Below are 72,089 nucleotides of genomic sequence, written 5' to 3'. Positions count from 1 at the left end.
TCGCGGATATGTTCTGTTTTATAAATTCAAAATTTGTAGCTGCATAATTATTTTATAACAATATTTAACATTTGTTTCAAATTTTTTACTTTGTTGCCAGACTTGCATGAATAACCTTGGTGGCCAGATTTCTGAACCAAACTATCACTTCCCGCTTGTACTAAAATGCTTACTGGGAACATATTATTTGCTGACACAAAAACAGCCTCATTTCCGCAGCAATCAAAACAGCGTAAGTTCCAATCTTACAACAAAGACATTGTTGTTGAGCTTCCAGATTTTTTATGCCATGTGGCCAGACGTTTGTGCTCATAATGGCAACTATTTCTATTCGCGGATATGTTCTGTGTTTTATAAATTCAAAATTTGTAGCTTCCTAAGTATTTTATAACAATATTTAACATTTGTTTCAAATTTTTTACTTTGTTGCCAGACTTACGTGAATAACCTTGGTGGCCAGATTTCTGAACGAAAACTATCACTTCCCGCTTGTACTAAAATTGCTTAGTGGGAACTTATTATTTGCTGAGACAAAAGGAACCTCACTTCTGCAGCAAGTAAAACAGTGTGAGCTCCAAGCTTACAACCAAGACATTGTTGTTGAGCTTTCAAATTTTTGATGCATTGTGGCCAGACGTTTGTGCTCATCATGGCAACTATGCATTTCTTATCGCAGATATATTTCGCGTTAGAGTAAAAAGTATTATTTTATTTTTTCTGTTGTGAGGTAACAATAATTTATGCAACATCTAGTCTAAATCTTGGTAAGTCGTCTGCATCAACGATGTTACAGCGGCGCCTCGCATCGAGCGCCCGTACCCGCGGTCCGACGCGGCATTTCGCCCTGCAGAGGAGCTTCCCAGCCCATATGACGTTTGCATGCGCCCAATCCACCGCTGCAGCTGTCAGTAAGGAGTCCTGGGTGGTATCGCCACGCAGCCATAGGACCTGGAAGAGCATAAGACCGTCGTAAGACTAGCCTTCGAAGCCTCCAGGTCCCGAGGGATCTCGGCCGGTTGACAAGGACGCGGGGGGGAGGGTGGGGGGCAAGTCCGCCCTCCTGCCACTTATCTGAACTAAATAAAGCTTGTCTGGGCTAGCTCTGCGCGTAGCCCGTTCCAAGTGTTATTAGCCCTCTTTTAACAACTAGCAGAGTGTTCATTTTTCTTTAATTTTGCTGCGCTGCCTTACGGCCACAGCAAATTGAATATTTTCTCTGGCCAAGTCGGTCCACATTTTGAGGCCAAGACAGAGGCGGGCGGGGAGCACATAGATCAGAACCCCAGAAGCGTGCACGGCGGAGTCCGATTTGCCAGTCGCGGGTGTACTTCCGGGCGACGCGTAAAATTTTCTGTGTATGCAGGACCAAGCAAGCGACACGGGCGAAACACTTCACGCGTCGGTGCTGCTCTAACAGCGCCCTACGAGGTCCACAAACAGTGCTAATTATTTACTGTCCAAAGTTCCTGCTATGCAGCGCGCGGGGCTGGAGGGAAGCGGCGGAGTGCTTGCCCTTTGCAAAAAAATACATATGAAAACAAAATGCATATGAAGGCAAAAAGAAATGAGCGCGCGCTGACACGCCGATTAACGGGGAGGACTCTACGTAGACCTTCGTCAGTGCTGCTGTTTCCAAAGCCATAAAGGCGATCTAGTCGAGCCGACCACCCACTGAAAACGCGTCGCAGTGAAATTATTCACTCCATTCTCCCAGTCGCTTTTTCCCGGCGGCCGCCGGCGCACTAGCTCAACGCCGAGTTACCATGGAAAAAGGACATTTTCCTTCCTCCATGATGCGCCGCGAGCTGTGGGGGCGAGATCTAGTGCGGAAAACCGCATGGCGCTCGCGAGCTGTGGCCGCCGTGCTTTCCAAAAGTCGGTGCTAGTTGCTCGCAGCCGAAAGGCGACGTCGCGCACGCGGAGGCGCAGAAAAAAAGAGCGGCAGCACACCCGGACTGGATGTCGCCAAGAAGTCCTTCGTGCAACTTGGGCGCTGAGAAACTCCAAGTTCTCCTACAGCAGGTCTGGTTTGCGAAGACGGGGCTCTTCCGGAGTATTGGTGTAGGGCAGTCGTTTCTCACTTTGTTCCGTACCAAGGCAGGACGCCCATCCACAGAGCTGACCGATACCGACCAGTGGCACGTCAACATCCTACTGCTTGCGGCCCAGCAAGGAGTAGGTTGACATTTTTCTAGTGAACGGATCTCACACGTTGAACTCAGAGCCGAACTGGTCGCCTTTCAGCAGAAGGGAAAAGCTAATAGGCTTGAGTATTTCACGGTGTGTGTTTTGAATATTATAAGCGTCCTAAACTACTATGTCCTTCCCGAATGTATTTCTAATAGTGTATAGGTACGTTTTGAGATAATCAACGATCAATAGCCAATTACGACCGCTTAAATTATTCTGTTGCTGGTGGAGCAGAAGATAACGCTCAAACCACGTGATAACTTATCATATCATGTCTACTGTCATGTGGGGAGGGCCAGCGCAGCAGCAGCACCCAGTGGACTACCGCACTAGGCGGCCCACCCACATGTTCTGAGAACATTGAAGAAATAAAGATGTTTGTAATCAATCAATCAATCGCGCGATCACCGAACCCCTGACAGCGAGAGTCACTGAACCAACTGGCGACAACCCTGCAGAGTTGTGCACAAGTGTAGTAGAAGTTATGGGCTTCAAATGCCTAAAATTACACCAAACGATTATGTGCAACGATGGAAACTAAACAAATTTTATTAATTCCAAATTTGCAGCTGCATAAATATTTTATAACAAAATTTAACATTTGTTTCAAAATTTAGACTGTTGCCAGACTTACGTGATTAACCTTGGTGGCCAGGTTTCTGAACCAAACTATCACTTCCCGCTTGTACTAAAGATGCTTAGTGGGAACATATTATTTGCTGACACAAAAACAGCCTCATTTCCGCAGCAATCAAAACAGCGTAAGTTCCAATCTTACAACAAAGACATTGTTGTTGAGCTTCCAGATTTTTTATGCCATGTGGCCAGACGTTTGTGCTCATAATGGCAACTATTTCTATTCGCGGATATGTTCTGTGTTTTATAAATTCAAAATTTGTAGCTGCCTAAGTATTTTATAACAATATTTAACATTTGTTTCAAATTTTTTACTTTGTTGCCAGACTTACGTGAATAACCTTAGTGGCCAGATTTCTGAACGAAAACTATCACTTCCCGCTTGTGCTAAAAATGCTTAGTGGGAACTTATTATTTGCTGCGACAAAAGGAACCTCATTTCTGCAGCAAGTAAAACAGTGTCAGCTCCAAGCTTACAACAAAGACATTGTTGTTGAGCTTTCAAATTTTTTATGCAGTGTGGCCAGACCTTTGTGCTCATAATGGCAACTATTTCTATTCGCGGATATGTTCTGTGTTTTATAAATTCAAAATTTGTAGCTACATTATTATTTTATAACAATATTTAACATTTGTTTCAAACTTTATACTTTGTTGCCAGACTTGCATGAATAACCTTGGTGGCCAGATTTCTGAACCAAACTATCACTTCCCGCTTGTACTAAAATGCTTACTGGGAACATATTATTTGCTGACACAAAAACAGCCTCATTTCCGCAGCAATCAAAACAGCGTAAGTTCCAATCTTACAACAAAGACATTGTTGTTGAGCTTCCAGATTTTTTATGCCATGTGGCCAGACGTTTGTGCTCATAATGGCAACTATTTCTATTCGCGGATATGTTCTGTGTTTTATAAATTCAAAATTTGTAGCTTCCTAAGTATTTTATAACAATATTAAACATTTGTTTCAAATTTTTTACTTTGTTGCCAGACTTACGTGAATAACCTTGGTGGCGAGATTTCTGAACCAAACTATCACTTCCCGCTTGTACTAAAAATGCTTAGTGGGAGCATATTATTTGCTGACACAAAAACAGCCTCATTTCCGCAGCAATCAAAACAGCGTACGTTCCAATCTTACAACAAAGACATTGTTGTTGAGCTTTCAGATTCTTTATGCCGTGTGGCCAGACGTTTGTGCTCATAATGGCAACTATTTCTATTCGCGGATATGTTCTGTGTTTTATAAATTCAAAATTTGTAGCTGCCTAAGTATTTTATAACAATATTTAACATTTGTTTCAAATTTTTTACTTTGTTGCCAGACTTACGTGAATAACCTTGGTGGCCAGATTTCTGAACGAAAACTATCACTTCCCGCTTGTACTAAAATTGCTTAGTGGGAACTTATTATTTGCTGAGACAAAAGGAACCTCATTTCTGCAGCAAGTAAAACAGTGTGAGCTCCAAGCTTACAACCAAGACATTGTTGTTGAGCTTTCAAATTTTTGATGCATTGTGGCCAGACGTTTGTGCTCATCATGGCAACTATGCATTTCTTATCGCAGATATATTTCGCGTTAGAGTAAAAAGTATTATTTTATTTTTTCTGTTGTGAGGTAACAATAATTTATGCAACATCTAGTCTAAATCTTGGTAAGTCGTCTGCATCAACGATGTTACAGCGGCGCCTCGCATCGAGCGCCCGTACCCGCGGTCCGACGCGGCATTTCGCCCTGCAGAGGAGCTTCCCAGCCCATATGACGTTTGCATGCGCCCAATCCACCGCTGCAGCTGTCAGTAAGGAGTCCTGGGTGGTATCGCCACGCAGCCATAGGACCTGGAAGAGCATAAGACCGTCGTAAGACTAGCCTTCGAAGCCTCCAGGTCCCGAGGGATCTCGGCCGGTTGACAAGGACGCGGGGGGGAGGGTGGGGGGCAAGTCCGCCCTCCTGCCACTTATCTGAACTAAATAAAGCTTGTCTGGGCTAGCTCTGCGCGTAGCCCGTTCCAAGTGTTATTAGCCCTCTTTTAACAACTAGCAGAGTGTTCATTTTTCTTTAATTTTGCTGCGCTGCCTTACGGCCACAGCAAATTGAATATTTTCTCTGGCCAAGTCGGTCCACATTTTGAGGCCAAGACAGAGGCGGGCGGGGAGCACATAGATCAGAACCCCAGAAGCGTGCACGGCGGAGTCCGATTTGCCAGTCGCGGGTGTACTTCCGGGCGACGCGTAAAATTTTCTGTGTATGCAGGACCAAGCAAGCGACACGGGCGAAACACTTCACGCGTCGGTGCTGCTCTAACAGCGCCCTACGAGGTCCACAAACAGTGCTAATTATTTACTGTCCAAAGTTCCTGCTATGCAGCGCGCGGGGCTGGAGGGAAGCGGCGGAGTGCTTGCCCTTTGCAAAAAAATACATATGAAAACAAAATGCATATGAAGGCAAAAAGAAATGAGCGCGCGCTGACACGCCGATTAACGGGGAGGACTCTACGTAGACCTTCGTCAGTGCTGCTGTTTCCAAAGCCATAAAGGCGATCTAGTCGAGCCGACCACCCACTGAAAACGCGTCGCAGTGAAATTATTCACTCCATTCTCCCAGTCGCTTTTCCCGGCGGCCGCCGGCGCACTAGCTCAACGCCGAGTTACCATGGAAAAAGGACATTTTCCTTCCTCCATGATGCGCCGCGAGCTGTGGGGGCGAGATCTAGTGCGGAAAACCGCATGGCGCTCGCGAGCTGTGGCCGCCGTGCTTTCCAAAAGTCGGTGCTAGTTGCTCGCAGCCGAAAGGCGACGTCGCGCACGCGGAGGCGCAGAAAAAAAGAGCGGCAGCACACCCGGACTGGATGTCGCCAAGAAGTCCTTCGTGCAACTTGGGCGCTGAGAAACTCCAAGTTCTCCTACAGCAGGTCTGGTTTGCGAAGACGGGGCTCTTCCGGAGTATTGGTGTAGGGCAGTCGTTTCTCACTTTGTTCCGTACCAAGGCAGGACGCCCATCCACAGAGCTGACCGATACCGACCAGTGGCACGTCAACATCCTACTGCTTGCGGCCCAGCAAGGAGTAGGTTGACATTTTTCTAGTGAACGGATCTCACACGTTGAACTCAGAGCCGAACTGGTCGCCTTTGAGCAGAAGGGAAAAGCTAATAGGCTTGAGTATTTCACGGTGTGTGTTTTGAATATTATAAGCGTCCTAAACTACTATGTCCTTCCCGATTGTATTTCTAATAGTGTATAGGTACGTTTTGAGATAATCAACGATCAATAGCCAATTACGACCGCTTAAATTATTCTGTTGCTGGTGGAGCAGAAGATAACGCTCAAACCACGTGATAACTTATCATATCATGTCTACTGTCATGTGGGGAGGGCCAGCGCAGCAGCAGCACCCAGTGGACTACCGCACTAGGCGGCCCACCCACATGTTCTGAGAACATTGAAGAAATAAAGATGTTTGTAATCAATCAATCAATCGCGCGATCACCGAACCCCTGACAGCGAGAGTCACTGAACCAACTGGCGACAACCCTGCAGAGTTGTGCACAAGTGTAGTAGAAGTTATGGGCTTCAAATGCCTAAAATTACACCAAACGATTATGTGCAACGATGGAAACTAAACAAATTTTATTAATTCCAAATTTGCAGCTGCATAAATATTTTATAACAAAATTTAACATTTGTTTCAAAATTTAGACTGTTGCCAGACTTACGTGATTAACCTTGGTGGCCAGATTTCTGAACCAAACTATCACTTCCCGCTTGTACTAAAGATGCTTAGTGGGAACATATTATTTGCTGACACAAAAACAGCCTCATTTCCGCAGCAATCAAAACAGCGTAAGTTCCAATCTTACAACAAAGACATTGTTGTTGAGCTTCCAGATTTTTTATGCCATGTGGCCAGACGTTTGTGCTCATAATGGCAACTATTTCTATTCGCGGATATGTTCTGTGTTTTATAAATTCAAAATTTGTAGCTGCCTAAGTATTTTATAACAATATTTAACATTTGTTTCAAATTTTTTACTTTGTTGCCAGACTTACGTGAATAACCTTAGTGGCCAGATTTCTGAACGAAAACTATCACTTCCCGCTTGTGCTAAAAATGCTTAGTGGGAGCATATTATTTGCTGACACAAAAACAGCCTCATTTCCGCAGCAATCAAAACAGCGTACGTTCCAATCTTACAACAAAGACATTGTTGTTGAGCTTTCAGATTCTTTATGCCGTGTGGCCAGACGTTTGTGCTCATAATGGCAACTATTTCTATTCGCGGATATGTTCTGTGTTTTATAAATTCAAAATTTGTAGCTGCCTAAGTATTTTATAACAATATTTAACATTTGTTTCAAATTTTTTACTTTGTTGCCAGACTTACGTGAATAACCTTGGTGGCCAGATTTCTGAACGAAAACTATCACTTCCCGCTTGTACTAAAATTGCTTAGTGGGAACTTATTATTTGCTGAGACAAAAGGAACCTCATTTCTGCAGCAAGTAAAACAGTGTGAGCTCCAAGCTTACAACCAAGACATTGTTGTTGAGCTTTCAAATTTTTGATGCATTGTGGCCAGACGTTTGTGCTCATCATGGCAACTATGCATTTCTTATCGCAGATATATTTCGCGTTAGAGTAAAAAGTATTATTTTATTTTTTCTGTTGTGAGGTAACAATAATTTATGCAACATCTAGTCTAAATCTTGGTAAGTCGTCTGCATCAACGATGTTACAGCGGCGCCTCGCATCGAGCGCCCGTACCCGCGGTCCGACGCGGCATTTCGCCCTGCAGAGGAGCTTCCCAGCCCATATGACGTTTGCATGCGCCCAATCCACCGCTGCAGCTGTCAGTAAGGAGTCCTGGGTGGTATCGCCACGCAGCCATAGGACCTGGAAGAGCATAAGACCGTCGTAAGACTAGCCTTCGAAGCCTCCAGGTCCCGAGGGATCTCGGCCGGTTGACAAGGACGCGGGGGGGAGGGTGGGGGGCAAGTCCGCCCTCCTGCCACTTATCTGAACTAAATAAAGCTTGTCTGGGCTAGCTCTGCGCGTAGCCCGTTCCAAGTGTTATTAGCCCTCTTTTAACAACTAGCAGAGTGTTCATTTTTCTTTAATTTTGCTGCGCTGCCTTACGGCCACAGCAAATTGAATATTTTCTCTGGCCAAGTCGGTCCACATTTTGAGGCCAAGACAGAGGCGGGCGGGGAGCACATAGATCAGAACCCCAGAAGCGTGCACGGCGGAGTCCGATTTGCCAGTCGCGGGTGTACTTCCGGGCGACGCGTAAAATTTTCTGTGTATGCAGGACCAAGCAAGCGACACGGGCGAAACACTTCACGCGTCGGTGCTGCTCTAACAGCGCCCTACGAGGTCCACAAACAGTGCTAATTATTTACTGTCCAAAGTTCCTGCTATGCAGCGCGCGGGGCTGGAGGGAAGCGGCGGAGTGCTTGCCCTTTGCAAAAAAATACATATGAAAACAAAATGCATATGAAGGCAAAAAGAAATGAGCGCGCGCTGACACGCCGATTAACGGGGAGGACTCTACGTAGACCTTCGTCAGTGCTGCTGTTTCCAAAGCCATAAAGGCGATCTAGTCGAGCCGACCACCCACTGAAAACGCGTCGCAGTGAAATTATTCACTCCATTCTCCCAGTCGCTTTTCCCGGCGGCCGCCGGCGCACTAGCTCAACGCCGAGTTACCATGGAAAAAGGACATTTTCCTTCCTCCATGATGCGCCGCGAGCTGTGGGGGCGAGATCTAGTGCGGAAAACCGCATGGCGCTCGCGAGCTGTGGCCGCCGTGCTTTCCAAAAGTCGGTGCTAGTTGCTCGCAGCCGAAAGGCGACGTCGCGCACGCGGAGGCGCAGAAAAAAAGAGCGGCAGCACACCCGGACTGGATGTCGCCAAGAAGTCCTTCGTGCAACTTGGGCGCTGAGAAACTCCAAGTTCTCCTACAGCAGGTCTGGTTTGCGAAGACGGGGCTCTTCCGGAGTATTGGTGTAGGGCAGTCGTTTCTCACTTTGTTCCGTACCAAGGCAGGACGCCCATCCACAGAGCTGACCGATACCGACCAGTGGCACGTCAACATCCTACTGCTTGCGGCCCAGCAAGGAGTAGGTTGACATTTTTCTAGTGAACGGATCTCACACGTTGAACTCAGAGCCGAACTGGTCGCCTTTGAGCAGAAGGGAAAAGCTAATAGGCTTGAGTATTTCACGGTGTGTGTTTTGAATATTATAAGCGTCCTAAACTACTATGTCCTTCCCGAATGTATTTCTAATAGTGTATAGGTACGTTTTGAGATAATCAACGATCAATAGCCAATTACGACCGCTTAAATTATTCTGTTGCTGGTGGAGCAGAAGATAACGCTCAAACCACGTGATAACTTATCATATCATGTCTACTGTCATGTGGGGAGGGCCAGCGCAGCAGCAGCACCCAGTGGACTACCGCACTAGGCGGCCCACCCACATGTTCTGAGAACATTGAAGAAATAAAGATGTTTGTAATCAATCAATCAATCGCGCGATCACCGAACCCCTGACAGCGAGAGTCACTGAACCAACTGGCGACAACCCTGCAGAGTTGTGCACAAGTGTAGTAGAAGTTATGGGCTTCAAATGCCTAAAATTACACCAAACGATTATGTGCAACGATGGAAACTAAACAAATTTTATTAATTCCAAATTTGCAGCTGCATAAATATTTTATAACAAAATTTAACATTTGTTTCAAAATTTAGACTGTTGCCAGACTTACGTGATTAACCTTGGTGGCCAGATTTCTGAACCAAACTATCACTTCCCGCTTGTACTAAAGATGCTTAGTGGGAACATATTATTTGCTGACACAAAAACAGCCTCATTTCCGCAGCAATCAAAACAGCGTAAGTTCCAATCTTACAACAAAGACATTGTTGTTGAGCTTCCAGATTTTTTATGCCATGTGGCCAGACGTTTGTGCTCATAATGGCAACTATTTCTATTCGCGGATATGTTCTGTGTTTTATAAATTCAAAATTTGTAGCTGCCTAAGTATTTTATAACAATATTTAACATTTGTTTCAAATTTTTTACTTTGTTGCCAGACTTACGTGAATAACCTTAGTGGCCAGATTTCTGAACGAAAACTATCACTTCCCGCTTGTGCTAAAAATGCTTAGTGGGAACTTATTATTTGCTGCGACAAAAGGAACCTCATTTCTGCAGCAAGTAAAACAGTGTCAGCTCCAAGCTTACAACAAAGACATTGTTGTTGAGCTTTCAAATTTTTTATGCAGTGTGGCCAGACCTTTGTGCTCATAATGGCAACTATTTCTATTCGCGGATATGTTCTGTGTTTTATAAATTCAAAATTTGTAGCTACATTATTATTTTATAACAATATTTAACATTTGTTTCAAACTTTATACTTTGTTGCCAGACTTACGTGAATAACCTTTGTGGCAAGATTTCTGAACCAAACTATCACTTCCCGCTTGTACTAAAAATGCTTAGTGGGAACATATTATTTGCTGACACAAAAACAGCCTCATTTCCGCAGCAATCAAAACAGCGTAAGTTCCAATCTTACAACAAAGACATTGTTGTTGAGCTTTCAGATTTTTTATGCAGTGTGGCCAGACGTTTGTGCTCATAATGGCAACTATTTCTATTCGCGGATATGTTCTGTTTTATAAATTCAAAATTTGTAGCTGCATAATTATTTTATAACAATATTTAACGTTTGTTTCAAATTTTTTACTTTGTTGCCAGACTTACATGAATAACCTTAGTGGCCAGATTTCTGAACCAAATTATCACTTCCCGCTTGAACTAAAAATGCTTAGTGGGAACATATTATTTGCTGACACAAAAACAGCCTCATTTCCGCAGCAATCAAAACAGCGTAAGTTCCAATCTTACAACAAAGACATTGTTGTTGAGCTTCCAGATTTTTTATGCCATGTGGCCAGACGTTTGTGCTCATAATGGCAACTATTTCTATTCGCGGATATGTTCTGTGTTTTATAAATTCAAAATTTGTAGCTGCCTAAGTATTTTATAACAATATTTAACATTTGTTTCAAATTTTTTACTTTGTTGCCAGACTTACGTGAATAACCTTGGTGGCCAGATTTCTGAACGAAAACTATCACTTCCCGCTTGTACTAAAAATGCTTAGTGGGAACTAATTATTTGCTGAGACAAAAGGAACCTCATTTCTGCAGCAAGTAAAGCAGTGTAAGCTCCAAGCTTACAACAAAGACATTGTTGTTGAGCTTTCATATTTTTGATGCATTGTGGCCAGACGTTTGTGCCCATCATGGCAACTATGTATTTCTTATCGCAGATATATTTCGCGTTAGAGTAAAAAGTATTATTTTATTTTTTCTGTTGTGAGGTAGCAATAATTTATGCAACATCTAGTCTAAATCTTAGTGAGTCGTCTGCATCAACGATGTTACAGCGGCGCCTCGCATCGAGCGCCCGTACCCGCGGTCCGACGCGACATTTCGCCCTGCAGAGGAGCTGCCCAGCCCATATGACGTTTGCATGCGCCCAATCCACCGCTGCAGCTGTCAGTAAGGAGTCCTAGGTGGTATCGCCACGCAGCCATAGGACCTGGAGGAGCATAAGACCGTCGTAAGACAAGCCTTCGAAGCCGCCAGGTCCCGAGGGATTTCGGCCTTTTGACAAGGACGCGGGGGGGAGGGTGGGAGGCAAGTCCGCATTCCTGCCACTTATCTGAACTAAATAAAGTTTGTCTGTGTTAGCTCTGCGCGTAGCCCGTTCCAAGTGTTGTTAGCCCTCTATTACCAACTAGCAGAGTGTTCATTTTTCTTTAATTTTGCTGCGCTGCCTTACGGCCACAGCAAATTGAATATTTTCTCTGGCCAAGTCGGTGCGCGTTGTGAGGCCAAGACAGAGGCGGGCGGGGAGCACATAGATCAGAACCCCAGAAGCGTGCACGGCGGAGTCCGATTTGCCAGTCGCGGGTGTACTTCCGGGTGACGCGTAAAATTTTCTGTGTATGCAGGACCAAGCAAGCGACACGGGCGAAACACTTCACGCGAGGGTGCTTCTCTAACAGCGCCCTACGAGGTCCACAAACAGTGCTAATTATTTACTGTCCAAAGTTCCTGCTATGCAGGGCGCGGGGCTGGAGGGAAGCGGCGGAGTGCTTGCCCTTTGCAAAAAAATACATATAAAACAAAATGCATATGAAGGCAAAAAGAAATGAGCGCGCGCTGACACGCCGATTAACGGGGAGGACTCTGTGTAGACCTTCGTCAGTGCTGCTGTTTCCCAAGCCATAAAGGCGATCTAGTCGAGCCGACCACCCACTGAAAACTCGTCGCAGTGAAATTATTCACTTCATTCTTCCAGTCGCTTGTCCCGGCGGCCGCCGGCGCACTAGCTCAACGCCGAGTTACCATGGAAAAAGGACATTTTAAGGCGGAAGCCTTTAATGCCTCATCGTTGTAAGCAGGAGCTGTCGACAGAAATGTCACGCTTTTCAATTGGTCGAAACGTTCGTGACGTCAGGGTGCGCGAATTTCAAACGGAGCCAATTGTACTTTGGCTACTAACTATGCAACCAATTAAAGGGATCCTATAGTGATACTCCAATAAGGTTGACTGAGTTTAGTTAACTGCTTACTTAACAAATCAGTCTAATTAACCTTTCTAACCAAACCAGATAAATAAATAAAACCGAGTAAGAAATTGGCCGAGCTTGGGAATCGAACCCCGGTCTCCGGAGTGCGAGTCGAGCACGCTACCACTCCGCCATGCCAGCTTTTTTTTTTTCTTTATTGCATGGAAAAACATCCGTAGAAAGGAGGAAAACTTCAATCAGACTGGATCGCGTCTTAAGTTGCCGGGCTGATTAATAGGAGCCCGCCATTGCCCTAACTCAACACTGCAGCCCCATCAAAACATCAGAAACCAGGGAGGCACACACATGCATCTAGGCACGGCAGCCAGCTTGGAGGTTCTTCGCGTGCAGCATATACACTCCTCACCAAAGCACACTGTTCTCGAAACACAGATTTGGACGATCTTGGTGGCTCGGCATGTCTTTCCATCATACGGCTTTTCCAAAGACTGAATAGTCCCATCAACATAAACAGATCATAAGGCACAACAGAGTTTTTGTCAACAGGCAGAAATCTAATAGTGTACGGTGTAATTTCAATGTCCTTCTTGAGAGTTCGTTGTAGTATGTCCCAAAAAAACATGGCATCACGGCACAGGATAAAACAATGATCAATTGTCTCAGGCACGTTACACAGACGGCAATTCACATTCCAAGGTACAAACATCCCCTTGTCATTAAGAAATGTCTTGACAGGCAGCGTCGCTGTGTGTAGTTTGAAAAAGAACGTTTTAGCGGCTGCCTGAATACACATCCGCCTAACACGCTTTAGAACACTGATGTCCAAAGACCCCAGATAAGGCTGCCGATACAATGGTGTAGGGAATAAAGACTCAGTGAGAGCCTGGGTCATCTGTTTTCTCGAGAGGCTATACAGGTAATCTAAAGAGAAGCGCACAGTGAGGAAATTGAAAGTGTCAGCAACCTCCTTGAGGAATCCCCACAAAGTCCCCTCACGAGCCTGCACAGTCGGTGCGAATAAGTAAGGCAAATGAAAACTAAGCCGCCTAATGAGCACAGCTACCAGAAACGGGTGGTTTGCCGATTTTAAAAAGAAAAAACGGGAAACAAGTTGATGCACGAACAGGTGAACAAGACCCACTCCACCACCCTCTAAGGGAAGGAACAAGTTGTCACGCCTCATGGGCTCCCATTGAGAGCGCCAAACGAATGTGGCAAATATTCTGTGTATTGCTTGCACCTTCCTCCTCGCACAATGCAGGACTTGAAGGACATACGCGAGCTTTGCAAACAAAAATATGTTACAGACCTGTGCCCTCGCAAACACTGAGAGTTCCCTACCCATCCAAGCCTGTGTTTGCCGCCGTAGAGTTACAATTTGTGAATCCCAGTAGGCTGTACTGTTGCGAACTTGGTGCAGCGGAACGCCTAGGTACTCAAGAGGGCTACTGTCCCAGCATATGCCACCGAACTGGCTTGGCCTAGTTCCCCAATAACCCAACCAAAAGCCTTTGGATTTCTCTAAATTAAGAGCCGCGCCTGATACATCACAGAACTGTTTAGTCAAGTTTAGAGCCTCAAGTACACTCTTTTTGTCAGAACAAAAGAGGGCGACATCATCAGCATAGGCTAAAACTTTAACTTCACATCGAGCCAGAGAGAAACCGCGGATAGCTACGCTGTTAATTATACTGAGACAGAGGGGTTCCAGATATAGGGCAAACAACAATGGAGACAGTGGACATCCTTGACGAACAGATGCTTCTAGTGGTATTGGTTTCGTTAGCTCCTGATTAACAATAACCCTTGTATAGGAGTTCTTATAGCACAGCCTTATGCCTTTGAGCAAGACGTCACCAATATTTGCATACTCCAAGACCGAGAACAAGAAATCGTGCCGAACTTTATCAAAAGCCTTCGCCAAGTCAAAGGTACGTCTAGTGAATACGGTGTCTTCGTTCACTCCCATCTTCCTCCCTTCCCGTTGCGGCCAGGTTTAGGTGTCTACCAAAATATAAGAGAGAGATACATTTCCTTTCCTCAAAAACCAATTTACTAACGAGCAAGGCGCATTTGTCCGCGTTTCAGATTGGTCCAAATTGTCGTGACGTCACCGCGCGCGAATTTCGACGGGTGTCCCCCGAAATATGTGAGACAGTTACTGCGCAACTTCCTTTCCTGAAATACAATTTTCGACTAGTGTCTACTGAGATATGTGACAGTTAATGCGTAATTTCCTTTCCCCAAATACAATTTTCATTTTCTTTATTACGGCCCCTCTTTCTTCTTTCACTCACACTTCCTCCCATCCTGTACGGTGCGGCTTAGGTGTCCACCGAGATGACAGAGAATTACAGCACCATTTCCTTTCCTCAAAAAGCGTTGCGTTCAAAGGGCAACGCATCGCGCCGAACGGGTGGTGGCGTTCCTTGGACTCCGTGGCAGCGCTACAACACGCTGTTGCGTTCCACTCCTAAAGGCGAAGCTTAAGCGTCATTAATAGGCAGTTAATTAATGTACCAAAAAAATGTGCAGTGAACAATTGCGTATCAGAATGCAGCTCTCAGGCTTTCGCCTTTCACCACTTTAGCCACTAAAGTTCCTCGTAAGTTTTTCCTTCCTCCATGATGCGCCGCGAGCTGTGGGGGCGAGATCTAGTGCGGAAAACCGCATGGCGCTCGCGAGCTGTGGCCGCCGTGCTTTCCAAAAGTCGGTGCTAGTTGCTCGCAGCCGAAAGGCGTCGTCGCGCACGCGGAGGCGGAGAAAAAATGAGCGGCAGCACACCCGGACTGGATGTCGCCAAGAAGTCCTTCGTGCAACTTGGGCGCTGAGCAACTCCAAGTTCTCCTACAGCAGGTCTGGTTTGCGAAGACGGGGCTCTTCCGGAGTATTGGTGTAGGGCAGTCGTTTCTCACTTTGTTCCGTACCAAGGCAGGACGCCCACCCACAGAGCTGACCGATACCGACCAGTGGCACGTCAACATCCTACTGCTTGCGGCCCAGCAAGGAGTAGGTTGACATTTTTCTAGTGAACGGATCTCACACGTTGAACTCAGAGCCGAACTGGTCGCCTTTCGGCAGAAGGGAAAAGCTAATAGGATTGAGTATTTCACGGTGTGTGTTTTGAATATTATAAGCGTCCTAAACTACTATGTCCTTCCCGAATGTATTTCTAATAGTGTATAGGTACGTTTTGGGATACTCAATGATCAATAGGCAATTACGACCGCTTAAATTTTTCTCTTGCTTGTGGAGCAGAAGATAACGCTCAAACCACGTGATAACTTATCATATCATGTCTACTGTCATGTGGGGAGGGCCAGCGCAGCAGCAGCAGCCAGTGGACTACCGCACTAGGCGGCCCACCCACATGTTCTGAGAACATTGAAGAAATAAAGATGTTTGTAATCAATCAATCAATCGCGCGATCACCGAACCCATGACAGCGAGAGTCACTGAACCAACTGGCGACAACCCTGCAGAGTTGTGCACAAGTGTAGTAGAAGTTATGGGCTTCAAATGCCTAAAAATTACACCAAACGATTATGTGCAACGATGGAAACTAAACAAATTTTATTAATTCCAAATTTGCATCTGCATAAATATTTTATAACAAAATTTAACATTTGTTTCAAAATTTAGACTGTTGCCAGACTTACGTGAATAACCTTGGTGGCCAGATTTCTGAACGAAAACTATCACTTCCCACTTTTACTAAAAATGCTCAGTGGCAACATATTATTTGCTGACACAAAAACAGCCTCATTTCCGCAGCAATCAAAACAGCGTAAGTTCCAATCTTACAACAAAGACATTGTTGTTGAGCTTTCAGATTTTTTATGCAGTGTGGCCAGACGTTTGTGCTCATAATGGCAACTATTTCTATTCGCGGATATGTTCTGTGTTTTATAAATTCAAAATTTGTAGCTTCATAATTATTTTATAACAATCTTTAACATTTGTTTCAAATTTTTTTACTTTGTTGCCAGACTTACGTGAATAACCTTGGTGGCCAGATTTCTGAACCAAACTATCACTTCCCGCTTGTACTAAAAATGCTTAGTGGGAACATATTATTTGCTGACACAAAAACAGCCTCATTTCCGCAGCAATCAAAACAGCGTAAGTTCCAATCTTACAACAAAGACATTGTTGTTGAGCTTTCAGATTTTTTATGCCGTGTGGCCAGACGTTTGGGCTTGTGGAGGCCAGTGTTGAGGTCGCCCAGGAGGCGACCACGGCCACGTTTATTTGAGGCTGCCTTAGAAGAGGTAGCGACAGAGCAGCAGCGGCAGCGTCCGGCGAGGCCGAAGTCCAGAGCGTTCTCTTCTGCGCGAGCCGCGTTCTCCTGCACGTGCCCACCGCTTCGTCGTCTTCCCCTTGCCGAAGCGGTGGCGCTACAGAGGCACCCACCCAGCACGAACGTCCGGTTTGTGCGAAAGGGACAGAAAACACGAGAGGAGAGGGTGGAACAAAAGAAAAATATAAACTGGGAACGAAAGGCCGGTGAGGTCAGGTCGGTAGTCCGGGAAGGCAGTCAGGCTGGAGAACAAAGCTCAGGCGGTCGAGCCTGGCTGCTTCGCAATGGGCGGGGGAGGCAGAAAGCGGAAGGCGAGGACAGGGGCAGCAGACATGAAAAGTCACCCAGTAAGCGTCGACGAGATGGTCGTAAAGCAGTCTTCAGAGAAACTAGTAGTGGTGGCAGTGGGCTCGAGGATGGCCTGAACATCAACCAACGTACAGATGTCCGAGCGTGTGAAGTGCGTCGCCCCAGCCGGCGGAGTAGTAGGTGCCGCCTGATACAGCAGCAGTGGTAGAAGCGGAGGCGATGGCTCAGTCGCTCGTGGCGGCGCAGCAACGGCATGGCAGGCGAAGGCGGAGTGAGGAACGGGCGGCTGCCATCTGATTGGAAAGCCAGGACTGCTTGGGTAGTGGCAGCGGTGGATGCAGGAGTAGGGCGCAAATCCGGCACGTGAGCGTCGGAAGAAACGGGATGCGCTGGTGCTGCTACGACAGGCGGTGCTGGAGGGGGCCCGCTGAGGCGCGTCCATGTCGCATGCATGCTACCTCCGGTGACTGTCTCGTTTGGCGCAGAGGCAGAGTCACTTGCGAAGCCGCCAGATGACCAGGGAGCCGTGGGAAGCAGTGCGGGTTGCGCATTAGCAGCGACAGGGTCCTGGTGTGGCGTGCATAAGTGCCCCGCGACAGGAAGGACAGATGGGCTCACCGGAGAGAGGCATGAGGGGACAGGCGAACATGTGACGATGAGCGGGGCTGCGCCGCAGGTCGGGGTACTTGCCGAAGAGGTGGGGCACGGGTCGAGAGAGACCTCTTCTGGTGGTGGTCCCAAGGCAGGCACCACAGCTGGCAAGCAGGGCTGGGCAGGAGTCGTGGGACGGGTGCTCGCAAGTGGATCGGCGTCTAGAGCCGAAGCTTGCTGTACCGCGTGGGACGCAGGACGGGGAAGGTTTGAGCCGAAAAACTTGAAGAAGGCGTCCTTCAAGGCATCGTAAGGGTGTTCACCCGGCGGCGGAAGCTCGAGCTGGGAAATGAGATCGGCGGGCAACTCCCTTTTCACGAGGAGGTACCGCCAGATCTGTGATCGGACGCCGTTGACGTATAGCTGAGCGTCCACTTGCAGAAACCAAACTACAGGGCTGTGCGGGCGGAACGGCCACAGCTGCAGACGTGAAGGGTCGAGAAGCTCGGGTGGCTGCCACTCGTCTTGAGCCAGGTCCTTGGCGAGAGGGCAGGAATTCGAGGGTGCGGTCGTTGTTAAAGCAACCGGGCCGGAGACGCTGGACTGTGGCGGAAGAGTACTGGCCAGTGACGGCTGCGGCGTGCTGTTTCTGGAGGATGCAGCCGAAGACGAGTGCGATGCTGGTGCGGGCGCAGGCGCTGGCGGTGGCGAAAGCGAGTCCGCCTCATCATGGAGCGGCAGCGGGTGGTATGATGCGCCGTAGTAGACGAGGACGGCAGCGCGCAACTCGTCGTAGGGCCGGCATCCCGAGGCAGGGCAGGCGAGTCGGCAGAGGAGGTCAGGCGGGAGAATGTCACAGAGGACTGCGTGTTTAAACGGCTGGATGGTAATGCCGTTCAAGTACATCGCAGCCTCCAGTTGGGCGAACCACCCGCCGACGCCTGCAGGCCGGAACGCTGGGAGCGGGGGGTTGAAATCCAGGTCTTGCCAGCCTGCCATGCTGGGACGCCGCTGGGATAGAAGGCGCGGCTCTCCGGGTCACCACGATGTGGAGGCCAGTGTTGAGGTCGCCCAGGAGGCGACCACGGCCACGTTTATTTGAGGCTGCCTTAGAAGAGGTAGCGACAGAGCAGCAGCGGCAGCGTCCGGCGAGGCTGAAGTCCAGAGCGTTCTCTTCTGCGCGAGCCGCGTTCTCCTGCACGTGCCCACCGCTTCGTCGTCTTCCCCTTGCCGAAGCGGTGGCGCTACATGCTCATAATGACAACTATTTCTATTCGCGGATATGTTCTGTGTTTTATAAATTCAAAATTTGTAGCTGCCTAAGTATTTTATAACAATATTTAACATTTGTTTCAAATTTTTTACTTTGTTGCCAGACTTACGTGAATAACCTTGGTAGCCAGATTTCTGAACGAAAACTATCACTTCCCGCTTGTACTAAAAATGCTTAGTGGGAACTTATTATTTGCTGAGACAAAAGGAACCTCATTTCTGCAGCAAGTAAAACAGTGTGAGCTCCAAGCTTACAACAAAGACATTGTTGTTGAGCTTTCAAATTTTTGATGCATTGTGGCCAGACGTTTGTGCTCATCATGGCAACTATGCATTTCTTATCGCAGATATATTTCGCGTTAGAGTAAAAAGTATTATTTTATTTTTTCTGTTGTGAGGTAGCAATAATTTATGCAACATCTAGTCTGAATCTTACTGAGTCGTCTGCATCAACGATGTTACAGCGGCGCCTCGCATCGAGCGCCCGTTCCCACGGTCCGACGCGCCATTTCGCCCTGCAGAGGAGCTGCCCAGCCCATATGACGTTTGCATGCGCCCAATCCACCGCTGCAGCTTTCAGTAAGGACTCCTGGGTGGTATCGCCACGCAGCCATAGGACCTGGAAGAGCATAAGACCGTCGTAAGACTAGCCTTCGAAGCCGCCAGGTCCCGAGGGATCTCGGCCGCTTGACAAGGACGCGGGGGGGAGGGTGGGGGGCAAGTCCGCCCTCCTGCCACTTATCTGAACTAAATAAAGTTTGTCTGGGCTAGCTCTGCGCGTAGCCCGTTCCAAGTGTTGTTAGCCCTCTTTTACCAACTAGCAGAGTGTTCATTTTTCTTTAATTTTGCTGCGCTGCCTTACGGCCACAGCAAATTGAATATTTTCTCTGGCCAAGTCGGTCCGCGTTTTGAGGCCAAGACAGAGGCGGGCGGGGAGCACATAGATCAGAACCCCAGAAGCGTGCACGGAGGAGTCCGATTTGCCAGTCGCGGGTGTACTTCCGGGCGACGCGTAAAATTTTCTGTGTATGCAGGACCAAGCAAGCGACACGGGCGAAACACGAAGCGGCGGAGTGCTTGCCCTTTGCAAAAAAATACATATGAAAACAAAATGCATATGAAGGCAAAAAGAAATCAGCGCGCGCTGACACGCCGATTAACGGGGAGGACTCTGCGTAGACCTTCGTCAGTGCTGCTGTTTCCAAAGCCATAAAGGCGATCTAGTCGAGCCGACCAACCACTGAAAACGCGTCGCAGTGAAATTATTCACTCCATTCTCCCAGTCGCTTGTCCCGGCGGCCGCCGGCACACTAGCTCAACGCCGAGTTACCATGGAAAAAGGCCCTTTTCCTTCCTCCATGATGCGCCGCGAGCTGTGGGGGCGAGATCTAGTGCGGAAAACCGCATGGCGCTCGCGAGCTGTGGCCGCCGTGCTTTCCAAAAGTCGGTGCTAGTTGCTCGCAGCCGAAAGGCGTCGTCGCGCACGCGGAGGCGCAGAAAAGAAGAGCGGCAGCACACCCGGACTGGATGTCGCCAAGAAGTCCTTCGTGCAACTTGGGCGCTGAGAAACTCCAAGTTCTCCTACAGCAGGTCTGCTTTGCGAAGACGGGGCTCTTCCGGAGTATTGGTGTAGGGCAGTCGTTTCTCACTTTGTTCCGTACCAAGGCAGGACGCCCATCCACAGAGCTGACCGATACCGACCAGTGGCACGTCAACATCCTACTGCTTGCGGCCCAGCAAGGAGTAGGTTACATTTTTCTAGTGAACGGATCTCACACGTTGAACTCACAGCCGAACTGGTCGCCTTTCAGCCGAAGGGAAAAGCTAATAGGCTTGAGTATTTCACGGTGTGTGTTTTGAATATTATAAGCGTCCTAAACTACTATGTCCTTCCCGAATGTATTTCTAATAGTGTATAGGTACGTTCTGGGATAATCAACGATCAATAGCCAATTACGACCGCTTAAATTATTCTTTTGCTGGTGGAGCAGAAGATAACGCTCAAACCACGTGATAACTTATCATGTCATGTCTACTGTCATGTGGGGAGGGCCAGCGCACCAGCAGCAGCCAGTGGACTACCGCACTAGGCGGCCCACCCACATGTTCTGAGAACATTGAAGAAATAAAGATGTTTGTAATCAATCAATCAATCGCGCGATCACCGAACCCCTGACAGCGAGAGTCACTGAACCAACTGGCGACAACCCTGCAGAGTTGTGCACAAGTGTAGTAGAAGTTATGGGCTTCAAATGCCTAAAATTACACCAAACGATTATGTGCAACGATGGAAACTAAACAAATTTTATTAATTCCAAATTTGCAGCTGCATAAATATTTTATAACAAAATTTAACATTTGTTTCAAAATTTAGACTGTTGCCAGACTTACGTGAATAACCTTGGTGGCCAGATTTCTGAACGAAAACTATCACTTCCCACTTTTACTAAAAATGCTCAGTGGCAACATATTATTTGCGGGCACAAAAACAACCTCATTTCCACAGCAATGAAAACAGCGTAAGTTCCAATCTTACAACAAAGACATTGTTGTTGAGCTTTCAGATTTTTTATGCAGTGTGGCCAGACGTTTGTGCTCATAATGGCAACTATTTCTATTCGCGGATATGTTCTGTTTTATAAATTCAAAATTTGTAGCTGCATAATTATTTTATAACAATATTTAACATTTGTTTCAAATTTTTTACTTTGTTGCCAGACTTACGTGAATAACCTTGGTGTCCACATTTCTGAACGAAAACTATCACTTCCCGCTTGTACTAAAAATGCTTAGTGGGAACTTATTATTTGCTGAGACAAAAGGAACCTCATTTCTGCAGCAAGTAAAACAGTGTGAGCTCCAAGCTTACAACAAAGACATTTTTGTTGAGCTTTCATATTTTTGATGCATTGTGGCCTGACGTTTGTGCTCATCATGGCAACTATGCATTTCTTATCGCAGATATATTTCGCGTTAGAGTAAAAAGTATTATTTTATTTTTTCTGTTGTGAGGTAGCAATAATTTATGCAACATCTAGTCTAAATCTTAGTGAGTCGTCTGCATCAACGATGTTACAGCGGCGCCTCGCATCGAGCGCCCGTACCCGCGGTCCGACGCGGCATTTCGCCCTGCAGAGGAGCTGCCCAGCCCATATGACGTTTGCATGCGCCCGATCCACCGCTGCGGCTGTCAGTAAGGAGTCCTGGGTGGTATCGCCACGCAGCCATAGGACCTGGAAGAGCATAAGACCGTCGTAAGACTAGCCTTCGAAGCCGCCAGGTCCCGAGGGATCTCGGCCGGTTGATAAGGACGCGGGGGGGAGGGTGGGGGGCAAGTCCGCCCTCCTGCCACTTATCTGAACTAAATAAAGTTTGTCTGTGCTAGCTCTGCGCGTAGCCCGTTCCAAGTGTTGTTAGCCCTCTTTTACCAACTAGCAGAGTGTTCATTTTTCTTTCATTTTGCTGCGCTGCCTTACGGCCACAGCAAATTGAATATTTTCTCTGGCCAAGTCGGTCCGCGTTTTGAGGCCAAGACAGAGGCGGGCGGGGAGCACATAGATCAGAACCCCATAAGCGTGCACGGCGGAGTCCGATTTGCCAGTCGCGGGTGTACTTCCGGGCGACGCATAAAATTTTCTGTGTATGCAGGACCAAGCAAGCGACACGGGCGAAACACTTCACGCGACGGTGCTGCTCTAGCAGCGCCCTACGAGGTCCACAAACAGTGCTAATTATTTACTGTCCAAAGTTCCTGCTATGCAGCGCGCGGGGCTGGAGGGAAGCGGCGGAGTGCTTGCCCTTTGCAAAAAAATACATATGAAAACAAAATGCATATTAAGGCAAAAAGAAATGAGCGCGCGCTGACACGCCGATTAACGGGGAGGACTCTGCGTAGACCTTCGTCAGTGCTGCTGTTTCCAAAGCCATAAAGGCGATCTAGTCGAGCCGACCACCCACTGAAAACTCGTCGCAGTGAAATTATTCACTCCATTCTCCCAGTCGCCTGTCCCGGCGGCCGCCGGCGCACTAGCTCAACGCCGAGTTACCATGGAAAAAGGACATTTTCCTTCCTCCATGATGCGCCGCGAGCTGTGGGGCGAGATGTAGTGCGGAAAACAGCATTGCGCTCGCTAGCTGTGGCCGGAGTGCTTTCCAAAAGTCGGTGCTAGTTGCTCGCAGCCGAAAGGCGTCGTCGCGCACGCCGAGGCGCAGAAAAAATGAACGGCAGCACACCCCGACTGGATGTCGCCAAGAAGTCCTTCGTGCAACTTGGGCGCTGAGCAACTCCAAGTTCTCCTACAGCAGGTCTGGTTTGCGAAGACGGGGCTCTTCCGGAGTATTGGTGTAGGGCAGTCGTTTCTCACTTTGTTCCGTACCAAGGCAGGACGCCCACCCACGGAGCCGACCGATACCGACCAGTGGCACGTCAACATCCTACCGCTTGCGGCCCAGCAAGGAGTAGGATGACATTTTTCTAGTGAACGGATCTCACACGTTGAACTCAGAGCCGAACTGGTCGCCTTTCAGCAGAAGGGAAAAGCTAATAGGCTTGAGTATTTCACGGTGTGTGTTTTGAATATTATAAGCGTCCTAAACTACTATGTCCTTCCCGAATGTATTTCCAATAGTGTATAGGTACGTTTTGGGATAATCAACGACCAATAGCCAATTACGACCGCTTAAATTTTTCTCTTGCTGGTGGAGCAGAAGATAACGCTCAAACCACGTGATAACTTATCATATCATGTCTACTGTCATGTGGGGAGGGCCAGCGCAGCAGCAGCAGCCAGTGGACTACCGCACTAGGCGGCCCACCCACATGTTCTGAGAACATTGAAGAAATAATGATGTTTGTAATCAATCAATCAATCAATCAATCAATCGCGCGATCACCGAACCCCTGACAGCGAGAGTCACTGAACCAACTGGCGACAACCCTGCAGAGTTGTGCACAAGTGTAGTAGAAGTTATGGCCTTCAAATGCCTAAAAATTACACCAAACGATTACGTGCAACGATGGAAACTAAACAAATTTTATTAATTCCAAATTTGCAAACAAAATTTAACATTTGTTTCAAAATTTAGACTGTTGCCAGACTTACGTGAATAACCTTGGTGGCCAGATTTCTGAACAAAAACTATCACTTCCCACTTTTACTAAAAATGCTCAGTGGCAACATATTATTTGCTGACACAAAAACAGCCTCATTTCCGCAGCAATCAAAACAGCGTAAGTTCCAATCTTACAACAAAGACATTGTTGTTGAGCTTTCAGATTTTTTTATGCAGTGTGGCCAGACGTTTGTGCTCATAATGGCAACTATTTCTATTCGCGGATATGTTCTGTGTTTTATAAATTCAAAATTTGTAGCTGCATAATTATTTTATAACAATATTTAACATTTGTTTCAAATTTTTTACTTTGTTGCCAGACTTACGTGAATAACCTTGGTGGCCAGATTTCTGAACCAAACTATCACTTCCCGCTTGTACTAAAAATGCTTAGTGGGAACATATTATTTGCTGACACAAAAACAGCCTCATTTCCGCAGCAATCAAAACAGCGTAAGTTCCAATCTTACAACAAAGACATTGTTGTTGAGCTTTCAGATTTTTTATGCCGTGTGGCCAGATGTTTGTGCTCATAATGGCAACTATTTCTATTCGCGGATATGTTCTGTGTTTTATAAATTCAAAATTTGTAGCTGTCTAAGTATTTTATAACGATATTTAACATTTGTTTCAAATTTTTTACTTTGTTGCCAGACTTACGTGAATAACCTTGGTGGCCAGATTTCTGAACGAAAACTATCACTTCCCGCTTGTACTAAAAATGCTTAGTGGGAACTTATTATTTGCTGAGACAAAAGGAACCTCATTTCTGCAGCAAGTAAAACAGTGTGAGCTCCAAGCTTACAACAAAGACATTGTTGTTGAGCTTTCAAATTTTTGATGCATTGTGGCCAGACGTTTGTGCTCATCATTGCAACTATGCATTTCTTATCGCAGATATATTTCGCGTTAGAGTAAAAAGTATTATTTTATTTTTTCTGTTGTGAGGTAGCAATAATTTATGCAACATCTAGTCTAAATCTTAGTGAGTCGTCTGCATCAACGGTGTTACAGCGGCTCCTCGCATCGAGCGCCCGTACCCGCGGTCCGACGCGGCATTTCGCCCTGCGGAGGAGCTGCCCAGCCCATATGACGTTTGCATGCGCCCAATCCACCGCTGCAGCTGTCAGTAAGTAGTCCTGGGTGGTATCGCCCCGCAGCCATAGGACCTGGAAGAGCATAAGACCGTCGTAAGACCAGCCTTCGAAGCCGCCAGGTCCCGAGGGATCTCGGCCGGTTGACAAGGACGCGGGGGGAGGGTGGGGGGCAAGTCCGCCCTCCTGCCACTTATCTGAACTAAATAAAGTTTGTCTGTGCTAGCTCTGCGCGTAGCCCGTTCCAAGTGTTGTTAGCCCTCTTTTACCAACTAGCAGAGTGTTCATTTTTCTTTAATTTTGCTGCGCTGCCTTAAGGCCACAGCAAATTGAATATTTTCTCTGGCCAAGTCGGTCCGCGTTTTGAGGCCAAGACAGAGGCGGGCTGGGAGCACATAGATCAGAACCCCAGAAGCGTGCACGGCGGAGTCCGATTTGCCAGTCGCGGGTGTACTTCCGGGCGACGCGTAAAATTTTCTGTGTATGCAGGACCAAGCAAGCGACACGGGCGAAACACTTCACGCGACGGTGCTGCACTAACAGCGCCCTTCGAGGTCCACAAACAGTGCTAATTATTTACTGTCCAAAGTTTCTGCTATGCAGCGCGCGGGGCTGGAGGGAAGCGGCGGAATGCTTACCCTTTGCAAAAAAATACATATGAAAACAAAATGCATATGAAGGCAAAAAGAAATGAGCGCGCGCTGACACGCCGATTAACGGGGAGGACTCTGCGTAGACCTTCGTCAGTGCTGCTGTTTCCAAAGCCATAAAGGCGATCTAGTCGAGCCGACCACCCACTGAAAACTCGTCGCAGTGAAATTATTCACTCCATTCTCCCAGTCGCCTGTCCCGGCGGCCGCCGGCGCACTCGCTCAACGCCGAGTTACCATGGAAAAAGGACATTTTCCTTCCTCCATGATGCGCCGCGAGCTGTGGGGGCGAGATCTAGTGCGGAAAACCGCATGGCGCTCGCGAGCTGTGGCCGCCGTGCTTTCCAAAAGTCGGTGCTAGTTGTTCGCAGCCGAAAGGCGTCGTCGCGCGCGCGGAGGCGCAGAAAAAATGAGCGTCAGCACACCGAGAGGGCGCTGCGGTCGCCGACGGGAGGGGACGCGCTTCTCATCGGCCCCTGCTATTATGCCAATTAACGCAGTGTTAATTTACAGTTACCGCGATATATTTGGTATCAAAGTGTGCGCGAAGGTGTGGGTCATCGACCGGTACCAGTTTTGACAGAGCGGTACGTGATTCTCCCGATTTACGAGGACTTTTCTCTGCTGAGGTGCTAGGCCTAGCGTCGGCCTACCACAAGTACGGCCACCGGTGGCGACGGGCCCGGCCGCTAGGCCTAACCCGACGACGAGTACGACCAAGATGGCGTCCGACATGGAAGTGGCCACGTCGATGGGAGACAACATAACGTCAGCGCCGAGCATCGGCAGTCTCGGCGGGCGTACGTCCATTGAAGTTCCCGGAAAGGACATTACACCGGAAGAAGCCGAAGGCTGGTCGGCCTCCGGCAAGCGCATCAAGCAGATCATGGCCGGGAAGGAAAACGGTGTCCGCCGCCACTACTCGCCAGTCTAGACCCAAGACTAGGGCCAGTTTTGCTAAGAGAGTTGCAGCCTCGGTAACGAAAGCGGCGATGATGCCGATAGACATGCCGAAGGAAGACACCAAGATAGTCATGAGACCACGGGGAGGTCTCAACGTAGCGAGAACTGAGGTTTCAATAATTATGTCGGCCGTCATGACGGCGGTTCGAATAACGAAGGAAGAAGCCAAAGCAGACACCATCTGCACGAACGTGCAGCAAAACATCATCGTGGTCAGCACCCCGGACGAGAGGCGTGCCACGCTGTACTCTAAGGTCAAAACCCTAAACGTAGGAGACAAGGCATACGAAGTCAGCGCCTACCGAACGGCGCCGGACGGCACGGTCAAGGGAGTCATCCGAGGCATAGCCGTACACGACACCCCGGAAGAGATAACCGAAAACATCGTGAACCCATGCAACCCCCTAGCGGTGGAGGCGCACAGAATCGGCAATACAACCACAGTGATAGTACTCTTCGCCGGACAAAAAGTACCGAACTACGTCAAGTATGGCTCGATATTAGTCAGGTGCGGGCTTTACCGCAAGCACTTTGACGTGTGCAGGCAATGCGGCAGGATCGGCCATAGAAGAGACGCATGCCCGAATCCCAATGCCAAAGTATGCTTCGGCTGCGGAATCGTGAACCCCAGCGAGGATCACAAACGCGAATGCAAGCCCAAGTGCAAGCTCTGCGGGGGACAGCATCCAACGGGCGAGAGGGAATGCAAAAACAAGTACAACATGCCGTATGTGGTCAAAAAACGGCAATGGGAACGCAAGATGGAAGCCATGCAGCAACAACTGGATCCGAAAAGCTTTCCGCCGCTGCGAGCGCCGTCTGCTGAGAGACCCCGCCGGGATTCGAGGCAGCGCGACAGCAGCCGCAAGAGGGACAACAGCAAGGGAGGCAGGAGCGCCAGCCGCCACAGACCGTCGCAGTCGGGGGAAAGAGTCACCTGGGCCGAAGCAGTCAAGGCTAACATGACAGAGAAAAGACAACCACCGGCGCAAAACGCCACGAAGAAGTTCCAAGAAGAGAATGGAATGGTAATAAAAGCCCTAAAAGACGAGAACGAGAAGCTAAAGCAGAGAATCGCCGAGCAGGACGCAACCATCAAGGAAATCAACGCGAAGCTAACGACATTAACTGCGATGCAGCAACAGCAGCAGCTGCTGCCGAAGCCCGCACAAGAGAGGGAACAAGAAGAGATAACCGAGGACGAACTAGAGGTCGAGGTGGACCCGAGAGCCACGAAAACGGCGGGACCGGCTCCCAAGAGGAGAGCCATAGAGGTCGCCAAGGAACGAAAGACAATGGAGAGAATCGAAAAACAGGACGTCAGACTCGACCGTCTGGAGGCGACCAGCAAGGAAACCAACGAACGACTTACTGCGCTCGCGCAAACGGTTCAGCAGATGACAACGAATATACAGAGCACGATCCAGAACATGATGGCGCAAATGCAAGCACAGCTGCAGACGCAGATACAGGCACAAATACAATGTATGGAAGCGCAGATCACCGCCAAACTGCAGCAATCATGGACGGGACAGCAAGTACAGCAGCATCCACACCCCCAGTGAGAGACCTCTTGGTCTGGCACTGGAACTGCAACGGCTTTACCGGCAAGAGCACAGTGCTGCAGCAACACTTGCAGCAACTAACGAGGAAACCAGACGTCATAATGATTCAAGAAACACACAGCGAAGAGACGCCGAAACTACCGGGCTACCGGTCGCACGACAGCCCGCCGAGCAAAAGGAACACGTCCAAGGGCAAGGGCAGAGGGGTCTGCACCTTCGTTAGGAGAGGGATCACCTTCGTGGAACACGAAATTATCGGCAGAAGCGCCATCGAACACTGCACGGTGGAAGTAATCACGGGAAAGAAGAGGAGGGAGAGCACTATCCTGGTGAACGTCTACAGCAACCCGTCCCACGGACAACAGAAATTCAAGGCACTGTTCCACAAGGCAGCTTCAGTCGCGGGAAGCAATACGCTCGTAGTGTGCGGAGACTTTAGCGCACCGAGCCAAGACTGGGGCTACCACAGAACGACGGTCAAGGGGAGACAGCTGATGCAAGACCCCACCGACGTCGGACTGAACCTAATCACGGATCCGGCCTTTCCCACCAGGATCGGCACATCTCTTCCGAGAGACACAACTCCGGACCTTACCTTCATCAAAACTGAAGGAGGATCAAGAGAAGCGAAATGGAGAAACACGGGCCAAGAGCTGGGCAGCGATCACTACATCGTAGAGGTCGTCATACTGCTCGAAGGCCAAGGCAACACCGGCATAAGAAAGCATCGCATTACGGACTGGGACGCCTTTCGAAAGGCGCTACCCGCGGTGCAAGAGGACATTACGGACATCGAGCAATGGGCGGCCAACGTCGTTGAGACGACGGAAGGAGCCACCAAAGAGCTAGAGACGGACGAACGGATAGACAAGATGGACAGTCGGCTGGCCCACCTTATAGAAGCCAAGCAGTCCATAAAGGCGAGGTGGCAGAAGCGACGAACCAACCGAAGTCTAAGGAAGAAGATCGCCGAGCTCAACAGGCAGATCGAGGTCCACTGCAGGTTGCTATGCACCCAACAGTAGAACGAGGCCTGCAACGAAGCCGACGGACAGATGCACAAGGGCAAGACGTGGAACATGCTGCGGCACCTCCTCGACGAAACCAAGACCAAGGGCCACCAACACAACAACCTGGCCAGTATCCTACACAAGGCAATCTGCGAACACGGGGAGGACGAGGTCAAGCGGCGCTTGGACGCCAAGTACCTGCCGACCACCCCCACGGAAAGACACCCGGATTACCAAGGCAAGGAGAACGAGACGCTAGATCGCGACATCCAGACCTGGGAAGTAAGAGTTGCCCTGCAGGAACTCAATGGAAGGTCTGCCGCGGGTCCCGATCGAGTGACCAACAGAGCGCTCAAGAACCTCAACGAAGCGGCCATCGAAACGCTCAAGAACTTCTACAACAAGTGCTGGCAAGAAGGAAGGCTACCCAAGCAATGGAAAGCAGCCAAGACGATCCTCATCCCCAAGCCTGGCAGGCCGCCCAACATAGAGAACCTCAGGCCGATCTCACTCACTTCGTGCGTGGGAAAGGTCCTCGAGCGCGTTCTCATGAACAGGTCGCAGCGTTACCTGGAAGAATCGGAGCTTTACCCAAACTCCATCATCGGGTTTCGGAACAAACTCGGGACGCAAGACGCCATGATCTTACTGAAGAACGAGATCATCGACGATACGACGGGCACCAAGGACAACAGAGCCGTACTCGGGCTGGACTTGCAGAGCGCCTTTGATAAAGTGAGGCACTCGGCTATCCTGGCCCAAGTATCCAGGCTAAACATGGGCAGGAGGACATACCAGTACATCAAAGACTTCCTGACGGAACGAACCACCGAAATCTGTGCGGGAGACCTACAGCTCGAAGAGAAGAAGCTGGGCAGCGTCGGAACTCCGCAGGGGTCGGTGATCTCCCCGCTACTCTTCAACCTCGTGATGATCGGGGTGGCCACCCGGCTAGAAAGAGTAGCGGGAGTCCGGCACACCATCTACGCCGACGACTTGACGCTATGGGTACCGGGAGGAAGCGATGGACACATCGAGACAACGCTGCAAGAAGCGGTCAACGCCATCGAGGAGCAGCTGGACGGGTCTGGACTCGTTTGCTCCCCGGCCAAGTCAGAACTGCTGGTGATTCCCCCGAAAGGATCGTGCAGGAAAAGAAAGAATATGGAAGTCAAGTACGAGCGCTCAAGATCACGGTCAAGACGGCGGGAGGACAGGTAATACCGGAGGTCGAGAAGATTCGGGTACTCGGGCTGCTCGTCCAGCGAAACCGAGTCAACGGTGACACGGTCAACAAGCTCGCGGGCAAGGCGGCTGCGGCAATGAGACTCATCAAGAGGGCGTCCAACAGAAAAGCGGGGATGAAGGAGGAGAGCCTGACTAGGCTCGTTCAATCCTTCGCAGTTAGCCACATAACGTACGTGGCCGCCTTCCACAACTGGAGGCCGATCGAACTTAACAAGATAGACGCCACCCTACGCAAGGCGTATAAGGCGGCACTCGGTCTCCTCGGGGGCACGAGCACCGAAAAATTCATGGCGCTGGGAGTCCACAACACACTGGACGAAATAGCCGAAGCACAGAGAACGGTGCAACTCGAGCGTCTCTCCGAAACGAGAACCGGAAGACAGATACCGCGGGACCTTGGCCTCGAACCGAGGGAAGGCAAGCAGCAGAAAGACGTACCTATACCAGATAGCATCAACAGAAAGCTCAGGGTCTTCCCGATCCCGAAGAACGTGAACCCCGAGCACAACAGGGAGCGGAGGTTGGCGAGGGCCAGGGCTCTCGTGGACCTCCACGCCAGAGAAGAACGCGCCGCCTACGTGGACGCGGCAGAGTATCAAGGGAGCACCGACGCATACGCGGCGGTGGTTGTCGGGGATCGACGGGTGCAACGAAGACCGCGGTGAGCGTCCGGACTCGAGAAGCGCACCGGGCGGAGGAGGTGGCCATCGCCTTGGCCGTTTCCGACCCCGGATGTACTACAGTGTTGTGTGACTCTAGCACGGCAGTGAAGAACTACGCCAAGGGTAGGGTATGTAGTGAGGCCGCGAGCATACTGCGCAAGGCCGAAGACATCGGACGCAACAGTCCTGTGGTGATCAAGTGGTTTCCGGCCCACATAGGCAGTGACGTGTCGGAACGCGGAAACGTGAACCACAACGAGACGGCCAACTCGGCAACGCGAGGACTAACCATCCGCGCGGCTGAAAGCACGGCCGACTCGGAGTCCTGGTCGCAGCGCAGTGCCAAAGACAAGATGACCACCTTCAACGAAATAGTGAAATGGTACAGACTGAACAGACAGACTATGCCGCCACCTCACCCGGGGCTTACCCGGAAGGAGGCAGTGTTATATAGACAGTTAGAGACGGGGTCCCTGCTCACCCCGGTGCTAGCTAAGCACGTGTGTCCGAGTGTGCACGCGAGCGACATATGCAGACTGTGCGCGAAGGAGAGAGCCACCGCGGCTCACATCCTTTGGGACTGTAGCGTAAATCCGCGCGAAGCCAGCGAGAAGACGACGATCCCACCGCAGCTAGAGGCTGCAACGAGGAGCTGTGATCAAAAGACACAACTCAAGGCTGTCCAGCAGGTCTCGGCAGCTCTCGAGAGGCAGCGACCGAGCGAAACCGTGGAGAGGGGGGCGGCACCCCCAGGAAGGGGGCGGCGGCCCTCTCGAACCCGCGGAAGTAGCGAGGGACGTAACAAGACCTCAAGGAGCACAACGCACGAGATTGACGTAGTGGCCGCGTCGCGGTAAAAGCTTGTCCTCCCTGCTTGGAGGGAGTCTAACCGACTCTGCAGGCTTTCTAAATAAAAGTTGTTCTCTCTCTCTCTCGCAGCACACCCGGACTGGATGTCGCCAAGAAGTCCTTCGTGCAACTTGGGCGCTGAGCAATGCCAAGTTCTCCTACAGCAGGTCGGGTTTGCGAAGACGGGGCTCTTCCGGAGTATTGGTGTAGGGTAGTCGTTTCTCACTTTGTTCCGTACCAAGGCAGGACGCCCACCCACGGAGCTGACCGATACCGACCAGTGGCACGTCAACATCCTACTGCTTGCGGCCCAGCAAGCAGTAGGATGACATTTTTCTAGTGAACCGATTTCACACGTTGAACTCAAAGCCGAACTGGTCGCCTAGAAGGGAAAAGCTAAAAGGCTTGAGTATTTCACGGTGTGTGTTGTGAATTTTATAAGCGTCCTAAACTACTATGTCCTTCCCGAATGTATTTCTAATAGTGTATAGGTACGTTTTGGGATAATCAACGATCAATATAGCCAATTACGACCGGTTAAAATTTACTCTTGCTGGTGGAGCAGAAGATAACGCTCAAACCACGTGATAACTTATCATGTCATGTCTACTGTCATGTGGGGAGGGCCAGCGCAGCAGCAGCAGCCTGTGGACTACGGCACTAGGCGGCCCACCCACATGTTCTGAGAACATTTAAGAAATAAAGATGTTTGTAATCAATCAATCAATCACGCGATCACCGAACCCCTGACAGCGAGAGTCACTGAACCAACTGGCGACAACCCTGCAGAGTTGTGCACAAGTGTAGTAGACGTTATGGGCTTCAAATGCCTAAAAATTACGCCAAACGATTATGTGCAACGATGTAAATTAAACAAATTTTATTAATTCCAAATTTGCAGCTGCATAAATATTTTATAACAAAATTTAACATTTGTTTCAAAATTTAGACTGTTGCCAGACTTACGTGAATAACCTTGGTGGCCAGATTTCTGAACGAAAACTATCACTTCCCACTTTTACTAAACATGCTCAGTGGCAACATATTATTTGCTGACACAAAAACAGCCTCATTTCCGCAGCAATCAAAACAGCCTAAGTTCCAGTCTTACAACAAAGACATTGTTGTTGAGCTTTCAGATTTTTTATGCAGTGTGGCCAGACGTTTGTGCTCATAATGGCAGCTATTTCTATTCGCGGATATGTTCTGTGTTTTATAAATTCAAAATTTGTAGCTGCATAATTATTTTATAACAATATTTAACATTTGTTTCAAATTTTTTACTTTGTTGAAGACTTACGTGAATAACGTTGGTGGCCAGATTTCTGAACCAAACTATCACTTCCCGCTTGTACTAAAAATGCTTAGTGGGAACTTATTATTTGCTGAGACAAAAGGAACCTCATTTCTGCAGCAAGGAAAACAGTGTGAGTTCCAAGCTTACAACAAAGACATTGTTGTTGAGCTTTCAAATTTTTGATGCATTGTGGCCAGACGTTTGTGCTCATCATGGCAACTATGCATTTCTTATCGCAGATATGTTTCGCGTTAGAGTAAAAAGTATTATTTTATTTTTTTCTGTTGTGAGGTAGCAATAATTTATGCAACATCTAGTCTAAATCTTAGTGAGTCGTCTGCATCAACGATGTTACAGCGGCGCCTCGCATCGAGCGCCCGTACCCGCGGTCCGACGCGGCATTTCGCCCTGCAGAGGAGCTGCCCAGCCCATATGACGTTTGCATGCGCCCAATCCACCGCTGCAGCTGTTAGTAAGGAGTCCTGGGTGGTATCGCCACGCAGCCATAGGACCTGGAAGAGCATAAGACCGTCGTAAGACAAGCCTTCGAAGCCGCCAGGTCCCGAGGGAGCTCGGCCGGTTGACAAGGACGCGGGGGGGAGGGTGGGGGGCAAGTCCGCCCTCATGCCAATTATCTGAACTAAATAAAGTTTGTCTGTGCTAGCTCTGCGCGTAGCCCGTTCCAAGTGTTGTTAGTCCTTTATTACCAACTAGCAGAGTGTTCATTTTTCTTTAATTTTGCTGCGCTGCCGTACGGCCACAGCAAATTGAATATTTTCTCTGGCCAAGTAGGTCCGCGTTTTGAGGCCAAGACAGAGGCGGTCGGGGAGCACATAGACCAGAACCCCACAAGCGTGCACGGCGGAGTGCAATTTGCCAGTCGCGGGTGTACTTCCGGGCGACGCGTATAATTTTCTATGTATGCAGGACCAAGCAATCGACACGGGCGAAACACTTCACGCGACGGTGTTGCTCTAACATCGCCCTACGAGGTCCACAAGCAGTGCTAATTATTTACTGTCCAAAGTTCCTGCTATGCAGCGCGCGGGGCAGGAGGGAAGCGGCGGAGTGCTTACCCTTTGCACAAAAATACATATGAAAACAAAATGCATAAGAAGGCAAAAAGAAATGAGCGCGGGCTGACACGCCGATTAACGGGGAGGACTCTGCGTAGACCTTCGTCAGTGCTGCTGTTTCCAAAGCCATAAAGGCGATCTAGTCGAGCCGACCACCCACTGAAAACTCGTCGCCGTGAAATTATTCACTCCATTCTCCCAGTCGCCTGTCCCGGCGGCCGCCGGCGCACTCGCTCAACGCCGAGTTACCATGGAAAACGGACATTTTCCTGCCTCCATGATGCGCCGCGAGCTGGGTGGGGCGAGATCTAGTGCGGAAAACCGCTTGGCGCTCGCGAGCTGTGGCCGCCGTGCTTTCCAAAAGTCGGTGCAAGTTGTTCGCAGCCGAAAGGCGTCGTCGCGCGCGCGGAGGCGCAGAAAAAATGAGCGGCAGCACACCCGGACTGGATGTCGCCAAGAAGTGCTTCGTGCAACTTGGGCGCTGAGCAACGCCAAGTTCTCCTACAGCTGGTCTGGTTTGCGAAGACGGGGCTCTTCCGGAGTATTGGTGTAGGGCAGTCGTTTCTCACTTTGTTCCGTACCAAGGCAGGACGCCCACCCACGGAGCTGACCGATACCGACCAGTGGCACGTCAACATCCTACTGCTTGCGGCCCAGCAAGGAGTAGGATGACATTTTTCTAGTGAACAGATCTCACACGTTGAACTCAGAGCCGAAGTGGTCGCCTTTCAGTAGAAGGGAAAAGCTAATAGGCTTGAGCATTTCACTGTGTGTGTTTTGAATATTATAAGCGTCCTAAACTACTATGTCCTTCCCGAATGTATTTCGAATAGTGTATAGGTACGCTTTGGGATAATCAACGATCAATAGCCAATTACGACCGGTTAAATTTTACTCTTACTGGCGGAGCAGAAGACAACGCTCAAACCACGTGATAACTTATCATGTCATGTCTACTGTCATGTGGGGAGGGCCAGCGCAGCAGCAGCAGCCAGTGGACTACCGCACTAGGCGGCCCACCCACATGTTCTGAGAACATTTAAGAAATAAAGATGTTTGTAATCAATCAATCAATCGCGCCATCACCGAACCCCTGAATGCGAGAGTCACTGAACCAACTGGCGACAACCCTGCAGAGTTGTGCACAAGTGTAGTAGAAGTTATGGGCTTCAAATGCCTAAAAATTACACCAAACGATTATGTGCAACGTTGCAATCTAAACAAATTTTATTAATTCCAAATTTGCAGCTGCATAAATATTTTACAACAAAATTTAACAATTGTTTCAAAATTTAGACTGTTGCCAGACTTACGTGAATAACCTTGGTGGCCAGATTTCTGAACCAAACTATCACTTCCCGCTTGTACTAAAAATGCTTAGTGGGAACTTATTATTTGTTGAGAAAAAAGGAACCTCATTTCTGCAGCAAGTAAAACAGTGTGAGCTCCAAGCTTACAACAAAGACATTGTTGTTGAGCTTTCAAATTTTTGATGCATTGTGGCCAGACGTTTGTGCTCGTCGTGGCAACTATGCATTTCTTATAGCAGATATGTTTCGCGTTACAGTAAAAAGTATTATTTTATTTTTTCTGTTGTGAGGTAGCAATAATTTATGCAACATCTAGTCTATATCTTAGTGAGTCGTCTGCATCAACGATGTTACAGCGGCGCCTCGCATCGAGCGCCCGTACCCGCGGTCCGACGCGGCATTTCGCCCTGCAGAGGAGCTGCCCAGCCCATATGACATTTGCATGCGCCCAATCCACCGCTCCAGCTGTCAGTAAGGATTCCTGGGTGGTATCGCCACGCAGCCATAGGACCTGGAATAGCATAAGACCGTCGTAAGACAAGCCTTCGAAGCCGCCTGGTCCCGAGGGATTTCGGCCTTTTGACAAGGACGCGGGAGGGAGGGTGGGGGGCAAGTCCGCATTCCTGCCACTTATCTGAACTAAATAAAGTTTGTCTGTGCTAGCTCTGCGCGTAGCCCGTTACAAGTGTTGTTAGCCCTCTATTACCAACTAGCAGAGTGTTCATTTTTCTTTAATTTTGCTGCGCTGCCTTACGGCCACAGCAAATTGAATATTTTCTCTGGCCAAGTCGGTGCGCGTTGTGAGGCCAAGACAGAGGCGGGCGGGGAGCACATAGATCAGAACCCCAGAAGCGTGCACGGCGGAGTCCGATTTGCGTCGGCGGAGTCCAGTGTTGTGAGCCCTCTATTACCAACTAGCAGAGTGTTCATTTTTCTTTAATTTTGCTGCGCTGCCTTACGGCCACAGCAAATTGAATATTTTCTCTGGCCAAGTCGGTGCGCGTTGTCAGGCCAAGACAGAGGCGGGCGGGGAGCACATAGATCAGAACCCCAGAAGCGTGCACGGCGGAGTCCGATTTGCCAGTCGCGGGTGTACATCCGGGTGACGCGTAAAATTTTCTATGTATGCAGGACCAAGCAAGCGACACGGGCGAAACACTTCACGCGACGGTGCTGCTCTAACAGCGCCCTACGAGGTCCACAAACAGTGCTAATTATTTACTGTCCAAAGTTTCTGCTATGCAGCGCGCGGGGCTGGAGGGAAGCGGCGGAGTGCTTGCCCTTTGCAAAAAAATACATATGAAAACAAAATGCATAAGAAGGCAAAAAGAAATGAGCGCGCGCTGACACGCCGATTAACGGGGAGGACTCTGCGTAGACCTTCGTCAGTGCTGCTGTTTCCAAAGCCATAAAGGCGATCTAGTCGAGCCGACCACCCACTGAAGACTCGTCGCAGTGAAATTATTCACTCCATTCTCCCAGTCGCTTGTCCCGGCGGCCGCCGGCGCACTAGCTCAACGCCGAGTTACCATGGAAAAAGGACATTTTCCTTCCTCCATGATGCGCCGCGAGCTGTGGGGGCGAGATCTAGTGCGGAAAACCGCATGGCGCTCGCGAGCTGTGGCCGCCGTGCTTTCCAAAAGTCGGTGCTAGTTGCTCGCAGCCGAACGGCGTCGTCGCGCACGCTGAGGCGCAGAAAAAATGAGCGGCAGCACACCCGGACTGGATGTCGCCAAGAAGTCCTTCGTGCAACTTGGGCGCTGAGCAACTCCAAGTTCTCCTACAGCAGGTCCGGTTCGCGAAGACGGGGCTCTTCCGGAGTATTGGTGTAGGGCAGTCGTTTCTCACTTTGTTCCGTACCAAGGTAGGACGCCCACCCACAGAGCTGACCGATACCGACCAGTGGAACGTCCACATCCTACTGCTTGCGGCCCAGCAAGGAGTAGGATGACATTTTTCTAGTGAACGGATCTCACACGTTGAACTCATAGCCGAACTGGTCGCCTTTCAGCAGAAGGGAAAAGCTAATAGGCTTGAGTATTTCACGGCGTGTGTTTTGAATATTATAAGCGTCCTAAACTACTATGTCCTTCCCGAATGTATTTCTAATAGTGTATAGGTACGTTTTGGGATAATCAACGATCAATAGCCAATTACGACCGCTTAAATTTTTCTCTTGCTGGTGGAGCAGAAGATAACGCTCAAACCACGTGAAAACTGATCATATCATGTCTACTGTCATGTGGGGAGGGCCAGCGCAGCAGCAGCAGCCAGTGGACTACCGCACTAGGCGGCCCACCCACATGTTCTGAGAACATTGAAGAAATAAAGATGTTTGTAATCAATCAATCAATCGCGCGATCACCGAACCCCTGACAGCGAGAGTCACTGAACCAACTGGCGACAACCCTGCAGAGTTGTGCACGAGTGTAGTAGAAGTTATGGGCTTCAAATGCCTAAAAATTACACCAAACGATTATGTGCAACGATGGAAACTAAACAAATTTTATTAATTCCAAATTTTCAGCTGCATAAATATTTTATAATAAAATTTAACATTTGTTTCAAAATTTAGACTGTTGCCAGACTTACGTGAATAACCTTGGTGGCCAGATTTCTGAACGAAAACTATCACTTCCCACTTTTACTAAAAATTCTCAGTGGCAACTTATTATTTGCTGACAAAAAACAGCCTCATTTCCGCAGCAATCAAAACAGCGTAAGTTCCAATCTTACAACACAGACATTCTTGTTGAGGTTTCAGATTTTTTATGCAATGTGGCCAGACGTTTGTGCTCATAATGGCAACTATTTCTATTCGCGGATATGTTCTGCTTTATAAATTCAAAATTTGTAGCTGCCTAAGTATTTTATAACAATATTTAACATTTGTTTCAAATTTTTTACTTTGTTGCCGGACTTACGTGAATAACCTTGGTGGCCAGATTTCTGAACGAAAACTATCACTTCCCGGTTGTGCTAGAAATGCTTAGTGGGAACTTATTATTTGCTGAGACAAAAGGAACCTCATTTCTGCAGCAAGTAAAACAGTGTGAGCTCCAAGCTTACAACAAAGACATTGTTGTAGAGCTGTCAAATTTTTGATGCATTGTGGCCAGACGTTTGTGCTCGTCGTGGCAACTATGCATTTCTTATAGCAGATATGTTTCGCGTTACAGTAAAAAGTATTATTTCATTTTTTCTGTTGTGAGGTAGCAATAATTTATGCAACATCTAGTCTAAATCTTAGTGAGTCGTCTGCATCAACGATGTTACAGCGGCGCCTCGCATCGAGCGCCCGTACCCGCGGTCCGACGCGGCATTTCGCCCTGCAGAGGAGCTGGCCAGCCCATATGACGTTTGCATGCGCCCAATCCACCGCTGCAGCTGTCAGTAAGGAGTCCTGGGTGGTATCGCCACGCAGCCATAGGACCTGGAAGAGCATAAGACCGTCGTAAGACAAGCCTTCGAAGCCGCCAGGTCCCGAGAGATCTCGGATGGATGACAAGGACGCGGGGGGGAGGGTGGGGGGCAAGTCCGCATTCCTGCCACTTATCTGAACTAAATAAAGTTTGTCTGTGCTAGCTCTGCGCGTAGCCCGTTCCAAGTGTTGTTAGCCCTCTAATACCAACTAGGAGAGCGTTCATTTTTCTTTAATTTTGCTGCGCTGCCTTACGGCCACAGCAAATTGAATATTTTCTCTGGCCAAGTCGGTGCGCGTTTTGAGGCCAAGACAGAGGCGGCCGGGAAGCACATAGATGAGAACCCCAGAAGCGTGCACGGCGGAGTCCGATTTGCCAGTCGCGGGTGTACTTCCGGGCGACGCGTAAAATTTTCTGTGTCTGCAGGACCAAGCAAGCGACACGAGCGAAACACTTCATGCGACGGTGCTGCTCTAACAGCGCCCTTCGAGGTCCACAAACAGTGCTAATTATTTACTGTCCAAAGTTCCTGCTATGCAGCGCGCGGGGCTGGAGGGAAGCGGCGGAGTGCTTGCCCTTTGCAAAAAAATACATATGAAAACAAAATGCATATGAAGGCAAAAAGAAATGAGCGCACGCTGACACGCCGATTAACGGGGAGGACTCTGCGTAGACCTTCGTCAGTGCTGCTGTTTCCAAAGCCATAAAGGCGATCTAGTCGAGCCGGCCACCCACTGAAAACTCGTCGCAGTGAAATTATTCACTCCATTCTCCCAGTCGCCTGTCCCGGCGGCCGCCGGCGCACTCGCTCAACGCCGAGTTACCATGGAAAAAGGACATTTTCCTTCCTCCATGATGCGCCGCGAGCTGTGGGGGCGAGATCTAGTGCGGAAAACCGCATGGCGCTCGCGAGCTGTGGCCGCCGTGCTTTCCAAAAGTCGGTGCTAGTTTATCGCAGCCGAAAGGCGTCGTCGCGCGCGCGGAGGCGCAGAAAAAATGAGCGGCAGCACACCGTGGGGGCGCTGCGGTCGCCGACGGGAGGGGACACGCTTCTATGCCAATTAACGCAGTGTTAATTTACAGTTACCGCGATATATTTGGTATCAAAGTGTGCGCGAAGGTGCGGGGCATCGACCGGTACCAGTTTTGACCAAGCGGTACGTGATTCTCCCGATTTACGAGGACTTTTCTTGGGTGCGGTGCTAGGCCTAGCGTCGGCCTACCACAAGTACGGCCACCGGTGGCGACGGGCCCGGCCGCTAGGCCTAACCCGACGACGAGTAGGACCAAGATGGCGTCCGACATGGAAGTGGCCACGTCGATGGGAGAGAACATAACGTCAGCGCCGAGCATCGGCAGTCTCGGCGGGCGTACGTCCATTGAAGTTCCCGGAGAGGACATTACACCGGAAGAAGCCGAAGGCTGGTCGGCCTCCGGCAAGCGCATCAAGCAGATCATGGCCGGCAAGGAAAACGGTGAGTCCGCCGCCACTACTCGCCAGTCTAGACCCAAGACTAGGGCCAGTTTTGCTAAGAGAGTTGCAGCCTCGGTAACGAAAGCGGCGATCATGCCGATAGACATGCCGAAGGAAGACACCAAGATAGTCATGAGACCACGGGGAGGTCTCAACGTAGCGAGAACTGAGGTTTCAATAATTATGTCGGCCGTCATGACGGCGGTTCGAATAACGAAGGAAGAAGCCAAAGCAGACACCATCTGCACGAACGCGCAGCAAAACATCATCGTGGTCAGCACCCCGGACGAGAGGCGTGCCACGCTGTACTCTAAGGTCAAAACCCTAAACGTAGGAGACAAGGCATACGAAGTCAGCGCCTACCGAACGGCGCCGGACGGCACGGTCAAGGGAGTCATCCGAGGCATAGCCGTACACGACACCCCGGAAGAGATAACCGAAAACATCGTGAACCCATGCAACCCCCTAGCGGTGGAGGCGCGCAGAATCGGCAATACAACCACAGTGATAGTACTCTTCGCTGGACAAAAAGTACCGAACTACGTCAAGTATGGCTCGATATTAGTCAGGTGCGGGCGTTACCGCAAGCACTTTGACGTGTGCAGGCAATGCGGCAGGATCGGCCATAGAAGAGACGTATGTCCGAATCCCAATGCCAAAGTATGCTTCGGCTGCGGAATCATGAACCCCAGCGAGGATCACAAACGCGAATGCAAGCCCAAGTGCAACCTCTGCGGGGGACAGCATCCAACGGGCGAGAGGGAATGCAAAAACAAGTACAAGATGCCGTATGTGGTCAAAAAACGGCAATGGGAACGCAAGATAGAAGCCATGCAGCAACAACTGGGTCCGAAAAGCTTTCCGCCGCTGCGAGCGCCGTCTGCTGAGAGACCCCGCGGGGATTCGAGGCAGCGCGACAGCAGCCGCGAGAGGGACAACAGCAAGGGAGGCAGGAGCGCCAGCCGCCACAGACCGTCGCAGTCGGGGGTAAGAGTCACCTGGGCCGAAGCAGTCAAGGCTAACATGACAGAGAAAAGACAACCACCGGCGCAAAACGCCACGAAGAAGTTCCAAGAAGAGAATGGAATGGTAATAAAAGCCCTAAGAGACGAGAACGAGAAGCTAAAGCAGAGAATCGCCGAGCAGGACGCAACCATCAAAGAAATCAACGCGAAGCTAACGACATTAATTGCGATGCAGCAACAGCAGCAGCTGCTGCCGAAGCCCGCACAAGAGAGGGAACAAGAAGAGATAACCGAGGACGAACTAGAGGTCGAGGTGGACCCGAGAGCCACGAAAACGGCGGGACCGGCTCCCAAGAGGAGAGCCATAGAGGTCGCCAAGGAACGAAAGACAATGGAGGGAATCGAAAAACAGGACGTGAGACTCGACCGTCTGGAGGCGACCAGCAAAGAAACCAACGAACGACTTACTGCGCTCGCGCAAACGGTTCAGCAGATGACAACGAATATACAGAGCACGATCCAGAACATGATGGCGCAAATGCAAGCACAGCTGCAGACGCAGATACAGGCACAAATACAATGTATGGAAGCACAGATCACCGCCAAACTGCAGCAATCATGGACGGGACAGCAAGTACAGCAGCATCCACACCCCCCGTGAGAGACCTCTTGGTCTGGCACTGGAACTGCAACGGCTTTACCGGCAAGAGAGCAGTGCTGCAGCAACACTTGCAGCAACTAACGAGGTAACCAGACGTCATAATGATTCAAGAAACAGACAGCGAAGAGACGCCGAAACTACCGGGCTACCGGTCGCACGACAGCCCGCCGAGCAAAAGGGACACGTCCAAGGGCAAGGGCAGAGGGGTCTGCACCTTCGTTAGGAGAGGGATCACCTTCGTGGAACACGAAATGATCGGCAGAAGCGCCATCGAACACTGCACGGTGGAAGTAATCACGGGAAAGAAGAGGAGGGAGAGCACGTTCCTGGTGAACGTCTACAGCAACCCGTCCCACGGACAACAGAAATTCAAGGCACTGTTCCACAAGGCAGCTTCAGTCGCGGGAAGCAATACGCTCGTAGTGTGCGGAGACTTTAACGCACCGTGCCAAGACTGGGGCTACCAGAGAACGACGGTCAAGGAGAGAGAGCTGATGCAAGACGCCACCGACGTCGGACTGAACCTAATCACGGATCCGGCATTTCCCACCAGGATCGGCACATCTGTTCCGAGAGACACAACTCCGGACCTTACCTTCATCAAAACTGAAGGAGGATCAAGAGAAGCGAAATGGAGAAACACGGGCCAAGAGCTGGGCAGCGATCACTACATCGTAGAGGTCGTCATACTGCTCGAAGGCCAAGGCAACACCGGCATAAGAAAGCATCGCATTACGGACTGGGACGCCTTTCGAAAGGCGCTACCCGCGGTGCAAGAGGACATTACGGACATCGAGCAATGGGCGGCCAACGTCGTTGAGACGACTGAAGGAGCCACCAAAGAGCTAGAGACGGACGAACGGATAGAGAAGATGGACAGTCGGCTGACCCACCTGATAGAAGCCAAGCAGTCCATAAAGGCGAGGTGGCAGAAGCGACGAACCAACCGAAGTCTAAGGAAGAAGATCGCCGAGCTCAACAGGCAGATCGAGGTCCACTGCAGGGTGCTATGCACCCAACAGTGGAACGAGGCCTGCAACGAAGCCGACGGACAGATGCAGAAGGGCAAGACGTGGAACATGCTGCGGCACCTCCTCGACGAAACCAAGACCAAGGGCCACCAACACAACAACCTGGCCAGGATCCTACACAAGGCAATCTGCGAACACGGGGAGGACGAGGTCAAGCGGCGCTTGGACGCCAAGTACCTGCCGACCACCCCCACGGAAAGACACCCGCATTACCAAGGCAAGGAGAACGAGACGCTAGATCGCGACATCCAGACCTGGGAAGTAAGAATTGCCCTGCAGGAACTCAATGGAAGGTCTGCCGCGGCTCCCGATCGAGTGACCAACAGAGCGCTCAAGAACCTCAACGAAGCGGCCATCGAAACGCTCACGAACTTCTACAACAAGTGCTGGCAAGACGGAAGGCTACCCAAGCAATGGAAAGCAGCCAAGACGATCCTCATCCCCAAGCCTGGCAGGCCGCCCAACATAGAGAACCTCAGGCCGATCTCACTCAGTTCGTGCGTGGGAAAGGTCCTCGAGCACGTTCTCATGAACAGGTGGCAGCGTTACCTTGAAGAATCGGAGCTTTACCCAAACTCCATCATCGGGTTTCGAAACAAACTCGGGACGCAAGACGCCATGATCTTACTGAAGAACGAGATCATCGACGATACGACGGGCACCAAGGACAACAGAGCCGTACTCGGGCTGGACTTGCAGAGCGCCTTTGATAAAGTGAGGCACTCGGCTATCCTGGCCCAAGTATCCAGGCTAAACATGGGCAGGAGGACATACCAGTACATCAAAGACTTCCTGACGGAACTAACCACCGAAATCTGTGCGGGAGACCTACAGCTCGAAGAGAAGAAACTGGGCAGCGTCGGAACTCCGCAGAGGTCGGTGATCTCCCCGCTACTCTTCAACCTCGTGATGATCGGGGTGGCCACCCGGCTAGAAAGAGTAGCGGGAGTCCGGCACACCATCTACGCCGACGACGTGACGCTATGGGTACCGGGAGGAAGCGACGGACACATCGAGACAACGCTGCAAGAAGCGGTCAACGCCATCGAGGAGCAGCTGGACGGGTCTGGACTCGTTTGCTCCCCGGCCAAGTCAGAACTGCTGGTGATTCCCCCGAAAGGATCGTGCAGGAAAAGAAAGAATATGGAAGTCAAGTACGAGCGTCCCAAGATCACGGTCAAGACGGCGGGAGGACAGGTAATACCGGAGGTCGAGAAGATTCGGGTACTCGGGCTGCTCGTCCAGCGAAACCGAGTCAACGGTGACACGGTCAACAAGCTCGCGGGCAAGGCGGCTGCGGCAATGAGACTCATCAAGAGGGTGTCCAACAGAAAAGCGGGGATGAAGGAGGAGAGCCTGACTAGGCTCGTTCAATCCTTCGCAGTTAGCCACATAACGTACGTGGCCGCCTTCCACAACTGGAGGCCGAGTGAACGTAACAAGATAGACGCCACCATACGCAAGGCGTATAAGGCGGCACTCGGTTTCCTCGGGGGCACGAGCACCGAAAAATTCATGGCGCTGGGAGTCCACAACACGCTGGACGAAATAGCCGAAGCACAGAGAACGGCGCAACTCGAGCGTCTCTCCGAAACGAGAACCGGAAGACAGATACTGCGGGGCCTTGGCCTCGAACCGAGGGAAGGCAAGCAGCGAAAAGACGTACCTATACCAGATAGCATCAACAGAAAGCTCAGGGTCTTCCCGATCCCGAAGTACGTGAACCCCGAGCACAACAGGGAGCGGAGGTTGGCGAGGGCCAGGGCTCTCGTGGACCTCCACGCCAGAGAAGAAGGCGCCGCCTACGTGGACGCGGCAGAGTATCAAGGGAGCACCGACGCATACGCGGCGGTGGTTGTCGGGGATCGACGGGTGCAACGAAGACCGCGGTGAGCGTCCGGACTCGAGAAGCGCACCGGGCGGAGGAGGTGGCCATCGCCTTGGCCGTTTCCGACCCCGGATGTACTACAGTGTTGTGTGACTCTAGAACGGCAGTGAAGAGCTACGCCAAGGGTAGGGTATGTAGTGAGGCCGCGAGCATACTGCGCAAGGCCGAAGACATCGGACGCAACAGTCCTGTGGTGATCAATTGGTTTCCGGCCCACATGGGCAGTGACGTGTCGGAACGCGGAAACGTGAACCACAACGAGACGGCCAAATCGGCCGCGCGAGAACTAACCAACCGCGCGGCTGAAAGCACGGCCGACTCGGAGTCCTGGTCGCGGCGCAGTGCCTAGGACAAGATGACCACCTTCAACGAAATAGTGAAATGGTACAGACTGAACAGACAGACTATGCCGCCACCTCACCCGGGGCTTACCCGGAAGGAGGCAGTGTTATATAGACAGTTACAGACGGGGTCCCTGCTCACCCCGGTGCTAGCTAAGCACGTGTGTCCGAGTGTGCACGCGAGCGACATATGCAGACTGTGCGCGAAGGAGAGAGCCACCGCGGCTCACATCCTTTGGGACTGTAGCGTAAATCCGCGCGAAGCCAGCGAGAAGACGACGATCCCACCGCAGTTAGAGGCTGCAACGAAGAGCTAACCTGCCGAAGGTTAGCCTCGATTCCGTAGGCGCGGGAACTTCCCCGAAGCCACCGCATTACGGCGACCACTACCCAACGCGGCTATGATCCAACTGCAATGGCTTGGACTGAAATCGACATCCAACAGCCTGAAGACAACTCTCCGCCCATCGAAGATGAAGGCCTCTTTACGCTGATTTCAATGCGCAAGCGGGCCCAGCGTCCCAAGGCATCCAAGGGCAGCGCATCGATGGCGTCGCTCAAATCAACACAGGCACCCGGCAGCGATCGCGCTTCGCTTCCGCTGTATAACAAGACTGCTCTTTGGCGTCCGCAAGAGACGCCGAAAATGAACTCCGAAGACATCATTGTAGTTCTCAAGCCAAGAAAAACCATGGACCTTAAGGCGATTTTCCGGCACGGCGAGTTGGGAGCGGCTATTGCCCAGTATGTGGGAGGAGACGCTGGCGCCGCGCTCAGCATATGGCCAGTCTGGACCCAGAACCTCGTGGTTTGTGAAACTCAAAACATCGACGCAGCAAATAAGTTGACTAAAGACTTTGACCTCAAGACCGGAGCGGACTCCCATCCATTTCGGGGCCACGTGAAGCTTAATGGTTAGGTGTGCCGGGGTGTGATCAGTGTGCGGGCTGATGAGACGACGGCTACCCTCAAGAATAAGGTGCAGTGGCGCGGAGGTGAGATAGCCTTTGTGCGCAAACTTGGAAAAACAAATGTGGCGGTGCTCACCTTTGTGGGCCGCAAGTGCCCCGCTACGTGCATTACAATTGTGAATGCACACTTGTGCGAGAATATAAACGGACGATCCCTGCATGCTACCGCTGCGGGACCATCGGCCACCGGGTCGACAACTGCCCACACCCGGACATCGGAAAATGTGGATTTTGCGGGAATACTGTAGGAGCCTCCAAGCAGGGTTTAAAAGAACATGACTGCACCCCATGCTGCATGGTCTGCGGGCAGGCCCATTTGACTGGCTCCGCGGATTGCAAGATCAAGTTTCGGCGTCTCCAACGATCGAGACCGCTAGCCCAGCAGCAACAAGCGGGTCAACCAAGCAAGCCGGGCAAGTCGCCTATGAACAAGACGGGAAAGTCCGACAAAACTGCCGGGCAGCAAGGAAGCGGAAACCAACCACCTCCAGCTTCTAAAAAGGCAAAATCCGGGACCGGGGCCAAGCCGCCAGCTTTCCAAGCCGGGGATTTCCCCCCCTTGGAAACAACCCACCCTCAACATCAAAGGTAAGCAACTGGGCGGGTGTCGCCTCTATTTCCTCTCCCTCCCCTTCCCCTCTCGAACTTGAGCTGAGAAAAGAGCTAGCGTTTCTCTCAGAACACGCAGCTACAATCCCAAGTCAACGCATTACAAAACGCTAGGGCAGAGCCGCCTGTCTCTGAAACAATGGAGGACGCTGGTGAACTGGCGTCTGCGTGCTCGAGCGTCGCTCCGTCAAGTGCTCCGCTCACTGCAAATATGGAAACCCGCATGACGGATATTGAGAAAAATGTGGCCGATCACAAGGCCCAACTACCAGCGATTATTTCACAAATTATCCAAACACAAATGCAGCAGCTGGTAACAACCATAACTCAGCAACTAACTGTGTCCATAAACTCAGCAAGTCACCCAAAACATTAAAGCCTGGATACAGACTAGCCCAAAATTATTTAGGCGCGCAGGACCCGTAAAGGAAGTAGGCCGCCCATCCAAAATTTGCCGCGACGCTATTGAGGAAGAGAATGAGGATAACCTCCTCGCTACGGTGCAGAACACCAATGCAGTGAGTGGGGTGAGCCAGCCAGCCTCTAGCCTTCATCATGGCTCAGGGCAGTAAACGGACACCTCATAAAACAAAACAGGAACCTTTGGGCGTAATACAATGGAATTGTAGAGGTTTTCGCGACCACGCGAAACGAGCACACCTACGCCTTTACCTAGAAACATTAGAATTTCTTGCCGCCATCGTCGCGCTTCAAGAACCTGGGGCTTCAGCAAAAATTTCTGGATATAACACATTTCAGCGGGACCCATCCACCTGTATCCTTGTACATAAGTCATACACAGCACAGGAGGTAGACCTCGACATAGATATAACATACTCGTACACTATGGTCACCGTGTTACCCCTGCGACGCTCTGACCCCCCTGTACACATACTGAATATATACTGTCCGCCAAAGCTAAAACATATTACTTTCTCAGATATCTTCAGCCGGGCACTGAAGATAGCGGGTCGGGGCCCATTATTGATTGTGGGCGATTTCAATGCCCCCAACCAATTATGGGGCTACAAAAAGGGGGAGGCGCGAGGTAGAAAGCTAGCGGAGCTTATCTCTACGCTAGGCATCACCCTCCGGACCGACCCAGCACATCCCACACGAATGGGAAACTCTGTGACTCGGGACACGTGTCCTGATCTCACACTTTCCAAACACATCCAACACGTGGAATGGAACAATACAGAAGACACGCTAGGCAGTGACCACTGCATCATTAACACACTAATTCACACGCGGCCTCTCAAAAGGCCACTCACACAGGCTCGACTCCCAGACTGGCAGGCTTTCAGAAAGTCCCTGCCCACAACCAGCCTGGTTAAAGATGGATACGAGCAGTGGGCCCAAACACTTATGACAACACTCAAGAAACACGAAACACAGATACAAACCACGGAGGACTGCCCAGCGGTGGACAACCATCTACTCCACATCTGGGAAGCCCGCCGCAGTCTCACGAAACGTTGGAAAAGACAGAAACATAACAGAACACTCAAGAAGCGCATCCTAGATCTCACTCACAAAGCAGCTCAGTATGCCTCAAAACTTGCTGACGCCAACTGGATAGATCGCTGTAACACGGCTGCCAGGCAGATGTCCGGGAAGAACACTTGGAGGCTTTTCCGCAGCCTTATAGACCCCGCGCAGACCCGGGGCGAAACACAGCGCCACATACAACGAGCACTTCATAATTTCAAGGGCAGCACAACACAACTCGCAGACACACTCAGGGACAAGTATCTCTGCTGCAAAGAGGACCGTTGTGGTCAGGAGTATCTTTACGCAGGCAAAGATAATCCTGAGTTAGACGAACCGTTCCAACTCTTTCACCTCAAGGCAGCCCTGGCTAAAATGAGAAGGGGCACTGCGCCTGGACGGGACAAGGTCACAGTCAAGCTTCTGGCCAATCTCCCTGACCAGGCGTATGAGGCCCTTCTGGAATACATCAACACTATATGGAAGGGCGAAACCCCGCTCCCTCTAGACTGGAAAACATCTCTAGTAACCTTCATCCCCAAGGCGGGAAAGGAAATCAACACAGACAACTTGAGGCCTATCTCGCTCACCTCGTGTGTGGGCAAGCTAATGGAGACAATGGTGCGGGATAGGCTCTCCGAATACTTGGAACAACGGAATACGTTTCCAGGCACTATGTTCGGCTTTCGCTCACATAAGTCGGCACAGGACATACTCCTCCAACTCAACAGAGACATAATACAACCAGTTGAACATCCACATAATGACAAGGTCGTCCTTGCCTTAGACTTGAAAGGAGCCTTCGACAATATCAAACACAGCGTCATACTGACACACCTCAGTGAGACCCACTGTGGCCGCAACACTTTCAACTATATCAAAGTCTTTCTCACCCATCGAACAGCATTAATCAAAATCCAAGAGGCAGAATACGGTCCGTATCAAATGGGTACGCGGGGGACACCAGAAGGCGCGGTGCTATCCCCCCTACTCTTTAATTTGGCGATGCTCCATCTCCCGGACCAGTTGCAGGGTATTCACGGCATACGGCATGCGCTGTATGCCGATGATATCACGATCTGGGCCACAGAGGGAAACTGAGGGCGCATGGAGTAATGCCTGCAAGCAGCCGCTCACGTAGTGGATCGCTACGCAGGGCACTGTGGTCTCCAATGCGCACCCAGCGAATCTGAATTTGTACACCTTAGGGCATCACCTAAGGACAATACCAAAATGCATCTCTCCTTAACAAGTGGCCCCATACATGAGGCCAAAGAAATTCGAATACTCGGACTCTTCATCAATAGCCAAAGAAGAGTAGACACAACATTGCACAAGCTCCGCAAAATCGGAGACCAGGTGGGCCGTATGGTCCGTCGCGTCTCCAATAAGAGAGGGGGTTTGCGAAGCAAGGATGCAGTTCGGCTGGGCCATGCTTTCGTAATCAGCCGAATTCTCTATTCGGTCCCTTATCTACACTTGCGGAAGCACGACGAAGACAAAGTTGAGGTAATACTCCGTAAAATGATGAAGAGGGCACTTGACCTTCCTGTCTCCACCTCCAATGCGAGACTTCTTGCATTGGGAGTGGTGAACACATTTCAGGAGCTCAAGGAAGCCCATCTCACAAATCAATACACGAGGCTAGCCCAAACGAAGTCGGGCCGGGACTTGCTAGCCCGGCTTCACATCCAACACGATTTACACATTCAGGAGCGGGTCCGAGTGCCCGAACTCTGGAGACGCGCCGTCAGAGTTCGACCCCTCCCCACTAAGATGGATAAGGAAGACCATAGTGGTCGTCGCCAGGCTAGGGCGGAAGCCTTAGCGCGCCACTATGGCAACAAGCAAGGTGTCTACTACGTAGATGTAGCCGGACCGACCCACGGGGGGTGGTACACTGCCGCGGTCATACATCAAGAAATACAGGTGGATGGTCTCTCCTTTCAAGCCCCAGGCACAACACAAGCTGAAGAGGTTGCTATCGCCCTAGCTGCTTCTGATACCAAATCAAAACACATCATAACAGATTCGCGTTCGGCGTGTAAAAATTATGAGGCTGGCTGGATAACTCCACTAGCTGAACGAATACTAAGGAACTGCAGCCGAGACACCGATCCTACTCCCCGCTGCATAGTTTGGACTCCGGGCCATCAGGGCCTAGCAGGAAACGAAGCTGCAGACGCGGCGGCCCGAGCACTCATTCACCGGGCGTTCCCATTGGCTCCTGAGCACCTGAAACCTGAAGGTGGCTCTTTACTCTCGCTCAAAGACATAACATCTTATTATAAGGATAGGCACCGCGTGTACCCAGCCCCTGCAAAGGGACTGGGGAAAGCAAACGAACGCGTTCTACTTAGACTATTCACTAACACAATGCTGTGCCCGGCAGTATTAAAACACTTCGATCCCGCGTTCACTGGCAGGTGCAAACACTGTGGCGAGGTGGCTGACACCTACCACATGGTTTGGGCTTGCCAGCGCAACTCAGCTCTCTCCCCCCACCCCAACCCTACCAGAGAGGAATGGGAGGCGGCACTCCTTGGCTGCTTGGACCTTCTGGCCCAAAAGGCTTTGGTCAAGAGGGCTAAGCTGGCGGCTTCAACCAATGGGGTCCCGGAATAGGGACTCCACCCATTGCGGGGCTCTTTAAGAAAGCCTCACCTCTTTTATTAAATAAAGGCTTTTCATCATCATCCACCTCACGCGGGGCTTACCCGGAAGGAGGCAATGTTATACAGACAGTTACAGACGGGGTCCCTGCTCACCCCGGTGCTAGCTAAGCACGTGTGTCCGAGTGTGCACGCGAGCGACATATGCAGACTGTGCGCGAAGGAGATAGCCACCGCGGCTCACATCCTTTGGGACTGTAGCGTAAATCCGCGCGAAGCCAGCGAGAAGACGACGATCCCGCCGCAGCTAGAGGCTGCAACGAGGAGCTGTGATCAAAAGACACAACTCAAGGCCGTCCAGCAGGTCTCGGCAGCTTTCGAGAGGCAGCGACCGAGCGAAACCGAGGAGAGGGGGGCGGCACCCCCAGGAAGGGGGCGGCGGCCCTCTCGAACCCGCGGAAGTAGCGAGGGACGTAACAAGACCTCAAGGAGCACAACGCACGAGATTGGCGTAGTGGCCGCGTCGCGGTAAAAGCTTGTCCTCCCTGCTTGGAGAGAGCCTAACAGACTCTGCAGGCTTTCTAAATAAAAGTTGTTCTCTCTCTCTCTCGCAGCACACCCGGACTGGATGTCGCCAAGAAGTCCTTCGTGCAACTTGGGCGCTGAGCAATGCCAAGTTCTCCTACAGCAGGTCTGGTTTGCGAAGACGGGGCTCTTCCGGAGTATTGGTGTAGGGCAGTCGTTTCTCACTTTGTTCCGTACCAAGGCAGGACGCCCACCCACGGAGCTGACCGATACCGACCAGTGGCACGTCAACATCCTACTGCTTGCGGCCCAGCAAGCAGTAGGATGACATTTTTCTAGTGAACCGATCTCACACGTTGAACTCAGAGCCGAACTGGTCGCCTTTCAGCAGAAGGGAAAAGCTAATAGGCTTGAGTATTTCACGGTGTGTGTTTTGAATATTATAAGCGTCCTAAACTACTATGTCCTTCCCGAATGTATTTCTAATAGTGTATAGGTACGTTTTGGGATAATCAACGATCAATTGCCAATTACGACCGGTTAAATTTTTCTCTTGCTGGTGGAGCAGAAGATAACGCTCAAACCACGTGATAACTTACCATATCATGTCTACTGTCATGTGGGGAGGGCCAGCGCAGCAGCAGCAGCCAGTGGACTACCGCACTAGGCGGCCCACCCACATGTTCTGAGAACATTGAAGAAATAAAGATGTTTGTAATCAATCAATCAATCGCGCGATCACCGAACCCCTGGCAGCGAGAGTCACTGAACCAACTGGCGACAACCCTGCAGAGTTGTGCACAAGTGTAGTAGAAGTTATGGGCATCATATGCCTAAAAATTACACCAAACGATTATGTGCAACGATGCAAACTAAACAAATTTTATTAATTCCAAATTTGCAGCTGCATAAATATTTTATAACAAAATTTAACATTTGTTTCAAAATTTAGACTGTTGCCAGACTTACGTGTATAACCTTGGTGGCCAGATTTCTGAACGAAAACTATCACTTTCCACTTTTACTAAAAATGCTCAGTGGCAACATATTATTTGCTGACACAAAAACAGCCTCATTTCCGCAGCAATCAAAACAGCGTAAGTTCCAATCTTGCAACAAAGACATTGTTGTTGAGCTTTCAGATTTTTTATGCAGTGTGGCCAGACGTTTGTCCTCATAATGGCAACTATTTCTATTCGCGGATATGTTCTGTGTTTTATAAATTCAAAATTTGTAGCTGCATAATTATTTTATAACAATATTTAACATTTGTTTCAAATTTTTTACTTTGTTGCCAGACTAACGTGAATAACCTTGGTGGCCAGATTTCTGAACGAAAACTATCACTTCCCGCTTGTACTAAAAATGCTTAGTGGGAACTTATTATTTGCTGAGACAAAAGGAACCTCATTTCTGCAGCAAGTAAAACAGTGTGAGTTCAAAGCTTACAACAAAGACATTGTTGTTGAGCTTTCAAATTTTTGATGCATTGTGGCCAGACGTTCGTGCTCATCATGGCAAATATGCATTTCTTATCGCACATATGTTTCGCGTTGGAGTAAAAATTATTATTTTATTTTTTCTGTTGTGAGGTAGCAATAATTTATGCAACATCTAGTCTAAATCTTAGTGAGTCGTCTGCATCAACGATGTTACAGCGGCGCCTCGCATCGAGCGGCCGTACCCGCGGTCCGACGCGGCATTTCGCCCTGCAGAGGAGCTGCCCAGCCCATATGACGTTTGCATGCGCCCAATCCACCGCTGCAGCTGTCAGTAAGGAGTCCTGGGTGGTATCGCCACGCAGCCATAGGACCTTGAAGAGCATAAGACCGTCGTAAGACAAGCCTTCGAAGCCCTGCTTCGAAGGCTTGCTGTGTGCCTTACGGCCACAGCAAATTGAATATTTTCTCTGGCCTAGTCGGTGCGCGTTTTGAGGCCAAGACAGAGGCGAGCGGGGAGCACATAGATCAGAACCCCAGGAGCGTGCACGGCGGAGTCCGATTTGCCAGTCGCGGGTGTACTTCCGGGTGACGCGTAACATTTTCTGTGTATGCAGGACCAAGCAAGGGACACGGGCGAAACACTTCACGCGACGGTGCTGCTCTAACAGCGCCCTACGAGGTCCACAAACAGTTCTAATTATTTACTGTCCAAAGTTCCTACTATGCAGCGCGCGGGGCTCGAGGGAAGCGGCGGAGTGCTTGCCCTTTGCAAAAAAAATACATATGAAAACAAAATGCATATGAAGGCAAAAAGAAATGAGCGCGCGCTGACACGCCGATTAACGGGGAGGACTCTGCGTAGACCTTCGTCAGTGCTGCTGTTTCCAAAGTCATAAAGGCGATCTAGTCGAGCCGACCACCCTCTGCAAACTCGTCGCAGTGAAATTATTCACTCCATTTTCCCAGTCGCCTGTCCCGGCGGCCGCCGACGCACTCGCTCAACGCCGAGTTACCATGGAAAAAGGACATTTTCCTTCCTCCATGATGCGCCGCGAGCTGTGGGGGCGAGATCTAGTGCGGAAAACCGCATGGCGCTCGCGAGCTGTGGCCGCCGTGCTTTCCAAAAGTCGGTGCGAGTTGTTCGCAGCCGAAAGGCGTCGTCGCGCGCGGAGGCGCAGAAAAAATGAGCGGCAGCACACCCGGACTGGATGTCGCCAAGAAGTCCTTCGTGCAACTTGGGCGCTGAGCAACGCCAAGTTCTCCTACAGCAGGTCTGGTTTGGGAAGACGGGGCTCTTCCGGAGTATTGGTGTAGGGCAGTCGTTTCTCACTTTGTTCCGTATCAAGGCAGGACGCCCACCCACGGAGGTGACCGGTACCGACCAGTGGCACGTCAACATCCTACTGCCTACGGCCCAGCAAGGAGAAGGTTGACATTTTTCTAGTGAACGGATCTCACTCGTTGAACTCAGAGCCGAACTGGTCGCCTTTCAGCAGAAGGGAAAAGCTTATAGGCTTGAGTATTTCACGGTGTGTGTTTTGAATAGTATAAACGTCCTAAACTACTATGTCCTTCCCGAATGTATTTCTAATAGTGTACAGGTACGTTTTGGGATAATCAACGATCAATAGCCAATTACGACCGCTTAAATTTTCTCTTGCTGGAGGAGCAGAAGATAACGCTCAAACCACGTGATAACTTATCATATCATGTCTACTGTCATGTGGGGAGGGCTAGCGCAGCAGCAGCAGCCAGTGGACTACCGCACTAGGCGGCCCAACCACATGTTCTGAGAACATTGAAGAAATAAAGATGTTTGTAATCAATCAATCAATCGCGCGATCACCGAACCCCTGACAGCGAGAGTCACTGAACCAACTGGCGACAACCCTGCAGACTTGTGCACAAGTGTAGTAGAAGTTATGGGCTTCAAATGCCTAAAAATTACACCAAACGATTATGTGCAACGATGGAAACTAAACAAATTTTATTAATTCCAAATTTGCAGCTGCATAAATATTTTATAACAAAATTTAACATTTGTTTCAAAATTTAGACTGTTGCCAGACTTACGTGAATAACCTTGGTGGCCATATTTCTGAACGAAAACTATCACTTTACACTTCTACTAAAAATGCTCAGTGGCAACATATTGTTTGCTGACACAAAAACAGCCTCATTTCCGCAGCAATCAAAACAGCGTAAGTTCCAATCTTACAACAAAGACATTGTTGTTGAGCTTTCAGATTTTTATGCCGTGTGGCCAGACGTTTGTGCTCATAATGGCAACTATTTCTATTCGCGGATATGTTCTGTGTTTTGTAACTTCAAAATTTGTAGCTGCATAATTATTTTATAACAATATTTAACATTTGTTTCAAATTTTTTACTTTGTTGCCAGACTTACGTGAATAACCTTGGTGGCCAGATTTCTGAACCAAACTATCACTTCCCGCTTGTACTAAAAATGCTTAGTGGGAACTTATTATTTGCTGAGACAAAAGGAACCTCATTTCTGCAGCAAGGAAAACAGTGTGAGTTCCAAGCTTACAACAAAGACATTGTTGTTAAGCTTTAAAATTTTTGATGCATTGTGGCCAGACGTTTGTGCTCATCATGGCAACTATGCATTTCTTTTCGCAGATATGTTTCGCGTTAGAGTAAAAAGTATTATTTTATTTTTTTCTGTAGTGAGGTAGCAATAATTTATGCAACATCTAGTCTAAATCTTAGTGAGTCGTCTGCATCAACGATGTTACAGCGGCGCCTCGCATCGAGTGCCCGTACCCGCGGTCCGACGCGGCATTTAGCCCTGCAGAGGAGCTGCCCAGCCCATATGACGTTTGCATGCGCCCAATCCACCGCTGCAGCTGTCAGTAAGGAGTCCTGGGTGGTATCGCCACGCAGCCATACGACCTGGAAGAGCATAAGACCGTCGTAAGACAAGCCTTCGAAGCCGCCAGGTCCCGAGGGAGCTCGGCCGGTTGACAAGGACGCGGGGGGAGGGTGGGGGGCAAGTCCGCCCTCATGCCACTTATCTGAACTAAATAAAGTTTGTCTGTGCTAGCTCTGCGCGTAGCCCGTTCCAAGTGTTGTTAGTCCTTTATTACCAACTAGCAGAGTGTTCATTTTTCTTTAATTTTGCTGCGCTGCCTTACGGCCACAGCAAACTGAATATTTTCTCTGGCCAAGTAGGTCCGCGTTTTGAGGCCAAGGCAGAGGCGGGCGGGGAGCACATAGACCAGAACCCCACAAGCGTGCACGGCGGAGTGCAATTTGCCAGTCGCGGGTGTACTTCCGGGCGACGCGTATAATTTTCTATGTATGCAGGACCAAGCAAGCGACACGGGCGAAACACTTCACGCGACGGTGCTGCTATAACAGCGCCCTACGAGGTCCACAAGCAGTGCTAATTATTTACTGTCCAAAGTTCCTGCTATGCAGCGCGCGGGGCTGGAGGGAAGCGGCGGAGTGCTTGCCCTTTGCAAAAAAATACATATGAAAACAAAATGCATATGAAGGCAAAAAGAAATGAGCGCGCGCTGACACGCCGATTAACGGGGAGGTCTCTGCCTAGACCTTCGTCAGTGCTGCTGTTTCCAAAGCCATAAAGGCGATCTAGTCGAGCCGACCACCCACTGAAAACTCGTCGCAGTGAAATTATTCACTCCATTCTCCCAGTCGCCTGTCCCGGCGGCCGCCGACGCACTCGCTCAACGCCGAGTTACCATGGAAAAGGGACATTTTCCTTCCTCCATGATGCGCCCCGAGCTGTGGGGGCGAGATCTAGTGCGGAAAACCGCTTGGCGCTCGCGAGCTGTGGCCGCCGTGCTTTCAAAAAGTCGGTGCTAGTTGTTCGGAGCCGAAAGGCGTCGTCGCGCGCGCTGAGGCGCAGAAAAAAATGAGCGGCAGCACACCCGAACTGGATGTCGCCAAGAAGTGCTTCGTGCAACTTGGGCGCTGAGCAACGCCAAGTTCTCCTACAGCAGGTCTGGTTTTCGAAGACGGGGCTCTTCCGGAGTATTGGTGTAGGGCAGTCGTTTCTCACTTTGTTCCGTACCAAGGCAGGACGCCCACCCACGGAGCCGACCGATACCGACCAGTGGCACGTCAACATCCTACTGCTTGCGGCCCAGCAAGCAGTAGGATGACATTTTTCAATCAACCGATCTCACTCGTTCAACACAGAGCCGAACTGGTCGCCTTTCAGCAGAAGGGAAAAGCTAAAAGCCTTTTTGTATTTCACGGTGTGTGTTTTGAATTTTATAAGCGTCCTAAACTACTATGTCCTTCCCGAATGTATTTCTAATAGTGTATAGGTACGTTTTGGGATAATCAACGATCAATATAGCCAATTACGATCGGTTAAATTTTACTCTTGCTGGTGGAGCAGAAGATAACGCTCAAACCACGTGGTAACTTATCATGTCATGTCTACTGTCATGTGGGGAGGGCCAGCGCAGCAGCAGCAGCCAGTGGACTACCGCATTAGGCGGCGCACCCACATGTTCTGAGAACATTGAAGAAATAAAGATGTTCGTAATCAATCAATCAATCGCGCGATCACCGAACCCCTGACAGCGAGAGTCACTGAACCAACTGGCGACAACCCTTTAGAGTTGTGCACAAGTGTAGTAGAAGTTATGGGCTTCAAATGCCTAAAAATTACACCAAACGATTATGTGCAACGATGGAAACTAAACAAATTTTATTAATCCCAAATTTGCAGCTGCATAAATATTTTATAACCAAATTTAACATTTGTTTCAAAATTTAGACTGTTGCCAGACTTACGTGAATAACCTTGGTGGCCAGATTTCTGAACGAAAACTATCACTTCCCACTTTTACTAAAAATGCTCAGTGGCAACATATTATTTGCTGACACAAAAACAGCCTCATTTCCGCAGCAATCAAAACAGCGTAAGTTATAATCTTACAACAAAGACATTGTTGTTGAGCTTTCAGATTTTTTATGCAGTGTGGCCAGACGTTTGTGCTCATAATGGCAACTATTTCTACTCGCGGATATGTTTTGTGTTTTATAAACTCAAAATTTGTAGCTGCATAATTATTTTATAACAATATTTAACATTTGTTTCAAATTTTTTACTTTGTTGCCAGACTTACGTGAATAACCTTGGTGGCCAGATTTCTCAACGAAAACTATCACTTCCCGCTTGTACTAAAAATGCTTAGTGGGAACTTATTATTTGCTGAGACAAAAGGAACCTCATTTCTGCAGCAAGCAAAACAGCGTGAGCTCCAAGCTTACAACAAAGACATTGTTGTTGAGCTTTCAAATTTTTGATGCCGTGTGGCCAGACGTTCGTGCTCATAATGGCAACTATTTCTATTCGCGGATATGTTCTGTGTTTTATAAATTCAAAATTTGTAGCTGCCTAAGTATTTTATAACAATATTTAACATTTGTTTCAAATTTTTTACTTTGTTGCCAGACTTACGTGAGTAACCTTGGTGGCCAGATTTCTGAACGAAAACTATCACTTCCCGCTTGTACTAAAAATGCTTAGTGGGAACTTATTATTTTCTGAGACAAAAGGAACCTCATTTCTGCAGCAAGCAAAACAGTGTGAGCTCCAAGCTTACAACAAAGACATTGTTGTCGAGCTTTCAAATTTTTGATGCATTGTGGCCAGACGTATGTGCTCATCATGGAACCTATGCATTTCTTATCGCAGATATATTTCGCGTTAGAGTAAAAAGTATTATTTTATTTTTTCTGTTGTGAGGTAGCAATAATTTATGCAACATCTAGTCTAAATCTTAGTGAGTCGTCTGCATCAACGATGTTACAGCGGCGCCTCGCATCGAGCGCCCGTACCCGCGGTCCGACGCGGCATTTCGCCCTGCAGAGGAGCTGCCCAGCCCATATGACGTTTGCATGCGCCCAATCCACCGCTGCAGCTGTCAGTGAGGAGTCCTGGGTGGTATCGCCACGCAGCCATAGGACCTGGAAGAGCATAAGACCGTCGTAAGACTAGCCTTCGAAGCCTCCAGGTCCCGAGGGGTCTCGGCCGGTTGACAAGGACGCGGGGGGGAGGGTGGGGGGCAAGTCCGCCCTCCTGCCACTTATCTGAACTAAATAAAGTTTGTCTGTGCTAGCTCTGCGCGTAGCCCGTTCCAAGTGTTGTTAGCCCTCTATTACCAACTAGCAGAGTGTTCATTTTTCTTTAATTTTGCTGCGCTGCCTTACGGCCACAGCAAATTGAATATTTTCTCTGGCCAAGTCGATCCGCGTTTTGAGGCCAAGACAGAGGCGGGCGGGGAGCACATAGATCAGAACCCCAGAAGCGTGCACGGCGGAGTGCGATTTGCCAGTCGCGGGTGTACTTCCGGGCGACGCGTAAAATTTTCTGTGTATGCAGGACCAAGCAAGCGACACGGGCGAAACACTTCACGCGATGGTGCTGCTCTAACAGCGCCCTACGAGGTCCGCAAACAGTGCTAATTATTTACAGTGCAAAGTTCCTGCTATGCAGCGCGCGGGGATGGAGGGAAGCGGCGGAGTGCTTGCCCTTTGCAAAAAAAATACATATGAAAACAAAATGCATAGGAAGGCAAAAATGAGCGCGCGCTGACACGCCGATTAACGGGGAGGACTCTGCGTAGACCTTCGTCAGTGCTGCTGTTTCCAAAGCCATAAAGGCGATCTAGTCGAGCCGACCACCCACTGAAAACTCGTCGCAGTGAAATTATTCACTCCATTCTCCCAGTCGCCTGTCCCGGCGGCCGCCGGCGCACTCACTCAACGCCGAGTTACCATGGAAAACGGACATTTCCCTTCCTCCATGATGCGCCGCGAGCTGTGGGGGCGAGATCTAGTGCGGAAAACCGCTTGGCGCTCGCGAGCTGCGGCCGCCCTGCTTTCCGAAAGTCGGTGCTAGTTGTTCGCAGCCGAAAGGCGTCGTCGCGCGCGCGGAGGCGCAGAAAAAATGAGCGGCAGCACACCCGGACTGGATGTCGCCAAGAAGTGCTTCGTGCAGCTTGGGCGCTGAGCAACGCCAAGTTCTCCTACAGCTGGTCTGGTTTGCGAAGACGGGGCTCTTCCGGAGTATTTGTGTTGGGCAGTCGTATCTCACATTGTTCCGTACCAAGGCAGGACGCCCACCCACGGAGCTGACCGATACCGACCAGTGGCACGTCAACATCCTACTGCTTGCGGCCCAGCAAGGAGTAGGATGACATTTTTCTAGTGAACCGATCTCACATGTTGAACTCAGAGCCGAACTGGTCGCCTTTCAGCAGAAGGGAAAAGCTAAAAGGCTTGAGTATTTCACGGTGTGTGTTTTGAATATTATAAGCGTCCTAAACTACTATGTCCTTCCCGAATGTATTTCAAATAGTGTATAGGTACGTTTTGGGATAATCAACGATCAATAGCCAATTACGACCGCTTAAATTTTTCTCTTGCTGGTGGAGCAGAAGATAACGCTCAAACCACGTGATAACTTATCATATCATGTCTACTGTCATGTGGGGAGGGCCAGCGCAGCAGCAGCAGCCAGTGGACTACCGCACTAGGCGGCCCACCAACACGTTCTGAGAACATTGAAGAAATAAAGATGTTTGTAATCAATCAATCAATCAATCAATCAATCGCGCGATCACCGAACCCCTGACAGCGAGAGTCACTGAACCAACTGGCGACAACCCTGCAGAGTTGTGCACAAGTGTAGTAGAAGTTATGGGCGTCAAATGCCTAAAAATTACACCAAACGATTATGTGCAACGATGTAAACTAAACAAATTTTATTAATTCCAAATTTGCAGCTGCATAAATATTTTATAACAAAATTTAACATTTGTTTCAAAATTTAGACTGTTGCCAGACTTACGTGAATATCCTTGGTGGCCCGATTTCTGAACGAAAACTATCACTTCCCACTTTTACTAAAAATTCTCAGTGGCAACATATTATTTGCTGACACAAAAACAGCCTCATTTCCGCAGCAATCAAAACAGCGTAAGTTCCAATCTTACAACAAAGACATTGTTGTTGAGCTTTCAGATTTTTTATGCAGTGTGGCCAGACGTTTGTGCTCATAATGGCAACTATTTCTATTCGCGGATATGTTCTGTTTTATAAATTCAAAATTTGTAGCTGCATAATTATTTTATAACAATATTTACCATTTGTTTCAAATTTTTTACTTTGTTGCCAGACTTACGTGAATAGCCTTGATGGCCAGATTTCTGAACCAAACTATCACTTCCCGCTTGTACTAAAAATGCTTAGTGGGAACATATTATTTGCTGACACAAAAACTGCCTCATTTCCGCAGCAATCAAAACAGCATAAGTTCCAATCTTACAACAAAGACATTGTTGTTGAGCTTTCAGATTTTTTATGCCGTGTGGATAGACGTTTGTGCTCATAATGGCAACTATTTCTATTCGCGGATATGTTCTGTGTTTTATAAATTCAAAATTTGTAGCTGCCTAAGTATTTTATAACAATATTTAACATTTGTTTCAAAGTTTTTACTTTGTTGCCAGACCTACGTGAATAACCTTGGTGGCCAGATTTCTGAACGAAAACTATCACTTCCCGCTTGTACTAAAAATGCTTAGTGGGAACATATTATTTGCTGAGACAAAAGGAACCTCATTTCTGCAGCAAGTAAAACAGTGTGAGCTCCAAGCTTACAACAAAGACATTGTTGTTGAGCTTTCAAATTTTTGATGCATTGTGGCCAGACGTTTGTGCTCATCATGGCAACTATGCATTTCTTATCGCAGATATATTTCGCGTTAGAGTAGAAAGTATTATTTTATTTTTTCTGTTGTGAGGTAGCAATAATTTATGCAACATCTAGTGTAAATCTTAGTGAGTCGTCTGCATCAACGATGTTACAGCGGCGCCTCGCATCGAGCGCCCGTACCCGCGGTCCGACGCGGCATTTCGCCCTGCAGAGGAGCTGCCCAGCCCATATGACGTTTGCATGCGCCCAATCCATCGCTGCGGCTGTCAGTAAGGAGTCCTGGGTGGTATCGCCACGCAGCCATAGGACCTGGAAGAGCATAAGACCGTCGTAAGACTAGCCTTCGAAGCCGCCAGGTCCCGAGGGATCTCGGACGGTTGACAAGGACGCGGGGGGGAGGGTGGGTGGCAAGTCCGCCCTCCTGCCACTTATCTGAACCAAATAAAGTTTCTCTGTGCTAGCTCTGCGCGTAGCCCGTTCCAAGTGTTGTTAGCCCTCTTTTACCAACTAGCAGAGTGTTCATTTTTCTTTAATTTTACTGCGCTGCCTTACGGCCACAGCAAATTGAATATTTTCTCTGGCCAAGTCGGTCCGCGTTTTGAGGCCAAGACAGAGGCGGGCGGGGAGCCCATAGATCAGAACCCCAGAAGCGTGCACGGCGGAGTCCGATTTGCCAGTCGCGGGTGTACTTCCGGGCGACGCGTAAAATTTTCTGTGTATGCAGGACCAAGCAAGCGACACGGGCGAAACACTTCACGCGACGGTGCTGCTCTAACAGCGCCCTACGAGGTCCACAAACAGTGCTAATTATTTACTGTCCAAAGTTCCTGGTATGCAGCGCGCGGGGCTGGAGGGAAGCGGCGGAGTGCTTGCCCTTTGCAAAAAAATACATATGAAAACAAAATGCATATGAAGGCAAAAAGAAATGAGCGCGCGCTGACACGCCGATTAACGGGGAGGACTCTGCGTAGACCTTCGTCAGTGCTGCTGTTTCCGAAGCCATAAAGGCGATCTAGTCGAGCCGACCACCCACTGAAAACTCGTCGCAGTGAAATTATTCACTCCATTCTCCCAGTCGCCTGTCCCGGCGGCCGCCGGCGCACTAGCTCAACGCCGAGTTACCATGGAAAAAGGACATTTTCCTTCCTCCATGATGCGCCGCGAGCTGTGGGGGCGAGATGTAGCGCGGAAAACCGCATGGCGCTCGCGAGCTGTGGCCGCCGTGCTTTCCAGAAGTCGGTGCTAGTTGCTCGCAGCCGAAAGGCGTCGTCGCGCACGTGGAGGCGCAGAAAAAATGAGCGGCAGCACACCCGGACTGGATGTCGCCAAGAAGTCCTTCGTGCAACTTGGGCGCTGAGCAACTCCAAGTTCTCCTACAGAAGGTCTGGTTTGCGAAGACGGGGCTCTTCCGGAGTATTGGTGTAGGGCAGTCGTTTCTCACTTTGTTCCGTACCGAGGCAGGACGCCACCCACGGAGCTGACTTATACCGACCAGTGGCACGTCAACATCCTACTGCTTGCGGCCCAGCAAGGAGTAGGTTGACATTTTTCTAGTGAACGGATCTCACACGTTGAACTCAGAGCCGAACTGGTCGCCTTTCAGCAGAAGGGAAAAGCTAATAGGCTTGAGTATTTCACGGTGTGTGTTTTGAATATTATAAACGTCCTAAACTACTATGTCCTTCCCGAATGTGTTTCTAATAGTGTATAGGTACGTTTTGGGATAATCAACGATCAATAGCCAATTACGACCGCTTAAATTTTTCTCTTGCTGGTGGAGCAGAAGATAACGCTCAAACCACGTGATAACTTATCATATCATGTCTACTGTCATGTGGGGAGGGCCAGCGCAGCAGCAGCAGCCAGTGGACTACCGCACTAGGCGGCCCACCCACATGTTCTGAGAAGATTGAAGAAATAAAGATGTTTGTAATCAATCAATCAATCGCGCGATCACCGAACCCCTGACAGCGAGAGTCACTGAACCAACTGGCGACAACCCTGCAGAGTTGTGCACAAGTGAAGTAGAAGTTATGGGCTTCAAATGCCTAAAAATTACACCAAACGATTATGTGCAACGATGGAAACTAAACAAATTTTATTAATTCCAAAGTTGCAGCTGCATAAATATTTTATAACAAAATTTAACATTTGTTTCAAAATTTAGACTGTTGCCAGACTTACGTGAATAACCTTGGTGGCCAGATTTCTGAACGAAAACTATCACTTCCCACTTTTACTAAAAATGCTCAGTGGCAACATATTATTTGCTGACACAAAAACAGCCTCATTTCCGCAGCAATCAAAACAGCGTAAGTTCCAATCTTACAACAAAGACATTGTTGTTGAGCTTTCAGTATTTTTATGCAGTGTGGCCAGACGTTTGTGCTCATAATGGCAACTATTTCTATTCGCGGATATGTTCTGTTTTATAAATTCAAAATTTGTAGCTGCATGATTATTTTATAACAATATTTAACATTTGTTTCAAATTTTTTACTTTGTTGGCAGACTTACGTGAATAACCTTGGTGGCCAGACTTCTGAACCAAACTATCACTTCCCGCTTGTACTAAAAATGCTTAGTGGGAACATATTATTTGCTGACACAAAAACAGCCTCCTTTCCGCAGCAATCAAAACAGCGTAAGTTCCAATCTTACAACAAAGACATTGTTGTTGAGCTTTCAGATTTTTTATGCCGTGTGGATAGACGTTTGTGCTCATAATGGCAACTATTTCTATTCGCGGATATGTTCTGTGTTTTATAAATTCAAAATTTGTAGCTGCCTAAGTATTTTATAACAATATTTAACATTTGTTTCAAAGTTTTTACTTTGTTGCCAGACTTACGTGAATCACCTTGGTGGCCAGATTTCTGAACGAAAACTATCACTTCCCGCTTGTACTAAAAATGCTTAGTGGGAACTTATTATTTGCTGAGACAAAAGGAACCTCATTTCTGCAGCAAGTAAAACAGTGTGAGCTCCAAGCTTACAACAAAGACATTGTTGTTGAGCTTTAAAATTTTTGATGCATTGTGGCCAGACGTTTGTGCTCATCATGGCAACTATGCATTTCTTATCGCAGATATGTTTCGCGTTAGAGTAAAAAGTATTATTTTATTTTTTCTGTTGTGAGGTAGCAATAATTTATGCAACATCTAATCTAAATCTTAGTGAGTCGTCTGCATCAACGATGTTACAGCGGCGCCTCGCATCGAGCGCCCGTACCCGCGGTCCGACGCGGCATTTCGCCCTGCAGAGGAGCTGCCCAGCCCATATGACGTTCGCATGCGCCCAATCCATCGCTGCAGCTGTCAGTAAGGAGTCCTGGGTGGTATCGCCACGCAGCCATAGGACCTGGAAGAGCATAAGACCGTCGTAAGACTAGCCTTCGAAGCCGCCAGGTCCCGAGGGATCTCGGACGGTTGACAAGGACGCGGGGGGGAGGGTGGGGGGCAAGTCCGCCCTCCTGCCACTTATCTGAACTAAATAAAGTTTGTCTGTGCTAGCTGTGCGCGTAGCCCGTTCCAAGTGTTGTTAGCCCTCTTTTACCAACTAGCAGAGTGTTCATTTTTCTTTAATTTTACTGCGCTGCCTTACGGCCACAGCAAATTGAATATTTTCTCTGGCCAAAACGGTCCGCGTTTTGAGGCCAAGACAGAGGCGGGCGGGGAGCCCATAGATCAGAACCCCAGAAGCGTGCACGGCGGAGTCCGATTTGCCAGTCGCGGGTGTACTTCCGGGCGACGCGTAAAATTTTCTGTGTATGCAGGACCAAGCAAGCGACACGGGCGAAACACTTCACGCGATGGTGCTGCTCTAACAGCGCCCTACGAGGTCCGCAAACAGTGCTAATTATTTACAGTGCAAAGTTCCTGCTATGCAGCGCGCGGGGATGGAGGGAAGCGGCGGAGTGCTTGCCCTTTGCAAAAAAAATACATATGAAAACAAAATGCATAGGAAGGCAAAAAGAAATGAGCGCGCGCTGACACGCCGATTAACGGGGAGGACTCTGCGTAGACCTTCGTCAGTGCTGCTGTTTCCAAAGCCATAAAGGCGATCTAGTCGAGCCGACCACCCACTGAAAACTCGTCGCAGTGAAATTATTCACTCCATTCTCCCAGTCGCCGGTCCCGGCGGCCGCCGGCGCACTCACTCAACGCCGAGTTACCATGGAAAACGGACATTTTCCTTCCTCCATGATGCGCCGCGAGCTGTGGGGGCGAGATCTAGTGCGGAAAACCGCTTGGCGCTCGCGAGCTGCGGCCGCCCTGCTTTCCGAAAGTCGGTGCTAGTTGTTCGCAGCCGAAAGGCGTCGTCGCGCGCGCGGAGGCGCAGAAAAAATGAGCGGCAGCACACCCGGACTGGATGTCGCCAAGAAGTGCTTCGTGCAGCTTGGGCGCTGAGCAACGCCAAGTTCTCCTACAGCTGGTCTGGTTTGCGAAGACGGGGCTCTTCCGGAGTATTTGTGTTGGGCAGTCGTATCTCACATTGTTCCGTACCAAGGCAGGACGCCCACCCACGGAGCTGACCGATACCGACCAGTGGCACGTCAACATCCTACTGCTTGCGGCCCAGCAAGCAGTAGGATGACATTTTTCTAGTGACCCGATGTCACATGTTGAACTCAGAGCCGAACTGGTCGCCTTTCAGCAGAAGGGAAAAGCTAAAAGGCTTGAGTATTTCACGGTGTGTGCTTTGAATATTATAAGCGTCCTAAACTACTATGTCCTTCCCGAATGTATTTCAAATAGTGTATAGGTACGTTTTGGGATAATCAACAATCAATAGCCAATTGCGACCGGTTAAATTTTACTCTTGCTGGTGGAGCAGAAGATAACGCTCAAACCACGTGATAACTTATCATGTCATGTCTACTGTCATGTGGGGAGGGCCAGCGCTGCAGCAGCAGCCAGTGGACTACCGCACTAGGCGGCCCACCCACATGTTCTGAGAACATTGAAGAAATAAAGATGTTTGTAATCAATCAATCAATCGCGCGATCACCGAACCCCTGACAGCGAGAGTCACTGAACCAACTGGCGACAACCCTGCAGAGTTGTGCACAAGTGTAGTAGAAGTTATGGGCGTCAAATGCCTAAAAATTACACCAAACGATTATGTGCAACGATGTAAACTAAACAAATTTTATTAATTCCAAATTTGCAGCTGCATAAATATTTTATAACAAAATTTAACATTTGTTTCAAAATTTAGACTGTTGCCAGACTTACGTGAATATCCTTGGTGGCCCGATTTCTGAACGAAAACTATCACTTCCCACTTTTACTAAAAATTCTCAGTGGCAACATATTATTTGCTGACACAAAAACAGCCTCATTTCCGCAGCAATCAAAACAGCGTAAGTTCCAATCTTACAACAAAGACATTGTTGTTGAGCTTTCAGATTTTTTATGCAGTGTGGCCAGACGTTTGTGCTCATCATGGCAACTATGCATTTCTTATCGCAGATATGTTTCGCGTTAGAGTAAAAAGTATTATTTTGTTTTTTCTGTTGTGAGGTAGCAATAATTTATGCAAGTGAGTCGTCTGCATCAACGGTATTACAGCGGCGCCTCGCATCGAGCGCCCGTACCCGCGGTCCGACGCGGCATTTCGCCCTGGAGAGGAGCTGCCCAGCCCATATGACGTTTGCATGCGCCCAATCCACCGCTGCAGCTGTCAGTAAGGAGTCCTGGGTGGTATCGCCACGCAGCCATAGGACCTGGAAGAGCATAAGACCGTCGTAAGACAAGCCTTCGAAGCCGCCAGGTCCCGAGGGATCTCGGCCGGTTGACAAGGACGCGGGGCGGAGGGTGGGGGGCAAGTCCGCCCTCCTGCCACTTATCTGAACTAAATAAAGTTTGTCTGTGCTAGGTCTGCGCGTAGCCCTTTACAAGTGTTGTTAGCCCTCTATAACCAACTAGCAGAATGTTCATTTTTCTTTAATTTTGTTGCGCTGCTTTACGGCCACAGCAAATTGAATATTTTCTCTGGCCAAGTCGGTCCGCGTTTTGAGGCCAAGACAGAGGCGGGCGGGGAGCCCATAGATCAGAACCCCAGAAGCGTGCACGGCGGAGTCCGATTTGCCAGTCGCGGGTGTACTTCCGGGCGACGCGTAAAATTTTCTGTGTATGCAGGACCAAGCAAGCGACACGGGCGAAACACTTCACGCGACGGTGCTGCTCTAACAGCGCCCTACGAGGTCCACAAACAGTGCTAATTATTTACTGTCCAAAGTTCCTGCTATGCAGCGCGCGGGGCTGGAGGGAAGCGGCGGAGTGCTTGCCCTTTGCAAAAAAATACATATGAAAACAAAATGCATATGAAGGCAAAAAGAAATGAGCGCGCGCTGACACGCCGATTAACGGGGAGGACTCTGCGTAGACCTTCGTCAGTGCTGCTGTTTCCGAAGCCATAAAGGCGATCTAGTCGAGCCGACCACCCACTGAAAACTCGTCGCAGTGAAATTATTCACTCCATTCTCCCAGTCGCCTGTCCCGGCGGCCGCCGGCGCACTAGCTCAACGCCGAGTTACCATGGCAAAAGGACATTTTCCTTCCTCCATGATGCGCCGCGAGCTGTGGGGGCGAGATGTAGTGCGGAAAACCGCATGGCGCTCGCGAGCTGTGGCCGCCGTGCTTTCAAAAAGTCGGTGCAAGTTGTTCGCAGCCGAAAGGCGTCGTCGCGCGCGCGGAGGCGCAGAAAAAATGAGCGGCAGCACACCCGGACTGGATGTCGCCAAGAAGTCCTTCGTGCAACTTGGGCGCTGAGCAACGCCAAGTTCTCCTACAGCAGGTCTGGTTTGCGAAGACGGGGCTCTTCCGGAGTATTGGTGTAGGGCAGTCGTTTCTCACTTTGTTCCGTACCAAGGCAGGACGCCCACCCACAGAGCTGACCGATACCGACCAGTGGCACGTCAACATCCTACCGCTTGCGGCCCAGCAAGGAGTAGGATGACATTTTTCTAGAGAACGGATCTCACACGTTGAACTCAGAGCCGAACTGGTCGCCTTTCAGCAGAAGGGAAAAGCTAATAGGCTTGAGTATTTCACGGTGTGTGTTTTGAATATTATAAGCGTCCTAAACTACTATGTCCTTCCCGAATGTATTTCTTATAGTGTATAGGTACGTTTTGGGACAATCAACGATCAATAGCCAATTACGACCGCTTAAATTTTTCTCTTGCTGGTGGAGCAGAAGATAATGCTCAAACCACGTGATAACTTATCATATTATGTCTACTGTCATGTGGGGAGGGCCAGCGCAGCAGCAGCAGCCAGTGGACTACCGCACTAGGCGGCCCACCCACATGTTCTGAGAACATTGAAGAAATAAAGATGTTTGTAATCAATCAATCAATCGCGCGATCACCGAACCCCTGACAGCGAGAGTCACTGCACCAACTGGCGACAACCCTGCAGAGTTGTGCACAAGTGTAGTAGAAGTTATGGGTTTCAAATGACTAAAAATTACACCAAACGATTATGAACAAGCGAGGGGAAAACCTCAGGTTGCTAGAGCCAACGTTTCGACAAGGGGACTTGTCTTCGTCTGGTCAAAGCGTTCATCATCGGCAGGGATTAAATAGGGCCTTCGCTCCGAGGAGGAAGGCCCCGGGGGTGGGGAAGGTAAGTGATGTGCGAGGGGATGCGTGTCAGGAAGGGGAGGGAGGTGAATCATGATTCCTTAGGCTGCAATAGTGGAACAACTAATATCCGGGGGGTGTGTAATGAACAAAAGGCTTTGAAGGGGCTGCGACGGGGGAGGAGGCGCTGGGTGAACCTGCAAAACTCAGATAAAAGGATTAGTCAGCGTGGTACAGGGAAATGAGAACAAGGGGAAAAAAAAGAAGCTGGCACTGGAAGGAGAAAGGAAGGGGGGCATTTCCAAGGAAGGACAAGGCAGGGGGAGGGGGGGAAATGGCTCGTGTTCCGAGAAAGCCAAAAAGTGGGGGCGGAGGGGGTAACAGGAGTGTCATGGTTTCCGAGAACTGGTAGGAGGGGATTAGGAGAAAAAAAAAAGTGAACAAAGGGAGAGGGTGACAAGGCCGGAAATGTGGTGGAAGATATGACGTGGGAAGGGTGCAAGGAGCGACAATATACTTATGTGAGGTTCTACGAAATAGTCTGACCACGTGCAAGACATTTGTTAATTTAAAATTATGCTGACCCTGGAATGTACCTGAGAGATTCCAGGTTTCTTCTGGACATGTTAATCCCTGTTGGTTGCAGTGTTTTAAATTTGTGGATTAGGAATGCTTCTCTGTATTTTCTGTCCCTAGTCGATTTGAAGCCTGACTGAAGAATGAACAATTTGAGTTCGTCGAATTTGTGATGGCGTTGATTAAAATGGGTCGACACTGCCTTCTGTTCATTCCGTGTTGTGTCAGCCCGGTGCCCGTTTAATCTGGCACTCATTGTTTTCCGGTTTCTCCGATATATTGTTTCTGGCAGTAGGAGCACTGGAGCATGTAGATAATATTGGACGATGTGCAGTCAAAACTGGTCTTTATATCGAAACTGAAATCGCTTGCCGTATTTTTAACCGTAGTGTCCCTTTGTAAATGTCTGCATGTCTTGCATCTAGGTCGAGAGCATGATGTTACTGTCGGTGGTGGTTTCTTACCGAGCCTAGCATGCACCAGGATTCAAGCGTTTGGCAGCAGCGGCAGCGGACTGTTTCTACGCCGGATCGCCTGACATCGTTGCTTTTTTTTACCACTTCGCAGACTGCTGCAAAACTTTGGACGCGGTGCCGTGGTCACCGAAGCACTGATCTGCTATCTTCAGAGGAATCGACGGAAAAGCAGCTACGTGCAAACCGACGTCACAGTGCTATGAAAGCCACGGACTACGCCCCTTAGGCATTCAAGCGTTTGGCAGCAGCGGCAGCGGACTGTTTCTACGCCGGATCGCCTGACATCGTTGCTTTTTTTTTACCACTTCGCAGACTGCTGCAAAACTTTGGACGCGGTGCCGTGGTCACCGAAGCACTGATCTGCTATCTTCAGAGGAATCGGCGGAAAAGCAGCTACGTGCAAACCGACGTCACAGTGCTATGAAAGCCACGGACTACGCCCCTTAGGCATTCAAGCGTTTGGCAGCAGCGGCAGCGGACTGTTTCTACGCCGGATCGCCTGACATCGTTGCTTTTTTTTACCACTTCGCCGGTTGGTGCCACGAATTTTTGTTGTACTGTTTTTTATGTACTGTTACAACACTCTGCGGCCGCTGCTGCTACTGCTGCCAAACCAGTTTCTTTGTTTACTCTGTGATCCTGTTACTTTGCTCTAATGCCGGGCCAAACAAACTGTGTATCGTGCAGAGAAAAACTTGGGGATGATGACCAGTATGCCACATGTGTAGAATGTTCCTTCAGTTACCATTACGGTAACTGTTCGGGGGGTTTCGAGAAAAGCGGGAAAGGCAAAGGTGCTAAAAGTTCATGGAAATGCCCTACTTGTAAAGCTGCTCGTCTGAGAGGGCAGAAATCATTAGACAAGCACAACAGCGAGGAAGGCTGTGAACACACTGGCGTACTGGCCGACATCAATGCGAAGTTGGCTGTTTTGGTCGAGATGAAAGTGCAAGTTGATGGTTTGGCGGGTTTGCGAACAACAATAGAAAGTCTTGAAACATCTGTTCAACTGATGTCTGAAAAGTATGATGAAATTCTGGCCAACCAAAAAAAAACAGGATTCTGATATTCAGACCCTCAAAAAAAGAATGGACTACCTTGAAGCAGCTGATCATGCAAATGAAATTATCAACCTAAAATTGCAGGTCAATGAGCTTGAGCAGTACAGTAGACGACAAAACCTTGAACTTCACGGACTTAAGCAAGATGAGGATGAAAATTTGCTGTCAAAAGTGAACAAGCTAGCCGAGTCACTTGGTATCGATTCACTCGAAGAAACTGACCTCGATGGAATTCACAGGCTCCCCTCGAAAAACGCAAACCCTCCAGTTTTAATACGTTTCGTGAGCCGCAAGACAAAGGAGCAATGGCTATCCAAATATCAAGAACTCAGTGAAGTTCGCGGTGCCGTGTTTTGTTTGCTGCATCCGGTCGCTTTATGGGAATGCCCATTAAGTCCTTTTTCTTAGGCCCTCCGTACAACCGCACAGAAAGGGGTCAGTGAACCCAGCGGGAGAAGGGAGGCGCCGAACGGCGGGGGATT

General features: G+C 49.6%; 2 protein-coding genes across 2 annotated transcripts; both read left to right on the top strand.

Annotated features, from left to right (window-relative positions):
- The first annotated feature begins 17,702 nt into the window (after positions 1–17,702).
- Positions 17,703–40,318, top strand: LOC149357628 (uncharacterized). The gene is made up of 3 exons (XM_089576639.1): positions 17,703–17,837; positions 26,696–27,546; positions 40,252–40,318. Exons 1-3 carry the CDS (start codon positions 17,703–17,705, stop codon positions 40,316–40,318), a joined length of 1,053 nt encoding a protein of 350 aa, XP_089432765.1.
- A 141-nt stretch (positions 40,319–40,459) lies between these two features.
- Positions 40,460–42,268, top strand: LOC149357627 (uncharacterized). The gene has a single exon (XM_089576638.1). The coding sequence runs from the start codon at positions 40,460–40,462 to the stop codon at positions 42,266–42,268; it is 1,809 nt and encodes a 602-aa protein (XP_089432764.1).
- Positions 42,269–72,089: the final 29,821 nt, after the last annotated feature.

Source organism: Amblyomma mixtum, chromosome 3 (genome assembly GCF_055824585.1).
Source record: "Amblyomma mixtum isolate Tamu chromosome 3, ASM5582458v1, whole genome shotgun sequence".
Lineage (NCBI taxonomy): Eukaryota > Metazoa > Arthropoda > Arachnida > Ixodida > Ixodidae > Amblyomma > Amblyomma mixtum.
The sequence above is the reverse complement of the archived record's forward strand: the minus strand, read 5'-3'. Positions and strand labels throughout refer to the sequence as shown.

What these genes read in the sequence shown, in the direction of transcription:
- LOC149357628 (XM_089576639.1), top strand. Translation starts at nt 17,703, where the DNA reads ATGAGCGGGGCTGCGCCGCAGGTCGGGGTACTTGCCGAAGAGGTGGGG. An exon ending in GGGCAGGAGTCGTGGGACGG is followed by an intron (nt 17,838 to 26,695) that starts GTGCTCGCAAGT and finishes ACTACTCGCCAG; the next exon opens with TCTAGACCCAAGACTAGGGC. An exon ending in TTTCCGCCGCTGCGAGCGCC is followed by an intron (nt 27,547 to 40,251) that starts GTCTGCTGAGAG and finishes GTTAATTTACAG; the next exon opens with TTACCGCGATATATTTGGTA.
- LOC149357627 (XM_089576638.1), top strand. Translation starts at nt 40,460, where the DNA reads ATGGCGTCCGACATGGAAGTGGCCACGTCGATGGGAGAGAACATAACG.